Source organism: Oncorhynchus nerka, linkage group LG18, assembly GCF_034236695.1.
Source record: "Oncorhynchus nerka isolate Pitt River linkage group LG18, Oner_Uvic_2.0, whole genome shotgun sequence".
Classification (NCBI taxonomy): Eukaryota; Metazoa; Chordata; class Actinopteri; order Salmoniformes; family Salmonidae; genus Oncorhynchus; species Oncorhynchus nerka.
The window spans coordinates 76,287,173-76,348,681 of record NC_088413.1 but is presented as its reverse complement, the minus strand read 5'-3'; the positions used below and the strand labels follow the sequence as shown (position 1 = coordinate 76,348,681).

General features: G+C 42.1%; 2 protein-coding genes across 6 annotated transcripts; both read left to right on the top strand.

The window, feature by feature from the left end:
* Nucleotides 1-1,924: 1,924 nt before the first annotated feature.
* LOC115146477 (matrilin-3-like) lies at nucleotides 1,925-10,080 on the top strand. 3 transcript variants are annotated; one of them, XM_029688578.2, is made up of 6 exons: nucleotides 1,925-2,418; nucleotides 4,819-5,388; nucleotides 6,395-6,520; nucleotides 6,955-7,026; nucleotides 9,189-9,302; nucleotides 9,502-10,080. In XM_029688578.2, the coding sequence occupies exons 1-6, from the start codon at nucleotides 2,193-2,195 to the stop codon at nucleotides 9,546-9,548; spliced, it is 1,155 nt and encodes a 384-aa protein (XP_029544438.1). In that variant the 5' UTR covers nucleotides 1,925-2,192; the 3' UTR covers nucleotides 9,549-10,080. The 3 variants fall into 3 exon arrangements, with proteins under 3 accessions (XP_029544438.1, XP_029544437.1, XP_029544439.1); XM_029688577.2 differs by having other exon boundaries at nucleotides 1,926-2,418; nucleotides 6,952-7,026; XM_029688579.2 differs by lacking the exon at nucleotides 6,955-7,026 and having other exon boundaries at nucleotides 1,926-2,418.
* Nucleotides 10,081-10,473: 393 nt separating this feature from the next.
* Nucleotides 10,474-60,784, top strand: wdr35 (WD repeat domain 35). Of its 3 annotated transcripts, XM_029688575.2 has the most exons (28): nucleotides 10,474-10,815; nucleotides 11,202-11,319; nucleotides 12,516-12,587; nucleotides 12,667-12,759; nucleotides 13,901-14,029; nucleotides 14,321-14,454; nucleotides 14,637-14,802; nucleotides 18,381-18,520; nucleotides 18,876-19,001; nucleotides 26,416-26,601; nucleotides 27,509-27,544; nucleotides 30,429-30,489; nucleotides 31,386-31,530; nucleotides 37,265-37,334; nucleotides 37,523-37,576; nucleotides 37,696-37,805; nucleotides 38,065-38,284; nucleotides 38,687-38,767; nucleotides 39,056-39,192; nucleotides 43,330-43,533; nucleotides 43,773-43,919; nucleotides 44,461-44,593; nucleotides 45,250-45,360; nucleotides 46,462-46,626; nucleotides 48,072-48,212; nucleotides 49,025-49,181; nucleotides 55,203-55,443; nucleotides 58,704-60,784. In XM_029688575.2, exons 1-28 carry the CDS (start codon nucleotides 10,792-10,794, stop codon nucleotides 58,852-58,854), a joined length of 3,552 nt encoding a protein of 1,183 aa, XP_029544435.1. In that variant the 5' UTR covers nucleotides 10,474-10,791; the 3' UTR covers nucleotides 58,855-60,784. The 3 variants fall into 3 exon arrangements, with proteins under 3 accessions (XP_029544435.1, XP_029544436.1, XP_064860423.1); XM_029688576.2 differs by lacking the exon at nucleotides 27,509-27,544; XM_065004351.1 differs by lacking the exon at nucleotides 55,203-55,443 and having other exon boundaries at nucleotides 58,704-58,831.
* Nucleotides 60,785-61,509: the final 725 nt, after the last annotated feature.

Here is a 61,509-nt window from a genome sequence, read left to right as displayed (position 1 = left end):
GTTTCCCCATAGACTGTTCACTCCTCATGGATACACAGCTGGGTACAGGGGAGTCTGGTCTCTCCTGATGGATTTTTGCCAAAAACACATTCGATCACTGATTTGTTCCCGATTGAGAAAAATTGGCTAAGCACTTTAAGTGGATACATTTCAGCACAGGAAATTGCCTAATAATACAATCGAAATCTCTCACCCCACAGCTTCAACGTGTAGGTCGTTCTCATTTTAGAGGCAGTGGTCACCTCCTCTCTCTCCCCAAAGACACTCATTTTAGAGGCAGTGGTCCCCTCCTCTCTCTCCCCAAAGACACTAATTTTAGAGGCAGTGGTCCCCTCCTCTCTCTCCCCAAAGACACTCATTTTTTTGCCAAACTTTCTAAAAAATTAAGTTCTTAAAAAGGATAATCCGAGTTATTTTCAGGGAGTAGCCATTCCATAAGGGAAATATGCAAATACATGCTGAAACAGGCCAATAGAATCTGGCTTCCTTGTGCTTGGCTCTGCCCACCTTCTTCCTTGTTCGGCTCACTGTGTGAGAGTCGAGGTGCAGGAACCAGTTGGTCCACATTGTGTCACCACTGATACACTTCCTCCCTGTATGAACACAGATCAGACCTGCAGCGCTCAAATGCGACCACTTGGGCAGCCTGGTCTCATAGAGTTGACGTAACATAGTAAATGTAAATCTGGGACACTCAAATCAGTATGATATGTTATGTTTGGTATGGTTACATAAGACAGATGGTTACTTAAGGCAAAAATGAAAGAAGAGTGGTTGGCTGGGGTGGATTGGTAGGTGTATAATGCTAATGTCTAGCAACTCAAAGACTGAGTTTGAATCTCATCACAGACAACTTTAGCATTTTAGCTAATTAGCAACCCAAAAGTTGTGAGTTCGAATCTCATCACGGACAACTTTTGCATTTTAGCTAACTACTTAGCATGTTAGCTGAACTCGAACTCTTTTAGCTAACCCTAATCTTAACCCTAACCCTAACCTTTGCCAGCCAGCTAACATAAGCCACCTAGCTAGAATTCGTAACATATTGTACGTTTTTCAAATTCTTAACACGTAAGATGAATCATAATTATTAACATAATAAGAAATTGGCGATTGAAAACAACAAATGAATGCATACCATATGAAACATAACATACAAAATAAATGAGGTTGGCCAGATTACGTAAAGAATAAATCGAAATTCTCAGACACCAGGTTGCAGCCAGCTAGTCAGCCAGCTGATGACGCTATGGCAGTGCAAGAAAGCGCAACACAATTCAATAATAAATCAAGAGCAGCCTTGTAACTTTGCCCTCCCTAAGATCCTCATCCCTGCCCACCTCTACCTTCTTGCTTTCTGCTAAAATAATACTATGCATTATAGGAAAGATTATTTGAATTTGGTTCAGGATTTTCCATAAACAAAGTAAAATTCTACAGTTGTTTTAATATGAGTACAAGCATTTCAGAGGTACAGTTTTGGCCAGAATACATTTGTTATGTTCAACTAATGATTTTAGTCTTTATTTTATTTAACCAATTTAACCAAATTCCAATGGCTTCTGTTTTTGTGAACAAGTTTGTTCATGATTTACACTAATAATATTCATTAACAATCGAAAAATGTCAGCAAATACATTTATAGCGTTTAAAAATAAAACGTTTATTTATTTATTGTAACGGCAAAGTATTTCAGTTTTTAATTACAACTGTCGGTTTTAATAACCTGTAATAAAGCTTAAAGACCAATATACTAAAACGAATATTATTATACATCATTTGTAGCTATACTAGATGTGTTTTAGTTTTATTTGTTCTAATAAAAATAATTTATGCATATCAAATTGAGAATAAAACTTATCTCACGAATAAGCTTGTATGTGAGTGTATGTGACGCTCGGGGTCGCAGTTTGCATGAACAATGGAAAACAAAATTGCATCCTCTCCAAACCCATCGCATCGTTTGCCTAGCCTACTGTGCGTAAAGCAGGTCACACACCTGCCCCGAACCAACACCGAACTGCGATCCTTTCTTCCCACGTCTAATTTTCGATTGGACAACTTTCTCCCACGTGTGTTGGCCGGAGATGCTTAAATATGCCCCCAGAGAGCAAATTATTGTACTCGTGGTTTAGTATTATGAATTGCTTCTTGATACGGACCTATTAAAAGAACTAACTGCCTGCCACAGGATGACATCGTTAATCGGAGGACTCGTCTGTTGTATTTCCTTCCTTGCCCTGGAAGTCCAAGCAACATACCGACTTCATGGAGGATACCATCCTCGGCAGCATCAGGCAGACAGCCCTATCGTGCCAGGGCGAACGTTTCAGCAGGGCTTCCAACAGCAACAACCATTTCAGAGTGTTCAGCAACCAGCTCAGTTGTCTCAGAATCAAAGAACTATTGACTTGGGAGGTTGGTTCATTTTCATGCATTGTCTATTATTCTGTAGAGAGGCTTATGCTTTCTGTCTATAGTGAGCAGACAGCGGTAGCCGCTATTTGGAATAGTCAGCGCAGACTGCTGTTTATATTAAATTATATTTGAGATTATAGTATATTTAAATTAATAATTTGCCATTGACGTCCATGTATGATGTGCATTAAAGTTTCGAATGTAGTCTAATCTCCTGTATTGGCCAATCGTCTGGGATTACAGAATAAAGAATTCTCTAAATAATTTGATACTGTAAATATACATTCTTATCTTGACAGACAATAACATACATGTAGAAATTCATTAGTAGGAACATGTTACCAAATAGCACATCAAAGGAAGGACTATCAAAGGAAGGACTGTCAATGTGTAGGCTAATTTACTCAGTCCTTTGAGCTAAATTAAACCTTCCGGCTATTATATTTCAAAGTTAAATGTTCAGAACCCATCAACGTTACATTGTGAGAAATGGTTAACAAGATACTGTATGATGTTGATTACTTCTGTAAAGTTGTATTTTTAATGTTTATTTTTCATCAGCTTTTTTGCATCTGTACTCAATTGCTAGCAGACAGGATCGATTCTTAAGGTTAGCAGCCAGCCTCTTACTGATGCTTTATTCTATAAGCGTTTTTTTGTACTTCACGTCATCACCATGTAAGCCTTAGGCGCTGGACCAAAAACAATAACCATTGCTCTACTGCATCTTCCTCCCTCGTGGTGGCCCAAAGCACATGGCAATAATCACTAGTACTAGCAGCCACACAGGAAATGGCCACCAGTCATGTACCTCCAGCTCACTGCACCACCCCTTCGACCTGCACCCCCACCCCTCCCTTCTGTGGGTGCTTTTACCCCTTTCTTTTCCCAATCACTTATCTTGTTCAATGATTGAGCAGGTGCTGTGTTTTTTTTATGTCCTCTGCAGGTGAATCTTGAGAGAAATAGGATAAACATGTGCTTACTATACTACATTGGATGAAATGACTTCCAAGTTCAAATTTAACCTTTATTTAGCTAGGTAAGTCAGTTAAGAACAAATTGTTATTTACAATAACAACCTACCCGGGGAACAGTAGAACGACAGATTTTTTTATTTTATTTTTTTACCTTGTCAGCTCAGGGATTCAAACCTGCAACCTTTCGGTTACTGGCCCAATGCTCTAACCGCTAGGCTATCTGCCGTCCCAAGTTACCATGTTTACTTCCCTGAGAAAAGGTCAGAAACAAAGCTTTGTTTCATCTCGTATCCTAATCAACTTTACTTCAGATTCAGATTCCTTTATTACTTCAGATTCCTTTATTACTTCAGATTCCTTTATTACTTCAGATTCCTTTATTACTTCAGATTCCTTTATTACTTCAGATTCCTTTATTACATCAGATTCCTTTATTACTTCAGATTCCTTTATTACTTCAGATTCCTTTATTACTTCAGATTCCTTTATTACTTCAGATTCCTTTATTACTTCAGATTCCTTTATTACTTCAGATTCCTTTATTACATCAGATTCCTTTATTACTTCAGATTCCTTTATTACTTCATATTCCTTTATTACTTCAGATTCCTTTATTACTTCAGATTCCTTTAGACTTGTATTTCTACTGCTTTGTTTTGCAGCATATCGTTGCTGTGTGTAAAGAAGAGTGCACAATTGCCCGCTTAAAAACTAACGTTCCCGTCCAATATTTTTTAAAATAGTAGCACATGTTAAGGTGACTTGCTAAAACCTTAAGCAACTCCAGGCCTGAATGTGAAACCTGAATGTGTTTGATATATACTGAATGTACAAAACATAGGGAACACCTGCTCTTTCCATATCATAGACTGACCAGGTGAATCCAGGTGAAACCTATAAATCCTTTTTGATGTCACTTGTTAAACCCACTTCAACCAGTGTAGATGAAGACTTCAGACAATTGAGATATGGATTGTGTATGTGTGCCATTCAGAGGGTGAATGGGCAAGACAAAATATTTAAGTGCCTTTGAACAGGGTATGGTTGTAGGTGCCAGGCGCACCAGTTTGAGTGTGTCAAGAACTGCAACGCTGCTGGGTTTTTCCATGCTCAAAAGTTTCCAGTGTGTATCAAGAATGGTCCACCACCCAAAGGACATCCAGCTAACTTGACACAACTGTGTCAACATAGGCCAGCATCCCTGTGGAACACTTTCAACACCGTGTAGAGTCCATACCCCGATGAATTGAGCCTGTTCTGAGGGTGGAGCAACTCGATATTAGGAAGTTGTGCCTAATGTTTTGTACACTCAGTGTATATGACAGAGGAACTCTGGCTAGCAGTTCCCTGTTAAAGTGTGTAGAGCAAACCATTTCACCCTCTGTGGTAAAAACCTATGTCACGTTCTTTTCCCTCGCAGAAACCCACTGCAAAAGCCGCCCCCTAGATCTGGTGTTCATCATCGACAGCTCCCGTAGCGTACGCCCCCAAGAATTTGAGAAGGTCAAAATATTCTTGGCTGACATGGTCGACACCCTTGAGATTGGCGCAGACGCCACACGGGTGGCCGTTGTGAACTACGCTAGCACAGTGAAGATTGAGTTCCTGCTCAAGACGCACTTCGACAAGCCGGGCCTGAAAGCAGCGTTGGCGCGCATCGAATCCTTAGCGGCTGGCACCATGACTGGACTAGCCATCAAGACGGCCATGGAGGAGACCTTCACCGAGGGATCGGGCGCCCGGCTAACCAACAAGAACATCGCCAAGGTGGCCATCATCGTGACGGACGGGCGGCCCCAGGACACGGTGGAGGAGGTTGCTGCGGCGGCGAGGGCGGCAGGCATCGAGATCTACGCAGTCGGGGTGGACAGGGCGGACATGAAGTCCCTGCGTCTCATGGCCAGTCTGCCATTGGACGAACACGTGTTCTACGTGGAGACCTACGGCGTCATCGAGAAGCTCACGTCCAAGTTCAGGGAAACGCTGTGTGGTAAGAGAATGAGGCTAGTGCTAAGGCTTAGGTGAGAGATAAGTCATGTTTGCAAGTCCTCCTATAATAGCGGTGCACAATTGAATAAGAGCCTCAGTCCTTCTGGTTTCAGTTTCTTTCAGTCCTTGACACCTACTAATGTTACTGACCACCCAGGAAACATACCTGGTTTCCCAGTTCTAAACTAGTTGTTGGTTTCCCAGGTCTAAACTAGTTGTTGGTTTCCCAGTTCTAAACTAGTTGTAGGATTCCCAGGTTTAAACTAGTTGTAGGATTCCCAGGTTTAAACTAGTTGTAGGATTCCCAGGTCTAAACTAGTTGTTGGAATCCCAGGTCTAAACTAGTTGTTGGAATCCCAGTTCTAAACTATTTGTTGGATTCCCAGTTCTAAAGTAGTTGTTGGATTCCCAGGTCTAAACTAGTTGTTGGATTCCCGGGTCTAAACTAGTTGTTGGATTCCCAGGTCTAAACTAGTTGTTGGATTCCCAGTTGTTGGATTCCCAGGTCTAAACTAGTTGTTGGATTCCCAGGTCTAAACTAGTTGTTGGATTCCCAGGTCTAATCTAGTTGTTGGATTCCCAGGTCTAAACTAGTTGTTGGATTCCCAGGTCTAAACTAGTTGTTGGATTCCCAGGTCTAAACTAGTTGTTGGATTCCCAGGTCTAAACTAGTTGTTGGTTTCCCAGGTCTAAACTAGTTGTTGGATTCCCAGGTCTAAACTAGCTTTTGTTTAAAAATCAAGAATGGAAACCAGCAGATGCGGCTCTCGAGGACTGGTGTTGTGCACCTGTACCCAAAAAACATTGACTAATAGTAATAATTTTTTCAATATTTAATGTGAAACAGTGATTAAAAAAAGAAAAAAAGATTCCGTATGATAACCCTCAATTGACCAATTAGAAAGTAATTAATAATTGACCTGAATGAATTCTAACCTGATTAATCCTGTTCAAGGTGACGATGTTGTCAGACTAAACCAATCAGCTGTGAGGATGTTTGTTTACAGGTGTGGACGCCTGTGCCCTGGGACACGACTGCGACCACATATGTGTCAACAACAACAACAACAACTCGTACGCCTGCAAGTGTCGGGAAGGCTATACACTGAATGCAGACAAAAAAACATGCTCACGTAAGGACCACAAGCCTCTATCGGGAATGTGGATAGCACTTTGTTCGATAGGTACCTACATAAGGACTTCATAACACATTCATAACCCATGAATAACCAAATATAAGCAAGCATTTCACAACAACCGCAGGTTGATTTTTGTGATACTTATACTGCAGATTTCAACGATTATTGACATAAGTATTTATGAAATGCTAATGTACTGCTCGTGAAGGTGTTATGTTATGTATGAGTTATGAATGTATTGTGAAGTCCTTATGTAGGTAGCCTTCAAAATAAAGTGTTACCGGAAAGTTTTTGTTTGTAGGGGACATATTTTACTGTATTTATTGTGTCACACAGAAATGGGAGGGTAACAAAACAAGCCTTGTATTTAGGGGCAAAGGTCAATATTAATGTGAAAGATTTTGTCTTATGTTTACACTTGGCAGCAGGTTCTTTGCAAAACCAAAACCAAAATCAAAACCAGAACCAAAACCAAAACCAAAATGGATCAGGTTCCAACGGTTGGTGCACCTTTATTTCAGAATTCATAGGCTAGACATCCTAAGTGCTGCTGTTATGGTATGCATGCCCAGTGCTTGAAGTGGACTGAAATAGATGCCACAGTCATTCTGGCTGCTGGTACTGTTATATTTATTATTCTACAAGACGTGCAGAAACTCATGATGTGGAACATTTAAGGTGCCCCGGGAACTCAGTCCCTGTGTGTTCCTGCCAAAGTCAAGCACTGTGCATGCCACTATCCAATGCGTTTACGCCATCTTCGCTAGCTAACATTGCTTTGTCCCCTCTTCACCTTATACGGCCAATAGATGGTGAGTTTGTTGTGATGCGTCGGCTTGGCTTATTTAGCATTAAAACCCACAGAGCTGCAGAGTAGCCTGGGCTGCAGAGCTATAGCTCTCGACCTGCCTTGGTTATCGACGGTTCCAAGAGCGTCCGCTTGGACAACTTTGAGTTGGTGAAGAGTCGGCGCTGGCACTGTCCAGGTTGTCCTGATCCGGGTACACCAGCTGAGTCCGGACCTAGTTCACCTTAAACCACCACCAAGGCTTTGAAGAAGGCAGTGCGAGGTGTTCAGTACATGGGTTCCATGGCCCTGCTCCACCTGCTGGACAGGAGCTTCACACAGGGACAAGGCACCAGGCCAAAGTGCCCCGGGTGGCCATCGTGCTGACAGATGGACAGTTGCAAAAGGACATGCCAGTAACCTTAAAGAGCAAGGTGAGAGACCTTTTTCTTAAAAGTATAATGTAACACTATTTTATTGAGTTGAATATATCTGAAGTGGTAAGATGACAACTCTAAAAAATGACTCACTTTTTTTTGTTTGTTCATCCAGTAAACGTTTTGAGTTCATTATATGAATGCATGTTTCCTCCTACCGTAGCTGTGTAATACTTCAACATCCAATCCCATGTATATCATGCACCGTATCGCAGTTTTGAGTTTGTCAAAAGAGTGACCTTTGTCCTGTCCTGTCTTCCTTCTCTCTTTCCTCAGGTGTGGAGATGTACGCGGTGGGTAAAACGGAGGAGAGCGAGCTCCTGGAGATAGCCTCTGAGCCCCACAGACAGCATTACATTCACTCGACTGACTTTAGCACCGTGGAGCAAGTTCTGCCACTGTAAGGAAGAAGGAAATGAATGAGCATGGGAAGGTGCAGCATGAGCTAGCTGCTAGGGAAACAACATCTAGATCCAGGAGAAGGATCCAAAGGAGCCTGGTCGACTGACTTGTGTTTGGCCTCATACGTTTGTTGGACTGATGCCTGGGTATTTCAAATTGTATGCAGTCACCTGTGGTTTGTTTCACATCTACGGGAGACCTTGAAAATCAAAGTATACATGATGGGTTTGTGTTATGATGAACAAGTGCTTGATTGAAGGGCTTCTCTACTGCCTTGGTTAAAGCTTGAATGAATGGCTGGCCTACTGCTTTGGTTAAAGCTTGAATGAATGGCTGGCCTACTGCCTTGGTTAAAGCTTGAATGAATGGCTGGCCTACTGCCTTGGTTAAAAAGCTTTGAAGTGATTGTTAACCTTTTGCAAAACCCAATTGATTTACCATTGACTTCCCCTCAATGATCTAAAAAGACTTCACCTGATCTTTGACTAACTACTTGACATCACTTGACTGTATGCATTGTCTGTATTGGAAGTTTTGACTTTACATTACGTCAACTAGTTGTGACACTTTACATTACGTTGCTCACAGTAACAGGGAATTTTAATATTTGATTGCATTGTGCAATGTGTAAGTACACAATTTCTTTCCTTGTATCCACAATGGAAGATGATTTTAATAGATCCCTAAGTGTGGAAGAAGTGACACTTTATGGGGGGCTGCTGAGGGGAGGACGGCTCATAATAATGGCTGGAATGGAGTGAATGGAATGGCATCAAACACATGGAAACCATGGAAACTATGTGTTTGCTGTATTTGATACCATTCCACCTATCCCACTCCGGCCATTACCAGGAGCCCATCCTCCTCAAACAACCTGTGCGTAATACTGAGTAGCCTATCATATTTAGACGACCAAAATAATACAGGAAAAGCTAACAGATAAGTTGTTTATTGGTAACTGCAGTAACTTAACGTCAAGTTTTTTCATAAAAAAATATAGCATTTATTCATTATTGCCATTGATGTCTTTTTTCAGAGGACGCGAATGAGATGAGTGGGAATGAGCTGAGTGAAGACGCCTGTATGTGTGAGGCTCAGATTGCGTTCCAGATGAAGATGCAGTCCACCATAAAGCAGCTGACCAACAAACATATCCTTTTAACCTCACCTGTCCTTTTTATAATGGGTAAGGGTGGTATTTACATAGGGCTTTACACAAGATCTCAAAGCCTCTACCACCAGCTGCAATGTTGTATGGCCATGTGTATACTGATCTACTTTAAACTGTTACACTTCCCTATTACACTGCATTGAAGAAGACAAGTCATTTCCTTGACTGTTATTTCCACTTGATGACCTATCGAGGAAAGTGACCCAGTTTGGAGGCAGGCGTTGATTCTAAAGAAGAGGACGCTGCAAAGAGACCATTCAGAGCTCACCCAGTTAACCTCAATCTAAAGTGGCTGTTTAGTTTTCTTCTTTTATCGACAACAGTCCATTTTGGAGTCATCGTACTGTATAACCTCCCTCAATATGTGGTGTTTTTTTAGATCTAAAACAATGTATATAAAAATTGAACAATAATGTTCAATTTGCTCACAACAGATGTCCCCATTTCATTTTTAAAGCTAGGAACAAAGACCAAAGTTGACTTTTTTGTTTTGCACAATATTTGTCTCCCCGTGGTGGCACCTTTCCAGTTGAACAACATTCCATCTTCCACCACATCAGCTATAATAAAGAGGAAGCAATAGAGGCTCTGTCACTGACCAGTGATTTGTTTTCTTATTGTGGTGCAGGATAAATGAAAGACAAGACACACGGAATGTCATTTCTGTCAATATATGGTGTTCTATTTTCTAGTGTTCTATTTTGGATATTTGTACAAATGTACACATTAAATACATATTTTGAACAAATCTCATTAACATTGTTTCTGTCTGTATTTTTTTGTCATAAAGATTAAAGTGCTACATGCATGTGCTGTATATACGTCAAGCACAATATAAAAAAAAACATAAGAAATACATTTGCTGGCTGTCTCCAAGTCCACCATCTACTAAACAATTTGTATGGAGAATAATTAACCCCCCTAAAAAAAGGAGAGACTGAAAAGTGATTGTCAAGTTTATATATGCATTTATATATGTTAACATACACAAATGGGAACAGTGCATGGAGATAATAAACTTGGAATAAAGAGACAAACATGCCGAAGGGAGTGCAACGAACAAGGACTACAACACAACACAGATATAAATAATGATGGACTACAATTACCGCAATATTGAGAGCGGAAGCCCCGATAAAGAGCTGTCCGGTGTGTGGTTACCAGGGATACCGATGCAACGTCGATGTTCTGCAACGAAAGCTGGCTTGTGAATTTAGTTTATGAAAGAAACCCATAGTTATGAGATGCAATATATTCTCACCTATGAATGTATTTTGCGCGGAGTTTGCTAGCTATATTCTACAATAGTTTGTTTGTCAACGGTGACTGAATCTCCAGCTAGCTAACGTTACTTCCATAAGCTAGCTAGCAAGTTGCTATCGCTTGCTCTCTAACATTGCTAGCTGGCTAATGTTAGCTTTAGCAAGCAAATTCTAGTGAACGTGTGTTGGGTCACTTGGCAGCAACGATGTTTATTTATCTCAGTAAGAAGGTAGGCATCCATTTCGGTGACATTTAGCTGTCAGATAGTTTTGTTGATACGCGTGAAGCTTCCATACGTCTCTCACTTGTTGTTGCCTATCAAGACGAGAACCGCATCAACATGCCATTATGATTAATATTGTATTCATCACCATCATGCACATAGTCTCTTGCATGCTTGAGCCAGCCATTTACTGCTAGCTAGCTAGTTATGAGACCTGCAAACTAACGTTAGTCATACAAACTAACGTTAGTGCATGTTACTGCCTGTGATAGCAGACACATTTTTCAGAGCCTGTTGGCATAAGCAATACAATCAATGTCCCTTTTGCCTACAACAGTAACAACCAGTTATAATCAATTTGATCTAAATGCACAATCCTCTTCCCCTCTCAGATTGCCATCCCCAACAACATACGGCTGAAGTGTGTGTCATGGAACAAAGACCAAGGCTTTATAGCCTGTGGAGGGGATGAGGGTCTTCTCAAAGTTCTGAAGCTGGAGACACAGACAGGTGAATTGGCTTTCCAACACAAGTTACCTCTATAAGTTGAGATTGGCTGAGAGTACCATCTGAGTTATGTTATGCAATGTTTACAAACCCATTTGATTCAGATTCATTTTAGTTATTTAGCAGACACTTTTATCCAGAGTGACTTACAGGAGCAATTAGGTTTAGTGGCTCAATGCTCTCAACCGTGATGCTACCTACCTCCCAGATTCCAAATGTTTGTGAAACAGAGCTAGAGTAGCTAATTGTGTGTGAAAAACAATTTAAAACCGAAATGAGCTTGGCAACAGTAGACATACTCTGCCAGCAGTATTATGTCAATTAGAAAGTAGGATGGTGAGTTTCTATCTGAGCTTTACCCCCGTGTGTTACCTAAAGGGCTCAGACTTTTCTGTTTCCATTGGCACGAATGTCTCATGGGACCATGGCCCTGGCGGACTTGCTCTGACTTGGCTAACTGTGGACTTTTAATGCCTTGTCACAAAGCAACTGTCTTTGTGATGCAGAGGTTGTTGATTCTACTCACCCCAAGTCTTTAGTGTCACACTCCCGATGGAAACACAATTACACTAGAGGCTACATTAACATAAAACACTGGTGTGGGGTAAGTCTTCGGTGGAAGTGCAGCATAATGGTGTTAGGAACTCATTTGCTCAGGCTTCTCTGTATTAGGCTACTTTAGAGCTACGGTATGATTCAAGCAGCTTGTGATGTTGACAAGCTTATTGAACTCACTATAGGCTAGATAATCAAATCAAATGTTATTGGTCACATACACGTGTTTAGCAGATGTTATTGCGGGTGTATCGAAATGCTTGTGGTTCTAGTTCCGACAGTGCAGTAATATCTAACAATTTCACGACAGATACCTAATGCACACAAATCTAAGTAAAGGAATGGAATTAAGAATATATAAATATCTGAATTGGATATGTCAATATATGGATGAGATTGGCTTGGTTTCGGCTTGAGCATTTCAAATCATGCAAAAATGTGCACCTTTTGTATCCAGAGAAGAAGAAACACTTAAGGAATAATTACTTAGTGTTAGGAATTACTGTACTAGTATCCTATAAAGGAATTAGGAGTGTCCTATATATGTAAGTAGCCTAAACAATAGTGTTGTAATTGTAAAAACACACACAACAACAAAAAAAACATGACCTCTTGTTCTCATTGGCACTGTGAACTTTCAACAGACGATGCCAAACTCAAAGGACTTGCAGCACCCAGCAATTTGTCAATGAATCAGACACTTGAAGGCCACAGTGGTAAGTAAAGTGCTATTTATGCCTCTTTCTGGGAGCCAGTGGGACCTCTGAACTCTGTTTGTTGTTTGGTATGACACAGGTGCAGTCCAGGTTGTGACGTGGAATGAGCAGTACCAGAAGCTCACCACGAGTGACCAGAATGGTCTCATTATTGTGTGGATGCTCTACAAAGGTAGGCTACACTGTATAGTCACATTTACTAATAATAATGCATGGGGGGGGGGGGGGTCCATCAGGATGCCGGTGGTCAGAAAGACTGTAGGCGTGTTACACTTGAAGGATATGTCAAGTCAGAGAAACACTTCAGCCATCTTGAAGCCATCTCAGTGTTGTCCATTTCTGTTGACTATTATGACATAATGATATGGTGTGGGACTGTGATGATTATAATGATTGTGGGACTATGTGATGATTATAATGATTGTGGGACTATGTGATGATTATAATGATTGTGGGACTATGTGATGATTATAATGATTGTGGGACTATGTGATGATTATAATGATTGTGGGACTATGTGATGATTATAATGATTGTGGGACTATGTGATGATTATAATGATTGTGGGACTATGTGATGATTATAATGATTGTGGGACTATGTGATGATTATAATGATTGTGGGACTATGTGATGATTATAATGATTGTGGGACTATGTGATGATTATAATGATTGTGGGACTATGTGATGATTATATTGATTGTGGGACTATGTGATGATTATAATGATTGTGGGACTATGTGATGATTATAATGATTGTGGGACTATGTGATGATTATAATGATTGTGGGTCTATGTGATGATTATAATGATTGTGGGTCTATGTGGTGATTATAATGATTGTGGGACTATGTGATGATTATAATGATTGTGGGACTATGTGATGATTATAATGATTGTGGGTCTATGTGATGATTATAATGATTGTGGGACTATGTGATGATTATAGTGATTGTGGGACTATGTGATGATTATATTGATTGTGGGACTATGTGATGATTATAGTGATATGGTGTGGGACTATGTGATGATTATAATGATTGTGGGACTATGTGATGATTATAGTGATATGGTGTGGGACTATGTGATGATTATAATGATTGTGGGACTATGTGATGATTATAATGATTGTGGGTCTATGTGATGATTATAATGATTGTGGGTCTATGTGATGATTATAATGATTGTGGGTCTATGTGATGATTATAATGATTGTGGGACTATGTGATGATTATAATGATTGTGGGACTATGTGATGATTATAATGATTGTGGGACTATGTGATGATTATAATGATATGGTGTGTGAATAGGCTGCTGGTACGAGGAGATGATTAACAACAGGAACAAGTCCGTGGTGAGGAGCATGAGTTGGAATGCAGACGGCCAGAAGATTTGTATTGTTTACGAGGACGGGGCAGTCATTGTTGGATCTGTAGATGGTAAGTGCTCCTCTCTTTATCACGTCTGTCTGGACAGTTTGGTTTGTTTTCCCAAACAGAGATTAAGCCTAGTCTTGGGCTAAGAAACACTTCCATAAAGAGGATGACCTAAAAATTGTTTTTCTAATTCATGCACTGGGTCCATCGGGTTATTTCAGTTTTAACAGTCAGAACAAGTTGTCATTGGATTGCAGTTGCTTTCTCACACCCATTGTATAATGGTAATGAGAAAAGCATCATGACGAATATGGCACGTGGTTGTTTTATAATGGATGTGTTTTGTCTTTTTAGGTAACCGAATCTGGGGGAAAGAGCTCAAGGGAATTCAGCTCGCTCACGTGGCCTGGTCGCCAGATAGCAAGATCCTCCTTTTTGGGATGGCCAATGGGGAAATCCACATCTACGACAATCAGGGAAACTTCATTGTAAGTCTGGTAGCCTTTGAAAAAGATAGCGACACCCCAAAAGTAACGATGGATAGCGCTTTTTGTACACTTAGTAAATAAAGGTGCACGTTTCAATCGTTTTAGAGTGTTTAATGCAACCCCACTTCTGAAGAGTGGATAACATAGTTCTAGGAGACTTAGAGATACTCATTATGTTGCAGATGAAGATGACAGTCAGCTGTCTGCATAACGTGACTGGAGCCATCAGTATCGCAGGGATCCACTGGTACGCAGGGTCAGAGGGCTACGTGGAGCCAGACTGCCCCTGCCTGGCCATCTGCTTCGATAACGGACGGTGTCAGGTCATGCGATACGAGAGTGATGAAAGTGAGTGAATTGGGCAAGAACTTTTGTGAAACAGCACAGTTTAAAAAAAAAAAATATGGCAAATAGAAATCAAACTGGATGGACATCAGAAAAAGATGGGTGAGGTTGAGGGTAGAGGAAGGACAAAATAGAACTATTGTAAAATAGATTGTGTTCATAAAATGTATATAGGATGTATAAGCTGGAAGTAGAAGCCTGGGTGTTGTTGTTCATTAGTTTGTTCCAATGGGTAGAAGGGTGGTTAAGTTAGTGGAAAATAATAAAGGAAATAGAATAAATAAGTTGAAAAATATATATGTATGTGTGTATGTACAGTTGAAGTCGGAAGTTTACATACACTTAGGTTGGAATCATTAAAACTTGTTTTTCAACCGCGCCACAAATTTCTTGTTAACAAACTATAGTGTTGGCAAGTCGGTTAGGGCATCTACTTTGTGCATGACACAAGTCATTTTCCAACAATTGTTTCACTTCTAATTCACTGTATCACAATTCCAGTGGATCAGAAGTTAACATACACTAAGTTGATTGTGCCTTTAAACAGCTTAGAAAATGATGTCATGGCTTTAGAAGCTTCTGATAGGCTAATTGACATCATTTGAGTCAATTGGAGGTGTACCTGTGGATGTATTTCAAGGCCTACCTTCAAACTCCGTGCCTCTTTGCTTGACATCATGGGGAAGTCAGCCAAGACCTCAAAACATTTTTTTTGTAGACCTCCACAAGTCTGGTTCATCACTGGGAGCAATTTCCAAACGCCTGAAGGTACCATGTTCATCTGTACAAACAATAGTACACAAGTATAAACACCATGGGACCACACAGCTGTCATACCGCTCAGGAAGGAGACGCGTTCTGTCTCCTAAAGATGAACGTACTTTGCTGCGACAATTGCAAATCAATCCCAGAACAACAGCAAACGACCTTGTGAAGATGCTGGAGAAAACAGGTTCAAAAGGATCTTGGTACAAAAGTATCTATATCCAAAAATATAACTATTTGGCCATAATGACCATTGTTATGTTTGGAGGAAAAAGGGGGAGGCTTGCAAGCTGAAGAACACCATCCCAACCGTGAAGCACGGGAGTGGCAGCATCATGTTGTGGGGGTGCTTTGCTGCAGGAGGGACTGATGCACTTCACAAAATAGATGGCTTCATGAGAAAGGAAAAGTATGTGGCTATATTAAAGCAACATCTCAAGACTTCAGTCAGGAAGTTAAAACTTGGTCGCAAATGGGTCTTCCAAATGAACAATGACCCCAAGCATACTTCCAAAGTTGTGGCAAAATGGCGTAAGGACAAGTCAAGGTATTGGAGTGGCCATCACAAATACCTGACCTCAATCCTATAGGAAATGTGTGGGCAGAACTGAAAATGGGGAGGGGGTGGAATGGGGAGTTAGTTAGGGGTGGAATGGGGAGTTAGAAAGGGGAGGGGGTGGAATGGGGAGTTAGAAAGGGGAACGGGGAGGGGGTGGAATGGGGAGTTAGAAAGGGGAGGGGGTGGAATGGGGAGTTAGAAAGGGGAACGGGGAGGGGGTGGAATGGGGAGTTAGAAAGGGGAATGGGGAGGGGGTGGAATGGGGAGTTAGAAAGGGGAATGGGGAGTTAGAAAGGGGAATGGGGAGGGGGTGGAATGGGGAGTTAGAAAGGGGAATGGGGGTGGGGAGTTAGAAAGGGGAATGGGGAGGGGTGGAATGGGGAGTTAGAAAGGGGAATGGGGGTGAGGGGAATGGGGAGTTAGAAAGGGAATGGGGAGTTAGAAAGGGGAATGGGGAGTTAGAAAGGAATGGGGAGTTAGAAAGGGGAATGGGGAGGGGTGGAATGGGGAGTTAGAAAGGGGAATGGGAAGGGGGTGGAATGGGGAGTTAGAAAGGGGAATGGGGAGGGGCGGAATGGGGAGTTAGAAAGGGGAATGGGGAGGGGGTGGAATGGGGAGTTAGAAAGGGGAATGGGGTGGGGTGGAATGGGGAGTTAGAAAGGGGAATGGGGAGGGGGAATGGGGAGTTAGAAAGGGGAATGGGGAGTTAGAAAGGGAATGGGGAGTTAGAAAGGGGAATGGGGAGGGGTGGAACGGGGAGTTAGAAAGGGGAATGGGAAGGGGGTGGAATGGGGAGTTAGAAAGGGGAATGGGGAGGGGCGGAATGGGGAGTTAGAAAGGGGAATGGGGAGGGGTGGAATGGGGAGTTAGAAAGGGAATGGGGTGGGGTGGAATGGGGAGTTAGAAAGGGAATGGGGAGGGGTGGAATGGGGAGTTAGAAAGGGGAGGGGGTGGAATGGGGAGTTAGAAAGGGAATGGGGAGGGGTGGAATGGGGAGTTAGAAAGGGGAATGGGAAGGGGGTGGAATGGGGAGTTGGTGGAATGGGGAGTTAGAAAGGGGAGGGGCTGGAATGGGGAGTTAGAAAGGGGGTGGAATGGGGAGTTAGAAAGGGGAATGGGGAGGGGTGGAATGGGGAGTTAGTAAGGGGAATGGGGAGGGGTGGAATGGGGAGTTAGAAAGGGGAATGGGAAGGGGGTGGAATGGGGAGTTAGAAAGGGGAATGGGGAGTGGGTGGAATGGGGAGTTAGAAAGGGGAATGGGAAGGGGTGGAATGGGGAGTTAGAAAGGGGAATGGGGAGTGGGTGGAATGGGGAGTTAGAAATGGGAATGGGGAGGGTGGAATGGGGATTTAGAAAGGGAATGGGGAGTTTGAAAGGCGTGAGGGGAATATTGAGGGGGTGGAATGCGGCGTTAGAAAGGGGTGAAGGGAATATTGAGGGGGTGGAATGGGGAGTTAGAAAGGGGTGAGGGGAATATTGAGGGGTGGAATGGGGAGTTAGAAAGGGGTGAGGGGAATATTGAGGGGGTGGGATGCGGAGTTAGAAAGGGGTGAGGGAATATTGAGGGGGGTGGAATGGGGAGTTAGAAAGGGGTGAGGGGAATATTGAGGGGTGGAATGCGGAGTTAGAAAGGGGTGAGGGAATATTGAGGGGTGGAATGGGGAGTTAGAAAGGGGTGAGGGGAATATTGAGGGGTGGAATGCGGAGTTAGAAAGGGGAATGGGGGTGAGGGGAATGGGGAGTTAGAAAGGGGAATGCGGAGGGGGTGGAATGGGGAGTTAGAAAGGGGAATGGGGAGGGGTGGAATGGGGAGTTAGAAAGGGGAATGGGGAGTTTGAAAGGTGTGAGGGGAATATTGAGGGGGTGGAATGGGAATGAGGGGGTGGGATGGGGAGTTGGAATATTGAGGGGGTGGAATGCCGAGTTAGAAAGGGGTGAGGGGAATGGGGAGCGAGCTGAATGCGGCGGGAAAAAATGGAGCTTTGTAGACATTGCAGAATCCTTGACAGTTAAATGTCGGCTGTAATGACTTATTGACAAATTATGCCAGAACCTCAAGGTCTAAACTGTAAAAGAGATATTTACATGTTTTCATTTTAACATCATTCCAATCAGTTTTGCCTGCTGGGTGGAAACCCCTGGCTAAGGTTGGTTACATTTGAGTAAGTTTGGGGTAATATCGTGATAATGACAATGAAGGTCCTTGCTCCACCGCCAATTCCCCTTCCTTGTAACCCTTTCTCCTGACCATCTCCAGGCCCAGTGTTCATAGACACACTGATGAACGTGGCCAGTATCCAGTGGAACCAGTGTGGCAGCGTGCTGGCTGTGGCAGGCTCCCTGAGGGGCATGGAGAAAGAGGTCAACGTGGTGCAGTTCTACACCCCATTCGGAGAGGTGAGAGAGCCAGGACATCCCAGACGCCAACCTCTCATAGCATAGCTTTCAGATGTTCCCTGGCAATGTGGAAAGTTGCAGGCAAACATGACTTGTTTTTAGTTTAAGTCAACCGGCTTTCTGAGGTAGACTGAATGATACTAACCCCAAATAAATTAAGTTTGTGTAAATAAAAAGTTATTGAATAAGTTGTATGAATACAAAGTTGTGGCAGATCGGCATTGATGTCAAAGGGATTCTATGTGACTCCGGTTGCGTAGATCTCCAGTTAGGATTCGGCCTCTACAGAGTACACAATATTATCATTAGGCTATATGGCATTTGACCAAAGCAATTTTTACTCCCTTTTGCATAGCATTTGCGAACTTTGAAGGTACCTGGCAAGCAGATGACCGAGGTTGCTTGGGAAGGGGGAGGACTGAGGATTGGACTGGCTGTTGACTCCTACATTTATTTTGCCAACATAAGGCCCGATTACAAGGTAAATCAATCATCTGGGGAATAATCGGCTCTGCTTGAAGGTATTTTTTAAATATTTTTTTTAATTTAACCTTTATTTAACCAGGTAGGTTTAGTTGAGAACAGGTTCTCATTTGCAACTGCGACCTGGCCAAGATAAAGCATAGCAGTGTGAACAGACAACACAGAGTTACACATGGAGTAAACCATTAACAAGTCAATAACACAGTAGAGAAAAAAAGGGGGAGTCTATATACAATGTGTGCAAAAGGTAACAGGGTTTCTTGTACTTTGGTTAAATTCTCTGTGTTTAAAAACTGTTAACACAAGCCGTTTGTAAATGGAGATGAATTAAAATGATTTTAGTGTGAGAGGTAGGCCATTTAGGATCTTATAAAATACGTGATGCGGAGAATGCAGACGGAATCACGGAATACAGACATTAAAACAGAATTCAACAGTTAAAACAGTTTGATGCTTAGAACACATTGTGTGGCTGTTTAAAACATTTATTAAACTTATTGCAACATTTGATTTAAGTTTCTGATAATACATGAACAGAATGCATCAGTGATTTAGTATTTGATACCATTGAGGAAGCAACGTCATGCCATGAGAATGCTATCTAACGATAATGTCTTCTGGTAGATGGAAAAGCTTTCCTGAAAACCTTCTCAATTAAATGTTAACCACAAAAAAAAAGCCTTCATATCAGAATCATATCATGATTATATGCATCAATCCGGTAGGCATTTACAGGAACACCTCTAGCCAAACACAACAGTCTACACACAGAATGATAGAGAAACGCCCTTACACCACACAGACGGAAATGGGAAATATTGTATTAGGTTTAGCTTTTTAAGCCAATAGTTGCTAACCAGGGGTGGGATAATGTCAATGTTGTGTTGATTAGATAGTAGCTGAGAGCTTGCGGAGTCTTGATACTTTTGAGATGTATTTATGACAGTTTGCGGTAGAACGAGTGAAAATTGCATGCACTTTCAGAATTGTTTGGGGAGCTACTCATAGGTGGTCTGCGAGCTACTGGTAGCTATCGACCTTTTAGAGACCCCTGAGTTAAAGATACTGACAAAATGAACACTAGCAGATATGACACAGCTCTGTTGTAACCAGTGCTTACTGTACCTACTGTAGTATTCTTTTAAAAATGCTTTCTGTCCAGTAGCAGTGCATGGGTACAATCACTGGGGAAGCCAAGCCATATTGCAACCTCTGTGATGTGATAATTGTGTTGTTTGCTCTGTAACCCGTTCGTTAATACACCACCGTGATATACAATAAGGCAGAATAAATCCAACCACACAATACATTTGTTTCATCACAAAACCGGAGAGTCCGGTGAAGTCCACAAAGCAACTATAGCATTTAACAAATAGTTGCATGACCTGCAGCATGGGCAAGCAAGTTAATGTTCCCGTTAAACAGCTGATTTTACAACCCCAGAGAGTTATTGCAAGTCAGCACAAAGACAACAGGAGCACTACCTCCAGCACCGTTTCAACTTCAAACATTATTACGTTTTTTTTTTATCCTTTATTTAACTAGGCAAGTCAGTTAAGAACAAATTCTTATTTTCAATGACGGCCTACCGGGGAACAGTGGATTAACTGCCTTGTTCAGGTGCAGAACGACAGATTTTTACCTTGTCTGCTCGGTTACCTTTCGGTTACTGGCCCAATGCTATAACCACTAGGCTACCTGCTGCCCCAGGTTAAAGAGTGACTGCCTTTAGAAAGCAACGAATCCCTTTGAAAATGGGCTATGTGGCATCGATATGAGTCAGGAAAAAGTTATTCTAGTTGACAAAATTGACTACAAAGTGTAAATCGGATAATTTAGGTCATAAAGTTTACATACACTTAGGTTGGAATCATTAAAACTTGTTTTTCAACCGCGCCACAAATTTCTTGTTAACAAACTATAGTGTTGGCAAGTCGGTTAGGGCATCTACTTTGTGCATGACACAAGTCATTTTCCAACAATTGTTTCACTTCTAATTCACTGTATCACAATTCCAGTGGATCAGAAGTTAACATACACTAAGTTGATTGTGCCTTTAAACAGCTTAGAAAATGATGTCATGGCTTTAGAAGCTTCTGATAGGCTAATTGACATCATTTGAGTCAATTGGAGGTGTACCTGTGGATGTATTTCAAGGCCTACCTTCAAACTCCGTGCCTCTTTGCTTGACATCATGGGGAAGTCAGCCAAGACCTCAAAACATTTTTTTTTGTAGACCTCCACAAGTCTGGTTCATCACTGGGAGCAATTTCCAAACGCCTGAAGGTACCATGTTCATCTGTACAAACAATAGTACACAAGTATAAACACCATGGGACCACACAGCTGTCATACCGCTCAGGAAGGAGACGCGTTCTGTCTCCTAAAGATGAACGTACTTTGCTGCGACAATTGCAAATCAATCCCAGAACAACAGCAAACGACCTTGTGAAGATGCTGGAGAAAACAGGTTCAAAAGGATCTTGGTACAAAAGTATCTATATCCAAAAATATATATAAAAATATACTTTTGAGATGTATTTATGACAGTTTGCGGTAGAACGAGTGAAAATTGCATGCACTTTCAGAATTGTTTGGGGAGCTACTCATAGGTGGTCTGCGAGCTACTGGTAGCTATCGACCTTTTAGAGACCCCTGAGTTAAAGATACTGACAAAATGAACACTAGCAGATATGACACAGCTCTGTTGTAACCAGTGCTTACTGTACCTACTGTAGTATTCTTTTAAAAATGCTTTCTGTCCAGTAGCAGTGCATGGGTACAATCACTGGGGAAGCCAAGCCATATTGCAACCTCTGTGATGTGATAATTGTGTTGTTTGCTCTGTAACCCGTTCGTTAATACACCACCGTGATATACAATAAGGCAGAATAAATCCAACCACACAATACATTTGTTTCATCACAAAACCGGAGAGTCCGGTGAAGTCCACAAAGCAACTATAGCATTTAACAAATAGTTGCATGACCTGCAGCATGGGCAAGCAAGTTAATGTTCCGTTAAACAGCTGATTTTACAACCCCAGAGAGTTATTGCAAGTCAGCACAAAGACAACAGGAGCACTACCTCCAGCACCGTTTCAACTTCAAACATTATTACGTTTTTTTTATCCTTTATTTAACTAGGCAAGTCAGTTAAGAACAAATTCTTATTTTCAATGACGGCCTACCGGGGAACAGTGGATTAACTGCCTTGTTCAGGTGCAGAACGACAGATTTTTACCTTGTCTGCTCGGTTACCTTTCGGTTACTGGCCCAATGCTATAACCACTAGGCTACCTGCTGCCCCAGGTTAAAGAGTGACTGCCTTTAGAAAGCAACGAATCCCTTTGAAAATGGGCTATGTGGCATCGATATGAGTCAGGAAAAAGTTATTCTAGTTGACAAAATTGACTACAAAGTGTAAATCGGATAATTTAGGTCATAAAGTTTACATACACTTAGGTTGGAATCATTAAAACTTGTTTTTCAACCGCGCCACAAATTTCTTGTTAACAAACTATAGTGTTGGCAAGTCGGTTAGGGCATCTACTTTGTGCATGACACAAGTCATTTTCCAACAATTGTTTCACTTCTAATTCACTGTATCACAATTCCAGTGGATCAGAAGTTAACATACACTAAGTTGATTGTGCCTTTAAACAGCTTAGAAAATGATGTCATGGCTTTAGAAGCTTCTGATAGGCTAATTGACATCATTTGAGTCAATTGGAGGTGTACCTGTGGATGTATTTCAAGGCCTACCTTCAAACTCCGTGCCTCTTTGCTTGACATCATGGGGAAGTCAGCCAAGACCTCAAAACATTTTTTTTGTAGACCTCCACAAGTCTGGTTCATCACTGGGAGCAATTTCCAAACGCCTGAAGGTACCATGTTCATCTGTACAAACAATAGTACACAAGTATAAACACCATGGGACCACACAGCTGTCATACCGCTCAGGAAGGAGACGCGTTCTGTCTCCTAAAGATGAACGTACTTTGCTGCGACAATTGCAAATCAATCCCAGAACAACAGCAAACGACCTTGTGAAGATGCTGGAGAAAACAGGTTCAAAAGGATCTTGGTACAAAAGTATCTATATCCAAAAATATATATAAAAATATACTTTTGAGATGTATTTATGACAGTTTGCGGTAGAACGAGTGAAAATTGCATGCACTTTCAGAATTGTTTGGGGAGCTACTCATAGGTGGTCTGCGAGCTACTGGTAGCTATCGACCTTTTAGAGACCCCTGAGTTAAAGATACTGACAAAATGAACACTAGCAGATATGACACAGCTCTGTTGTAACCAGTGCTTACTGTACCTACTGTAGTATTCTTTTAAAAATGCTTTCTGTCCAGTAGCAGTGCATGGGTACAATCACTGGGAAGCCAAGCCATATTGCAACCTCTGTGATGTGATAATTGTGTTGTTTGCTCTGTAACCCGTTCGTTAATACACCACCGTGATATACAATAAGGCAGAATAAATCCAACCACACAATACATTTGTTTCATCACAAAACCGGAGAGTCCGGTGAAGTCCACAAAGCAACTATAGCATTTAACAAATAGTTGCATGACCTGCAGCATGGGCAAGCAAGTTAATGTTCCCGTTAAACAGCTGATTTTACAACCCCAGAGAGTTATTGCAAGTCAGCACAAAGACAACAGGAGCACTACCTCCAGCACCGTTTCAACTTCAAACATTATTACGTTTTTTTTTTATCCTTTATTTAACTAGGCAAGTCAGTTAAGAACAAATTCTTATTTTCAATGACGGCCTACCGGGGAACAGTGGATTAACTGCCTTGTTCAGGTGCAGAACGACAGATTTTTACCTTGTCTGCTCGGTTACCTTTCGGTTACTGGCCCAATGCTATAACCACTAGGCTACCTGCTGCCCCAGGTTAAAGAGTGACTGCCTTTAGAAAGCAACGAATCCCTTTGAAAATGGGCTATGTGGCATCGATATGAGTCAGGAAAAAGTTATTCTAGTTGACAAAATTGACTACAAAGTGTAAATCGGATAATTTAGGTCATAAAGTTTACATACACTTAGGTTGGAATCATTAAAACTTGTTTTTCAACCGCGCCACAAATTTCTTGTTAACAAACTATAGTGTTGGCAAGTCGGTTAGGGCATCTACTTTGTGCATGACACAAGTCATTTTCCAACAATTGTTTCACTTCTAATTCACTGTATCACAATTCCAGTGGATCAGAAGTTAACATACACTAAGTTGATTGTGCCTTTAAACAGCTTAGAAAATGATGTCAGTCTCGTCTAAACTCATCTGACTCTGTCGTACAGTAGTACACGCTTTTACTTCTTGTTGTGATAGGCTCCCGGGATAAAATGCCTACTAGCCTAGCTTCCTCTCATGGGAAACAATGAACCAGCTAAGTTAGCTAGCTAGTTAACGTGGGTCTACTAGGCTACATATTGAACTTCAATCGTCTCAGGCTGGTGGCACAATATATTCATTTATAGTTAGATCAGAATCACCTTTATAATCATTGGCCTGTATGGAGAATTAAGTCCAAATCGCCATCTCCGTACATGGTTTAGGAAAGGGACGATTTAGCTAGCTAGCTACTGCAGGACATCAACACAAGCACACCAGAAACAATTATGTTTTGCTTTTAATGTGATTTGGTTGGTGTAGTGGTTAAATTGTCCAATACAATTGTCCCAATACAATTTCTATTCTGATCCTTTAGCCACAATGGAGAGTGGTGAAATGTTTGTCTTGACGCAGACATATCCAATGTCCAGAGTTTGATTCAAGTTGAAAATAATAATACATCTATTTGTTGTTCTTCTGGATGAAAAACATTTATAGAATTCTACCAAAACATATTCTGAAACTAAAGAAACAAACAGCATGGTAAACATGGTGTTGTATGGTCCATAGACTGTGCTGCCATTCCAGTCACTCCCAGTAGGCCTTGGAGCAGGTAACTGTATTCTCCATTGGCCAGAAGAGGGGGAACACAGACTTGACAGGGGATCAATGGCAAACACACAAACAACAGGAATGCATCATGAATTTATGATCACAATATGATCTATTTGGCTCCTACAGTTGGTGTGACTCCAAATCCAAAATGGCCTCCCTCGGGGGTGTTTTGCAGCACCAGGACTAACCACAGTTGAGCTAATTGTTTATTTATTTCAATGTTAAGGGAGGTCAAATGCTTTCTGGCATCAATCAAATGTGACGATGGCAACATGTCATGTTCTTTTTGTCCAGACAGCATCAGATCCATGGTCTACACATACTGAGACAGAGAGGTGCTGTTTCACTGCCCAGACAGCATCAGATACATGGTCTACACATACTGAGACAGAGAGGTGCTGTTTCACTGTCCAGACAGCATCAGATTCATGGTCTACACATACTGAGACAGAGAGGTGCTGTTTCAATGTCCAGACAGCATCAGATTCATGGTCTACACATACTGAGACAGAGAGGTGCTGTTTCAATGTCCAGACAGCATCAGATACATGGTCTACACATACTGAGACAGAGAGGTGCTGTTTCACTGTCCAGACAGCATCAGATACATGGTCTACACATACTGAGACAGAGAGGTGCTGTTTCACTGTCCAGACAGCATCAGATACATGGTCTACACATACTGAGACAGAGAGGTGCTGTTTCACTGTCCAGACAGCATCAGAAACATGGTCTACACATACTGAGACAGAGAGGTGCTGTTTCACTGTCCAGACAGCATCAGAAACATGGTCTACACATACTGAGACAGAGAGGTGCTGTTTCACTGTCCAGACAGCATCAGATACATGGTCTACACATACTGAGACAGAGAGGTGCTGTTTCACTGTCCAGACAGCATCAGATACATGGTCTACACATACTGAGACAGAGAGGTGCTGTTTCACTGTCCAGACAGCATCAGATTCATGGTCTACACATACTGAGACAGAGAGGTGCTGTTTCAATGTCCAGACAGCATCAGATTCATGGTCTACACATACTGAGACAGAGAGGTGCTGTTTCAATGTCCAGACAGCATCAGATACATGGTCTACACATACTGAGACAGAGAGGTGCTGTTTCACTGTCCAGACAGCATCAGATACATGGTCTACACATACTGAGACAGAGAGGTGCTGTTTCACTGTCCAGACAGCATCAGATACATGGTCTACACATACTGAGACAGAGAGGTGCTGTTTCCTTCTCTTGTATGATTCCTACTGTGAGATACTGTAGATTCAGCAAAGTAATGAAAACACAGAAAGACGAAAGATCATTTAAAAAAAAATATATAAATTTGTTTTATTGGTCAAGTATTTGGGGAAAGCCTAGCTTCCATTGGCATTCATGAATACACACCACTGATTTACTCTCCATCTCATCTGTCTCTGTCTCAACAGTGGGGCTACTGCTCCAACACAGTGGTGTATGCCTATACCAAGCCTGACCGGCTGGAGTACTGTGTGGTGTTCTGGGACACCAAGAACAACGAGAAGTTTGTCAAGTACGTCAAGAGCCTCTTGTCCATCACCACGTCCGGAGACTTCTGCATCCTGGCCACCAAGGCAGATGACACACACCCACAGGTACACACACTGGTACACACACCGTCTGGTACACACGCACTGGTACAGGTACACACACAGAAGTACATACACTGGTACACACACTAGTACTGGTACACACGCACACACCCAGGTACAAACACTTGTACACACACTGTCTGGTACACACACTAGTACTAGTACACACACACACCCAGGTACACCCACAGGTACACACACTGGAACACGCACTGGTACTGGTACACACACACACACACACATCCACCGGTACACACACTGTCTGACACACACACACAGGTACACACACACTGGTACATACACAGGTACATACTGGTACAGGGCTCCCGAGTGGCACAGTGGTCTAAGGCACTGCATCTCAGTGCCAGAGGCGTCACTACAGACACCCTGGTTCGAATCCAGGCTGTATCACAACCGGGCCGTGATTGGGAGTCCCATAAGGCGGCGCACAATTGGCCCAGCGTCGTCTGGGTTTGGCTGGAGTAGACCGTCATTGTAAATAATTGACTTGCCTTGTTAAAATAAAAGTTACACATGCACATCTACACACACCGACACAGACAGAAGGACTGGCAGCCTCGCCGGGTTGCTAGGCACTAACTTACAACTATGTTGAATGGAATCGAGACGACATTTACAAAGGGAGTAGTTGTTGATATAGGAGAGGCCTAATACTTGACTTGAATGACCCGTCATAATGAACTTGGCTTGACCAAACATCCACATTATTATGTTCAAAGCATCAAACCGTTTAACAGTTCCAAGTAAAGTGTTACTCAAATCTGACAAGCAGTAAGAGAAAGTAGAACTTGGAAGTACTGTAAGAAACAACTTGTATCTTGATCAGTCTCATGTCAGTATCTCTCTGCGTGTCATGCCTTCTCTTGTTTTCAAATTCATTGCCACAAAGGAGGATGCTGACGTAGAGTCGGGAAATAATGCCATGGTAACGTACACCCTCTAAATATGACCCTGTGTGGTAATGTACACCCTCTAAATATGACCCTGTGTGGTAATGTACACCCTCTGAATATGACCCTGTGTGGTAATGTACAACCTCTAAATATAACCCTGTGTGGTAATGTACACCCTCTAAATATAACCCTGTGTGGTAATGTACACCCTCTAAATATGACCCTGTGTGGTAATGTACACCCTCTAAATATGACCCTGTGTGGTAATGTAAATCCCTCTTAATATAACCCTGGTAATGTACACCCTCTAAATATGACCCTGTGTGGTAATGTACACCCTCTAAATATGACCCTGTGTGGTAATGTACACCCTCTTAATATAACCCTGGTAATGTACACCCTCTAAATATGACCCTGTGTGGTAATGTACACCCTCTAAATATACCCCTGTGTGGTAATGTAAATCCCTCTAAATATAACCCTGTGTGGTAATGTAAATCCCTCTAAATATAACCCTGTGTGGTAATGTAAATCCCTCTAAATATGACCCTGTGTGGTAATGTAAATCCCTCTAAATATAACCCGGTGTGGTAATGTAAATCCCTCTAAATATGACCCTGTGTGGTAATGTACACCCTCTAAATATGACCCTGTGTGGTAATGTAAATCCCTCTAAATATGACCCTGTGTGGTAATGTAAATCCCTCTAAATATAACCCGGTGTGGTAATGTAAATCCCTCTAAATATAACCATGTGTGGTAATGTAAATCCCTCTAAATATAACCCGTGTGGTAATGTAAATTCCTCTAAATATGACCCTGTGTGGTAATGTAAATCCCTCTAAATATAACCCTGTGTGGTAATGTAAATCCCTCTAAATATAACCCTGGTAATGTACACCCTCTAAATATAACCCTGGATATTAATGTAAATCCCTCTAAATATAACCCTGGTAATGTACACCCTCTAAATATAACCCTGGATATTAATGTAAATCCCTCTAAATATAACCCTGTATGGTAATGTAAATCCCTCTAAATATGACCCTGTGTGGTAATGTACACCCTCTAAATATAACCCTGTATGGTAAAATACACCCTCTAAATATAACCCTGGATATGAATGTAAATCCCTCTAAATATAACCCTGGATATGAATGTAAATCCCTCTAAATATAACCCTGGTAATGTACACCCTCTAAATATGACCCTGTGTGGTAATGTAAATCCATCTAAATATAACCCTGGATGGTAATGTAAATCCCTCTAAATATGACCCTGTGTGGTAATGTAAATCCATCTAAATATAACCCTGGATGGTAATGTAAATCCCTCTAAATATAACCCTGTGTGGTAATGTAAATCCCTCTAAATATAACCCTGTGTGGTAATGTAAATCCCTCTAAATATAACCCTGGTAATGTACACCCTCTAAATATGACCCTGTGTGGTAATGTACACCCTCTTAATATAACCCTGGTAATGTACACCCTCTAAATATGACCCTGTGTGGTAATGTACACCCTCTAAATATAACCCTGTGTGGTAATGTAAATCCCTCTAAATATAACCCTGTGTGGTAATGTAAATCCCTCTAAATATAACCCTGTGTGGTAATGTAAATCCCTCTAAATATGACCCTGTGTGGTAATGTAAATCCCTCTAAATATGACCCTGTGTGGTAATGTAAATCCCTCTAAATATGACCCTGTGTGGTAATGTAAATCCCTCTAAATATAACCCTGGTAATGTACCCCCTCTAAATATAACCCTGGATATTAATGTAAATCCCTCTAAATATGACCCTGTGTGGTAATGTAAATCCCTCTAAATATAACCCGGTGTGGTAATGTAAATCCCTCTAAATATGACCCTGGTAATGTACACCCTCTAAATATAACCCTGTGTGGTAATGTAAATCCCTCTAAATATAACCCTGGATGGTAATGTAAATCCCTCTAAATATAACCCTGGATGGTAATGTAAATCCCTCTAAATATAACCCTGGATATTAATGTAAATCCCTCTAAATATAACCCTGTGTGGTAATGTAAACCCCTCTAAATATAACCCTGGATGGTAATGTAAATCCCTCTAAATATGACCCTGTGTGGTAATGTAAACCCCTCTAAATATAACCCTGGATGGTAATGTAAATCCCTCTAAATATAACCCTGTGTGGTAATGTAAATCCCTCTAAATATGACCCTGTGTGGTAATGTAAATCCATCTAAATATAACCCTGGGTGGTAATGTAAATCCCTCTAAATATGACCCTGTGTGGTAATGTAAATCCATCTAAATATAACCCTGGGTGGTAATGTAAATCCCTCTAAATATAACCCTGGATGGTAATGTAAATCCCTCTAAATATAACCCTGGATCGTAATGTAAATCCCTCTAAATATGACCCTGGATATTAATATAAATCCCTCTAAATATAGCCCTGGATGGTAATGTAAATCCCTCTAAATATAACCCTGTGTGGTAATGTAATTCCCTCTAAATATAACCCTGGATGGTAATGTAAATCCCTCTAAATATGACCCTGTGTGGTAATGTAAATCCCCCTAAATATGACCCTGTATGGTAATGTAAATCCCTCTAAATATAACCCTGGATGGTAATGTAAATCCCTCTAAATATGACCCTGTGTGGTAATGTAAATCCCCCTAAATATAACCCTGTGTGGTAAAATACACCCTCTAAATATGACCCTGTATGGTAATGTAAATCCCTCTAAATATAACCCTGTGTGGTAATGTAAATCCCTCTAAATATAACCCTGGTAATGTACACCCTCTAAATATGACCATGTATGGTAAAATACACCCTCTGAATTTGACCATATATGATGGAGGTGATTGAGTTTTGTATGACTGTTGAAGAAATTAATGACTTTGTCTTGTTTTCCAGTATGTGCTGGTTCTCTGTAACTCCATTGGGACCCCACTGGATTCAAAATACATTGACATTGGTGAGTGATTTTTTAGAAAGATAAGATAATATTATGTTTAAAGCAGGTTTTAATAAACTGGAACAGTGTGTTGTTTCACAATGTATCAACGATAGTTTCATTCAATTTCCCTAATAACACTTCAAAAGTGTAGACGTCAGAAATGTCAAGAAGTGCACATCAGTGGCGAGACACCTTGCCGTTTTGGACAATGTGAATACTTTAAACACTTTGGCAGGTTTTGTACCAGATTCCTCTGGAATGAGAAAGCCCGGCACTTCCTACCGCTGATCTGTCACCCAGTTTCAAAGAGCTGCTGTCTCGTCTGGGGTTCTACCCGCCAACAATCCTTCCCTTTCATGGGCTTGTTCATGACATACACCCTGAAGATTCCCCCCATCTATAGGTCTCCTACACATTCTGTAATATTCCTTCTGCCTGCGTTGCAAGCCAAGTCTGTGCTACTGGCCAAACGTTTACCCAAGACCATAGCGGAGGCAGTTCAAAGTCTGCCACCTGAGAGGGCTGGGAGAGCCTCAAAGAGATCCAAGTGTCAGAGCATGCTGAATCAACAGTAAAGAATGTATACTTCCTCTTTGTGGTGATTCTTCCTCACTGTGACCTGAGGAGACCTCTTCGTGGGCCTGGAGCGTTGCATTGAAAGAATGTGCCTGTCACTATTTTTGTTTCTGGAAATTATAATGTTTATTTATATAAATTGTTTATTTAGTCAGAATATTATTTTAGCTGTGAAGTTTTTCACTGATTTTTATGAATGATATAATTACATTTTTGGTTTCTGTTGCTACGTTTAGCTCCGGTGTGTCCCACTGAACACGACCCTTGGTTACAGATTTTGATTGAATTTAGGATCCTTAGTTTACTGAAATAACCTTGGACCATGTCACCTCGGACAGATCCTCTGTTCGTGACCATGACTAAGACCCATGTGATCGCTGCGTCCAAGGAGGCTTTCTACACCTGGCAGTACCGCGTGGCCAAGAAACTAACTGCCATGGAGATCAACCAGGTGTCCAGGACCAGGAAGGAAGGCAGGGAGAGGTGAGTGCTGCCGGTACCGGACCTGTTCAGAAGATAGAATAGGGAATCATGTCAACTCTATTCATTCCGTTTCTATCCAGAAAGTTCAGGTGGCAAGGTTCAGACACCTTGCACACAAGAGCAACAAACCAGATTAAAGATCTTCTGTCATTTATGAGAAAATATCCAGAATGAAACCAAATAAACTGAACGGAACCACTTATCGACATGACGTTATTCTAAACGGTTGATTTGGCCTGTGGCACTAATATTATGAAACAAGTGAGTTTTGCAGATTTTTTAAGGGGGTCAGAAGATGTTTAAGATTAAAACCAATCAATACAATGTATTTATAAAGCCCTTCGTACATCAGCTGATGTCACAAAATGCTATTACAGAAACCCAGCCTAAAACCCCAAACAGCATGCAATGCAGGTATAGAAAATCACTTTATTTGTGAATTGTACACAAGGTCCAACCAAAATTGGACTTCTGCTTAATCCCAACTCCTCTAAGAAACATACAGTGACTTGCGAACATATTCACCCCACTTGGCATTTTTCCTATTTTGTTGCTTTTACAACCTGGAATTAAAATAGATTTTTTTAGGGGTTTGTATCATTTGATTTACACAACATGATTTACACAATAAGCTTGGCACATCTAGCCACTGGGATTTTTGTGCATTCTTCAAGGCAAAACTGCTCTAGCTCCTTCAAGTTGGATGGGTTCCGCTGGTGTACAACAATCTTTAAGTTATACCACAGATTCTCAATTGGATTGAGGTCTGGGCTTTGACTAGGCCTATCAAAACATTTAAATGTTTCCCCTTAAACAACTGGAATGATGCTTTAGCAGTGTGCTAGGGGCATTGTCTTGAGGTCTGGGCTTTGACTAGGCCTATCAAAACATTTAAATGTTTCCCCTTAAACAACTGGAATGATGCTTTAGCAGTGTGCTAGGGGCATTGTCTTGAGGTCTGGGCTTTGACTAGGCCTATCAAAACATTTAAATGTTTCCCCTTAAACAACTGGAATGATGCTTTATCAGTGTGCTAGGGGCATTGTCTTGAGGTCTGGGCTTTGACTAGGCCTATCAAAACATTTAAATGTTTCCCCTTAAACAACTGGAATGATGCTTTATCAGTGTGCTAGGGGCATTGTCTTGAGGTCTGGGCTTTGACTAGGCCTATCAAAACATTGAAATGTTTCCCCTTAAACAACTAGAATGATGCTTTAGCAGTGTGCTAGGGGCATTGTCTTGAGGTCTGGGCTTTGACTAGGCCTATCAAAACATTGAAATGTTTCCCCTTAAACAACTCGAATGATGCTTTAGCAGTGTGCTAGGGGCATTGTCTTGAGGTCTGGGCTTTGACTAGGCCGATCAAAACATTGAAATGTTTCCCCTTAAACAACTCGAATGATGCTTTAGCAGTGTGCTAGGGGCATTGTCTTGAGGTCTGGGCTTTGACTAGGCCTATCAAAACATTTAAATGTTTCCCCTTAAACAACTGGAATGATGCTTTAGCAGTGTGCTAGGGGCATTGTCTTGAGGTCTGGGCTTTGACTAAGGCCTATCAAAACATTTAAATGTTTCCCCTTAAACAACTGGAATGATGCTTTAGCAGTGTGCTAGGGGCATTGTCTTGAGGTCTGGGCTTTGACTAGGCCTATCAAAACATTTAAATGTTTCCCCTTAAACAACTGGAATGATGCTTTAGCAGTGTGCTAGGGGCATTGTCCTGCTGGAAGGTAAACCGCCTCTGTCTCAAATCTCTGGAAGACTGAAACAGGTTTCCCTCAAGATTTTCCATGTATTTAGTGACATTCATCATTCCTTCAATCCTGACCAGTTTCCCAGTCCCTGCCGATGGAAAAACATCCCCATAACATGTTGCTGCCACCACCATACTTCACTGTGGGATAGTGTTCTCGGGGTGATGAGGTGTTGAGTTTGCGCCAGACATAGCGTTTTCATTGATGGCCAAAAAGCTCAATTTTGGTCTCACTTGACCAGAGTACCTTGTTCCATATGTTTGGGGTGTCTCCCAAATGCCTTTTGGTGAACACCAAATGTGTTTGCTTATTTTTTTTCTTTAAGCAATGGCTTTTTTCTGGCCACTCTTCTGTAAAGCCCAGCTCTGTGGAGTGTAGTGTTTAAAGTGGTCCCATGGACAGATACTCCAATCTCCGCTGTGGAGCTTTGCAGTTCCTTCAGGGTTATCTTTGGTCTCTTTGTTGCCTCTCTGATTAATGCTCTCCTTGCCTGGTCTGTGAGTTTTGGTGGGCAGGTTTGTTGTGGTGCCATATTCTTTAAATGTTTTAATAATGGATTTAAATGGTGCTCCGTGGGATGTTCAACGTTTCTGATATTTTTTTATAACCCAACCCTGATCTGTACTTCTCCACAACTTTGTCCCTGACCTGTTTGGATAGCTCCTTGGTCTTCATGGTGCCGCTTGCTTGGTGGTGCCCCTTGCTTAGTGGTGTTGCAGACTCTGGGGCCTTTCAGAACAGGTGTATATATACTGAGATCATGTGACAGATCATGTGACACTTAGATTGCACACAGGTGGACTTTATTTAACTAATTATGTGACTTCTGAAGGTAATTGGTTGCACCAGATCTTATTTAGGGACTTTTTTTTAGAATTTATTTAAGCAAGTAATTTTTTCCATTTCACTTCATCACTGGACTATTTTGTGTATGTCCATTACATGAAATCCAAATAAAAATAAATTTAAATTACAGGTTGTAATGCAACAAAATAGGAAAAACACAAAGGGGGATGAAGTTGGAGTGGAGGACTGACGGATTGTGCACTCATGAAGAACTTGTTGTGGAGGTTAAGTGCCTTTGCATGGCAGGCAATGGCATCATGGATTGCCAGCTCACTTCCCGACAGAATTTTCTGGTCAGACCCCGGGATTCGAACTGGTAACCCTCCGGTTGCTGGCTCGCCTCTCTAACCGCTAGGCTACCTGCCACCCTAGTCTCTGGCTTGTTTGATCCTGTGCAAGGTGTTGACATTGAAATGAAACATGTCCATTCATCTGCCTGAACCAGTAGACAGACAGTAGACAGCGGGTTGACCAGTGAGTCAGTGATACTGACCTCAGACAGACAGGCAAGAGTAGGGCCTACTGTCCTGCCAGCGATGTTCCTGTCTGCATGCCAACACATCAGCTTGAAGGAAAGTCTAATATGCTCTCGCTCTGTCTCTCTCTCTTGCTGTCCGTCTCTGCCCACCCAACGCCCTCTCTCTCTACACCACTATATCTTCCTGAACCCGCCCCACCCATTTCTGTCTGTCTGTCCGCCCGCCCGCCCGCCCGTCTGTCCAAAAGACAGACAGACAGACAGACAGACAGACAGACAGACAGACAGACAGACAGATGGGTGGGGCGGGTTCAGGAAGATATAGTGGTGCAGAGAGAGAGAGGGCGTTGAGTGGGCAGAGACAGACAGCAAGAGAGAGACAGAGCATATTAGACTTTCCTTCAAGCTGATATCAGGAAGATATAGTGGTGCAGAGAGAGATGGGAGAGGGCGTTGGGTGGGCAGAGACAGACAGCAAGAGAGAGAGACAGCATATTAGACTTTCCTTCAAGCTGATATCAGGAAGATCTAGTGGTGCAGAGAGAGATGGGAGAGGGCGTTGGGTGGGCAGAGACAGACAGCAAGAGAGAGACAGAGCATATTAGACTTTCCTTCAAGCTGATATCAGGAAGATATAGTGGTGCAGAGAGAGATGGGAGAGGGCGTTGGGTGGGCAGAGACAGACAGCAAGAGAGAGAGACAGCATATTAGACTTTCCTTCAAGCTGATATCAGGAAGATATTTCTCTCTCTCCCTGTCTGTCTCTCTCTTTCTCGACATGTCTGTCTGTCAATTAAATTCAAGGGGCTTTATTGGCATGGGAAACATATGTTAACATTGCCAAAGCAAGTGAAGTAGATAATATGCAAAAGTGAAATAAACAATGAACGGTGAACATTACACTCACAGAAGTTACAAAATAATAAAGACATTACAAATGTCATATTATATATATATATATATATATATACAAAAGGGATATATAAGTACAAAAGGGACAATAAATAAACATATTTGTTGTATTTATAATGGTGCTTGTCCTTCACTGGTTGTACCTTTTCTTGTGGCAACAGGTCACAAATCTTGCTGCTGTGATGGCATACTGTGGTATTTCACCCAGTAGATATGGGAGTTTATCAAAATTGGGTTAGTTTTCAAGTTCTTTGTGGATCTGTGTAATTAGGAAGTGCAGTTCAGTTTCCACCTCAGGTCTGCCTACTGCGGCCTTTCTCAATAGCAAGGCTATGCTCTTTGAGTCTGTACATAGTCAGCTTTCCTTAAGTTTGGGTCAGTCACAGTGGTCGGGTATTCTGCCACTGTGTACTCTCTGTTTAGGGCCAAATAGGATTCTAGTTTGCTCAGTTTTTTTTGTTAATTCTTTCCAATGTGTCAAGTAATTATCTTTTTGTTTTCTCATTATTTGGTTGGGTCTAATTGTGTTGCTGTTCTGGGGCTCTGTGGGGTCTGTTTGTGTTTGTGAACAGAGCCCCAGGACCAGCTTGCTTAGGTGACTCTTCTCCAGGTTCATCTCTCTGTAGGTGATGGCTTTGTTATGGAACGTTTGGGAATCGCTTCTTTTTAGGTGGTTGTGGAATTTGGCTGACTTTTTTCTGGATTTTGATAATTAGCGGGTATCGGCCTAATTCTGCTCTACATGCATTATTTGGGGTTTTACGTTGTACGCAGAGGATATTTTTGCATGCAGAGTCTCAATTTGGTGTTTGTCCCATTTTGTGAATTCTTGGTTGGTGAGCGCACCCCAGACCTTACAACCATAAAGGGCAATGGGTTCTATAACGGATTCAAGTATTTTTTGCCAGATCCTAATTGGCATGTTCAATTTTATGTTACTTTTGATGGCATAGAATGCCCTTCTTGCCTCTCAGATTGTTCACAGCTATGTGGAAGTTACCTGTAGCGCTGATGTTTAAGCCAAGGTATTGTATAGTTTTTTGTGTGCTCCAGGGAAACGGTGTCTAGATGGAATTTGTACTTGTGGTCCTGGCGACTGGACTTGTTTTGGAACACCATTATTTTGGTCTTACTGAGATTTACTGGCAGGGCCCAGGTCTGTCAGGGCCCATGTCTGGCAGAATCTGTGCAGAAGATCTAGCTGCTGCTGTAGGCCCTCCTTGGTTGGTGACAGAAGCACCAGATCATCAGCAAACAATAGACATTTCACTTCAGATTCTAGTAGGTTGAGGCCGGGTGGTGCAGACTGTTCTAGTGCCCTCGCCAATTCGTTGATATATATGTTGACGAGGGTGGGGCTTAAGGGGCTTAAGCTGCATCCCTGTCTCACCCCATGGCCCTGGTGGAACATTTTTTGTTTTTTTGCCCATTTTAACCGCACACGGCTTTTATAATGTCGTATGTTTTACCCCCAACAACCACTTTCCATCAATTTGTATAGCAGACCCTCATGCCTAATTGAGTCGAAGGCTTTTTTGAAATCAACCAAGCATGAGAAGACTTTGCCTTTGTTTTGGTTTGTTTGTTTGTTAATTAGGGTGTGCAGGGTGAATACGTGGTCTGTCGTACTATAATTTGTTAAAAAGCCAATTTGACATTTGTTCAGTACATTGTTTTCACTGAGGAAATGTATTTGTCTGCTGTTAATGTTAATACAGGGGATATTCTCTGTCTCTCTCTGTAGGGTTTATCATATTGATGATAGTCCATCTGGGACCACTGAGGGCCCCCTGGACTTTGCCAAGGCCTTCACTGTGAGTTGCATTTTTAGAAGCACACAAACACCCACTTTGTTAACACAAGCTGAATATATCACCCTCAGTTACAATGCCTGTTAATTAAAACTCCCAAGATAGAGCTATCAAAAATACATTCAATAAAGTTGCATGGAAATCGTTAATTCTTAACCCATTGCCTCATATATTTTCCTTTTCTGTTTTAGGCAACACGAGACCCCATTTGTTGCATCACAGCAACAGACAAGACACTGATTGTGGTAGGTATTTATCTCAGGATTTTAATTGAGTATTAAGTTCATCAGTCTTATCAATGATCAGAAAAGTTCCGTTTGGAAATGTTTGTTTTTTTACCGTGTTTGTCTGTTTGTGATCAAAGGGCCGTGAGTCTGGTACCATCCACAAATACAGCCTCCCTAACGTTGCTCTGGTGCAGAAATACTCCTTGAACTACCGGGCCTACCAGCTCTCACTCAACTGTACCTCCAGGTCAGGACTGTTGGCTGGTTACTGTAATATTACACCATACGTGGTGTTTCAGGAGCAGATCTTGATAAGAGTTTATAACAATGAAGCTTATTGCTTGCAGTACAGAAGTACAACCGACATAGCATTGCTATGAACCATCTGAACAGTTATTGTCTGGTTCAAAAGCTGTTTGGTGAACTTCATGTAAGAAACAAAGTGACGTTATTTTTTAAAATTATTGTAAAATCTTCTATTGATAAAAACCCATGTTTTTCTTTAGCCGCCTGGCGATTATTGATATTTCGGGAGTGCTGACGTTTTTGGACCTGGAGGTGCGTTCGTCTTCGGATGATGGCTCTGGAAGCCAGGCGGGGACAGGCGACCCCTCCAAGTTTGAGCGTAAGGACGTCTGGGACATGCTGTGGGCCAATGACAACCCTGATCTGTTTGCCATGATGGAAAAGACCAGGATGTACGTGTTCAGGAACCTGGACCCAGAGGTGTGTCCCTCTGACATACAGTACCAGTCAAAAGTTTGGACACACCTACTCATTCCAGGGTTTTTCTTTATTGTTGCTATTTTCTACATTGTAGAATAATAGTGAAGACATCAAAACTATGAAATAACACATATGGAATCATGTAGTAACCAAAAAAGTGTTAAACAAATCAAAATATATTTTACATTTGATATTTGTCAAAATAGCCACCCTTTGTCTTGATGAAAGCTTTGCACACTCTTGGCATTCTCTCAACCTGCTTCACCTGGAATGCTTTTCCAACAGTCTTGAAGGAGTTCCCACATAGGCTGAGCACTTGTTGGCTGCTTTTCCTTCACTCTGCTGTGTTTTGTTTTTTTGACATACAATTTCTCATGATTTTAATATTCCATATTAAATCAGGAACCCATTCAAACGTCTGGATACATTTGCAACTTTGAAGACCTGGAAATCAAATCGGTCCTGCTAGATGAAATCATGAAGGTAACCTTCTTTTCTTCATATGCAAAAGTCACACTTTCCGTAATACCCGGTAATATGACAGCAAATAAAGTTAGGCAGTTAGCTGTACGGGAACAGATGTTTACTGTTGCTATTGGAATACATAAAGGCTCCCAGCAGAACACAAATGAATGTGCACAACAACAGCAAAGATGTGTCTATTTCTGTTAGTTATGTAAAGTATACTTTGCTAAATGGAGTCGGATGCCAAAAGGTCCGGAATATCCATGATGCAATGGGAATGTGGAGTGATCTTAGATTTCCTCTTAGGATCCGGAGAGGCCGAACAAGGATTACCTCATCAACTTTGAGATCCGCTCCCTCCGCGACAGCCGCGCGCTGATCGAGAAAGTGGGCATCGAGGACGCCTCCCAGTTCATCGAAGACAACCCTCACCCCAGACTCTGGTAAATACATGGACAGTCATCTTGTTCCCGGCCCCCTTTGGGGAAAAAGCCTGCGGATGAGGTTACATAGACAGTAACCCTGCATGTCATGGAGTCACTTAAAGGGACAGTTCATTCCAAAATGATAGTTTCAGAACACCTCATAAGTTGAGATAAGTCCAGGTCCCTGGCCATCTGATGTGTAGATCCAGCTATATGCTGACCTTGCCATCTGATGTGTAGATCCAGCTATATGCCTCAATCCAAAATGGATGGAAAAGATAAACACAATATCCAGTTTTTTGTGTGTTTAATTTGGTTTTTAGGCATGCAGCTGGATCTACACGATTGATGGCTTGTGATTCTTCTTGACATTAGACTACTTTTAAAGTCTGAAAATGACTTATCATTTGATATTGGAGTGAACTGTCTCTTTAAGGCCTTTCAATAATCTATTCTGTCAGTCAGTCCTCCATTCTTACCCAGTTTGAATGGACTCTTGTATTGACATCAATGTCTACCCTGAGCCTTTGCAGCCTTTCCAGTAGGCGCTCACACCCAGCAAGCATCAGTTTGCTCAGAAAACGTGCCACACAGACGTTTGGGTCGGGGGTCAAAATATATTTGTAGGACCTATGTGACGTCAGAAAGTGGGAACTCAATGCTTTTTACGAGTGTATGGTCTGTTTAATGATGTTCTCCTCAAAGAACAAACAGAGGAGAAACTATGGCATGTGTAACATGTGGAATGTCTTGCAACACAGAGATTTACAGAAGGAGATTTGGCCTATTCTTAAAATATCAGTCCTAGTCACATTTTCAGTTTAGTTGTATGCTCGTATTTGAAGAACATAATTTAAGGTGAGCCTGGGCTTTCCATCCCTGATACAGGTTGAAAGCATCACTGTCCTTCTTTTTTAAATCAAAGGCTAATATTCTTCTGGTTATGTGGGAGAATCCCCACACTGGCGCGACGGAGTATGGTTGATTTATCTCGCTGTTTTGGTAGCACTCGGCTAAAGGATTCTGGTTGAAAGAGGACTTCGGCTCCCCATGTCATTTTTCACACCGACTCGAGGAATTTTGGAACTTTGGGGAAGAAATGTCCCTTTCCTCCCCTTGGTGCTGAAACCAACCTGTCAGGGGTGAGAAGTCTCTTCGATTGACTGAACAAGGTGTAGTGGTAGAGACCTTGATGTGCCACAGATATTTTGACATGCCTGTATTGCCCGCAGATGTTCCATTTCTAAGGTGCTCCGTGTACAAGATGCATACCAAAGGTAACGAGTCATTTTCAGGATCAGGAGTTCAGGTGGAGCAAAAGTTGTAAGAACAACCTTCGTCACTCACTCACGCGCCCACACACACCATCCCATCACCACCAGTCTGATTCAGAACACTCCACACTAACACCCCAGTCTGATTCAGGATACTCCACCCCAACACCCCCAGTCGGATTCAGACCACTCCACCCCAACACCCCCAGTCTGATTCAAAACACTCCACCCCAACACCCCCAGTCTGATTCAGACCACTCCACCCCGACACTCCAGTCTGATTCAGAACACTCCACCCCGAAACCCACAGTCGGATTCAGAACACCTCATCCACCCTGACACTCTAGTCTGATTCAAAACACTCCACCCCAACACCCCCAGTCTGATTCAGAACACTCCACCCCAGTCTGATTCAGAACACTCCACCCCGAAACCCACAGTCTGATTCAGAACACTCCACCCCAGTCGGATTCAGAACACTTCATCCTGACACTCCAGTCTGATTTAGAACACTCCTCTCCAACACCCCCAGTCTGATTTAGAACACTCAACCCCAACACCCCCAGTCTGATTCAGACCACTTCACCCCAATACCCCAGTGAGATGTAAAGACATTCTCTGCAGCATGTCATTCTTCTGATTTTTTACATTTATTTAACTAGGCAAGTCAGTTAAGTACAAATTCTTATTTACAATGACGGCCTACACCGGCCAAACCCGGACGATGCTGGGCCAATTGTGCGCCGCCCTATGAGACTCCCAATCACGGACGGTTATTATACAGCCTGGAATCGAACCAGGGTGTCTGTAGTGATGCCTCTAGTACTGAGATGTAGTGCCTTACATGCTGACCAGACCGGACACGTCGCATGCGCGAGCGTTGCAAAATAAATTTAGAAATCCATGTTATTCAATTATTGCACCCACACTGCTCGCGTGCGCCAACGAGCGTCTGCATTGCCAAGGGCTAAAATAGAACTCCTTTCTATTTCTGACGCAGATGAAAGTCCTGCCTCTGCCATCTCCTCATTGGTTATACCCACGTGGGTGATTGAAAGACTAAATGTTTTGCGTTGGTACAAGTGTAGATGCCAATCACCATATAAGTTCAAAGATGAAAAAGCCTGGAAGGAGGAGAGATGACTATAAACGATTCGGATGGCCGTTTTATGTGTGGATTAATTGTCGGAGTAGAGGACCTTGTGCATTTCAGGTAAAATAACAACTCAATGTTTATATCCCAGGACAAATTAGCTAGCAACAGCAAGCTAGCTAAATAGGACAAATTAGCTAGCAAGTGCAAGCTAACTAGCTAAATTGCCATACATTTGCCATGCCTGTGGATGTATTTCAACCTTCAAACTCTGTGCCTCTTTGCTTGACATCATGAGAAAATCAAAAGAAATCAGCCAAGACCTCTGAAAAATTTTAGTTCTCCACAAGTCTGGTTCATCCTTGGGAGCAATTTCCAAACGCCTGAAGGTACCACTTTCATCTGTACAAACAATAGTACGCAAGTACCATGGGACCATGCAGCCGTCATACCGCTCAGGAAGGAGACGCGTTCAGGCTCCTATAGATGAACGTACTTTGGTGCGAAAAGTGCAAATCAATCCCAGAACAACAGCAAAGGACCTTGTGAAGATGCAGGTACCTAAGTATCTATATCCACAGTAAAACAAGTCCTATATCAACATAACCTGAAAGGCCGCTCGGCAAGGAAGAAGCCACTGCTCCAAAATGCCATAAAGAAGCCAGACTACGGGTTTGCAAGTGCACATGGGGACAAATATCGTACTTTTTGGAGAAATGTCCTCTGGTCTGTTGAAACAAAAATAGAACTGTTTGGCATAATTACCATTGTTATGTTTGGGGGAGAAAAGTGGGAGGCCATCCCAACCGTGAAGCACGGGGGTAGCAGCATCATGTTGTGGGGGTGATTTGCTGCAGGAGGGACTGGTGCACTTCACAAAATAGAGGGCATCATGAGAAAAAGTATGTGGATATATTGAAGCAACATCTCAAGACATCAGTCAGGAAGTTAATGCTTGGTCGCAAATGGGTTTTCCAAATGGACAATGACCCCAAGCACACTTCCAAAGTTCTGGCAAAATGGCTTGAGGACAACAAAGTCAAGGTATTGGAGTGGCCATCGCAAAGCCCTGACCTCCATCCTATAGAATATTTGTGGGCAGAACTGAAAAAGCGTGTGCGAGCAAGGAGGCCTTACAAACCTGACTCCGTTACACCAGCTCTGTCAGGAGGAATTGGCCAAAATTTACCTAACTTATTGTGGGAAGCTTGTGGAAGGCAACCCGAAACATTTGACCCAAGTTAAACAATTTAAAGGCAATGCTATCAAATACCAATTGAGTTTATGTACACTTCTGACCCACTGGGAATGTGATGAAAGAAATAAAAGCTTGAATAAATCATTCTCTCTACTATTATTCTGACATTTTACATTCTAAAAATAAAGTAGTGATCCTAACTGACTTAAAACAGGGAATATTTACTAGGATTAAATGTCAGGAAATGTGAAAAACAGAGTTTAAATGTATTTGGCAACACTAAAGTGTGGACTTTTTTCAAAATGTGTGTTTTTTCAGGAGGGGTTTTGTTGGTGTACCACAGGTTATGATTATATTGCATTTGCATGTAGGGTGGCAAAATTACAGTAATCGTGGTTGGAAGATTCCCAGAATCAGGAGCGAATTCGGATTCCTCCAACCACGATTTCTGGTAAACCTGGGGATTTTGTGTAAGATACTGAATTTTACAACCCTAATCACATCTAGTGAGCCTGTGTAAATGTTCTGAACCTTCTCAAGAGACATTTCACAAGATTATAGTCTTCACCGTGCTATTGATCTGCTCCCAGGCGCCTATTGGCCGAGGCGGCCCTCCAGAAGCTGGACCTGAAGACGGCTGAGCAGGCTTTTGTCCGCTGTAAGGACTACCAGGGCATCGAGTTCGTCAAGAGCCTGGGCAACCTGCAGAGCGAAGCCATGAAACAGGCCGAGGTGGCGGCCTACTTCGGCAGGTTCGAGGAGGCCGAGAGAATGTACCTGGACATGGATCGCAGGTAAGGTGTTGGATGTCATGTAGGATGTTGTGCTTTACCTGTATGGCTTATGCTAAATATTGAAGACACTAAACAATAAAGGATACCCTTGTTTTTTGTTATGTTTTAGAATGTTAATGCAATGTTCACTTGTTGATTAAAGTTGGTCAAATGGTGTTGAAGTTGTTCACTATTGACTTAACTTCCATGATATGATGCTGTACCTTACAGCTAACGACAGATAACATCTCTCTCTTTAGGGACCTGGCTATCAGCCTGAGGATTAAGCTGGGGGACTGGTTCCGCGTCCTTCAGCTCCTGAAGACGGGATCAGGTGACTGTGACGATGCCCTGCTGGAGCAGGCGTACAATGCCATCGGGGACTACTTTGCAGACCGACAGAAGTGGTACGGGCATTTCACTATTTATATTTCAAGATGGTGAATGGTATTTTACCCCTTTTTCTCCCCCAATTTCATGATATCCAATTGCGATCTTGTCTCATCGCTGCAATCCCCCAACGGGCTTGGGAGACAAGAAGGTTGGGTCATGCATCCTCCGAAACATGACCCGCCAAATTGCGTTTCTTAACACCCTCTCGCTTAACCTGGAAGCCATCTGTTGGGTGAAATACTGTTCAACTGATGACCTAAGTCAGCCTGCATGTGCCCGACCCCGCCACAAGGATTCACTAGAACACGATGAGCCAAGTAAAGCCCCCCCCGGTCAAACCCTCCCACTGCGCTGCAGTGCCTCAGAACGCTGCGCCACTCGGGAGGCCATCCTTGCACGTGTGATTCTAGACAACAGAACAGAGTCCAGTGGTCTTGCCAGGATCCTTTCCCTCAGCATTTTGTCTCTTACGTTGACACTTGTGGTTTCATAATATCGTGTGAGTGTACTAGTATTGTAGTCTGCAAATGCTTTGTTGCCAATGTTCCTCTCCAGGGTTAATGCGGTCCAATACTACCTTCAGGGGCGCAACCAGGAGAGGCTGGCAGAGTGTTACTACATGCTGGAGGATTACGACGGACTGGAACGACTGGCTAGTTCTCTACCGGAGAACCACAAACTGCTACCGGTGAGGGCTGTAGAAAAGAGAGGACATGAGATAAGTGTCCAGTAGTGCTTTTATACCTACGTTACAGTTAAAAAGCGAGTGCAGGGGCTACTTCTTGTCCTCAGTATTCAATGAGGTCTGGAGGGCCGCACTGAAAATTGGTGCTATTTCGTCGCCATCAAAATGTGCAAAAACATAGTCCTCTGTCCATTGTTTAATTGTTTTGGGAATGTTTGAAGTTTCTCTGATTGTTAACGAGCTGGATAGAGGGAAGAGACTGTAAATGTCTGTCTGCCACCCCTGAGCTAGTGTTTTGTGTTAGTTCTCCACTTTCTCTGACTCACCTGTCCTACCCGTCCGGCTGGCTTCCATCAGCATGTCAATAAATACAGTGTTTTTAGTAGGTTTCTACCACGGTTGGGGTCAATTTGGTTTTCATTTTCAACCCAATCAATTCAGGAAGTGATACCTGAAATTCACTTCATGAAATTAAAAGGAGAACAATGGGCAATTTTCAATTGATGAATTGAATTTCACTTCCTGACTAAATGGACTCAAATCCATAAATATCTCCTTAACTTTAAAGGCTTCAATTGTAATTTCCCCCATTCTGCCATTTCCACGTGGACAAAGAAAACCTTTTCCCCTCATCTATCTTTTATGTTTGCACGTCGTAGGACATCGGCCAGATGTTTGTCACCGTAGGCATGTGTGAGCAGACGGTGAACGCCTACCTGAAGTGCAACCAGCCCAAGGCTGCTGTCGACGCCTGCGTTCATCTAAACCAGGTGAGAGACGGACAAACGGTCAGAGACCTCCAGAGGGGTTGTGGTTCTGAGCTTAGGACAGTTTATCTATTCAGTGCTCATTCCAAATTGGAAAGTGTAAACTGGCAGTCCCCGCTGTCCTCCACCAACTAGGTTTTGACATCACCACACCAGATGATATCACTGCACCAGTGGCAGACCACAGTAGGACTTTCTGTTCTGAGGATTGCACTGTCAATTCTTTTGTCATTGCACTGTGAATGGTTTTTACTACTGAAGTGTGTTTTTTCAGATGTCTTCGGCATCAGCACGACAGACATGAGCAACACTATTTTCTTTAATGTGCCACGTTTCTTTTGAGGCATCATACTACTTTGCTGATTTTGAGTGTAACTGAAGCTTGGCATCATAACAATTGCTTGATGTAAATGTGACCAGGAGAGAAGGGTTAGGATATGTGATAGATCATTTAGCTCAAGGCAGTTTATTAAAAGCATGTTATTTTGGACACAGTTTTCCTGATACACATGCTTTAATCATGATACTTTTCTCCCCATTTCCTGTTGTGTTGAAAACCACGTATGGCCAGGACCTCCAGCATTAGGCTCACACCAATAGCTTTTAAATTATCTTTCAACTGGTTATTTTTTCCAAAGCCCAAACATTTTTCAATCTCATTTCTACATATTAGAAAATATACAGTACCAGTCAAAGGTTTGGACACAGCTACTCATTCCAGGGTTTTTCTTTATTTTTAGTATCTTCTACATTGTAGAATAATAGTGAAGACATCAAAACTATGAAATAACACATATGGAATCATGTAGTAACCAAAAAAGTGTTAAACAAATCAAAATATATTTTATATTTGAGGTTCTTCAAAGTAGCCTCCCTTTGCCTTGATGACAGCTTTGTACACTTTTGGCAGGCGTGTCCAACCTTTTGACTAGTATTGTATATTAAACAATTATTTATTCACAAAACATACCAACATATCACAATGAACCAACAACAAAACACTACTTTCCACACCACATGTAGACACAACATTGTTCTGACTCACACTTATACATTCATATCAGGTGCATTTATTAGTTCATAACTGTTTTTGCTTTTTCACAGTGGAACAAAGCTGTGGAGCTGGCCAAAAACCACAACATGAAAGAGATCAACTCTCTTCTGGCCAAGTATGCCTCTCACCTGCTGGAGAAGAACAAGCCTTTGGAGGCCGTGGAGTTGTACCGTAAAGCCCATCATTTCCTAGAAGCAGCTAAACTCATGTTCAAGGTACTGCCAACGATTATGCCTTAACACCATGCAAAGTCACATTCTTGTTTTGAAGTGGCTTCTGGCGTTAAGAAGGCAAATGTTGGAATGTAATTGGTAGGGCACACATAAAGGGACATGATCAACCAATAGAAAATCTGCAACACTTCCAATGATGAATACCACACTTCACCACTACAGTGAATACCACACTTCACCACTACAGTAAATACCACACTTCACCACTACAGTAAATACCACACTTCCCTACTTCAGTAAATACCACACTTCACCACTACAGTAAATACCCACACTTCACCACTACAGTAAATACCACACTTCACCACTACAGTAAATACCACACTTCACCACTACAGTAAATACCCACACTTCACCACTACAGTAAATACCACACTTCACCACTACAGTGAATACCACACTTCACCACTACAGTAAATACCACACTTCACCACTACAGTAAATACCCACACTTCACCACTACAGTAAATACCACACTTCACCACTACAGTAAATACCACACTTCACCACTACAGTAAATACCACACTTCACCACTACAGTAAATACCACACTTCCCCACTACAGTAAATACCCACACTTCACCACTACAGTAAATACCACACTTCCCCACTACAGTAAATACCCACACTTCACCACTACAGTAAATACCACACTTCACCACTACAGTAAATACCCACACTTCACCACTACAGTAAATACCACACTTCACCACTACAGTAAATACCACACTTCACCACTACAGTAAATACCCACACTTCACCACTACAGTGAATACCACACTTCACCACTACAGTAAATACCACACTTCACCACTACAGTAAATACCACACTTCCCTACTTCAGTAAATACCACACTTCCCCACTACAGTAAATACCACACTTCACCACTACAGTAAATACCCACACTTCACCACTACAGTAAATACCCACACTTCACCACTACAGTAAATACCCACACTTCCCCACTACAGTAAATACGCACACTTCACCACTACAGTAAATACCCACACTTCACCACTACAGTAAATACCCACACTTCACCACTACAGTAAATACCCACACTTCACCACTACAGTAAATACCCACACTTCACCGCTTCAGTAAATACCACACTTCACCACTACAGCAAATACCCACACTTCACCGCTTCAGTAAATACCACACTTCACCACTACAGTAAATATCCACACTTCCCCACTACAGTAAATACCCACACTTCACCGCTTCAGTAAATACCACACTTCACCACTACAGTCAAATCTAATATTTATCTTCCAATTCAGTCCTTAGCTAATAACCTTCAGAGGTATTTAACTATATTGTGCCTCGGACCGGATTAGACAAAGACCCCTGGCTGAGCTCTTATTATTCTCCTGTACACTGGTGTCAAGAGACCCATCTGTCATCTGCTGTGTTAACTTGTCAGATAGCGGATGAGGAGGCTAAGAGGAGGACCCGGCCATTGAGGGTGAAGAAGCTGTATGTGCTGGCAGCCCTGCTAGTGGAGAACTACCACAGCCAAGTGAAGACCTCCCAGCAGAACAAGGCCAAAGGGAAGACGTCAGAGGTACACAAACCACAGAGTCATTAAGAAATACAATCCTTTAGTTCCTATGTGTCATTGTGGTTTGTTGGCTGCTATCAAATCAAATGTTATTTGTCACACGCTTTGTAAATAACAGGTGAAAGGCTCACTTACGGTTGCTTTTCCAATAATGCAAAGTAGCTATTTAATGCTAACAGTAATGTCATTTACAATTTGTTGGGAGTTGTTGGCTACAAGGGTCTGATTTATATAGTGTTTACACCAGTGCAAAGGGAGCTCTTGTTATTTTCCAAAAGTGAATACAGATTAAGCATATCAATAGTTTGGTGTTTAATTCCCCTCTGATAACAGTAAATTCTCCTCTTATAACAGATGTACTGATACTATAGCTTGGTCTTTAATTCCCCTTTGATAACAGATGTACTGATACTATAGCTTGGTCTTTAAGTCCCCTTTGATAACAGATGTACTGATACTATAGCTTGGTCTATAATTCCCCTTTGATAACAGATGTACTGATACTATAGCTTGGTCTTTAATTCCCCTTTGATAACAGATGTACTGATACTATAGCTTGGTCTTTAATTCCCCTTTGATAACAGATGTACTGATACTATAGCTTGGTCTTTAATTCCCCTCTGATAACAGATGTACTGATACTATAGCTTGGTCTTTAATTCCCCTCTGATTACAGATGTACTGATACTATAGCTTGGTCTTTAATTCCCCTCTGATAACAGATGTACTGATACTATAGCTTGGTCTTTAATTCCCCTCTGATAACAGATGTACAACAGTGTTCATTCATCAGCCACTCCCTTATCTTCCTTCAGGCTACATCTGCTCTAGCTGGCCTGCTGGAGGAGGACGCCACCTCCTCAGACAACCGCATGGTGGACAGCGCCTGGCGTGGGGCCGAGGCCTACCACTTCTTCCTGCTGGCTCAGAGGCAGCTGTACGAAGGCTACATGGTGAAAGCCATGAAGACAGGTACCCCTCTCTCTATATGTTACATTTTCTATCCTTCTTTCTTCTCTCTGCTTTTCCTGACAACCTTCTCGCTTCACCAGGTATGAAAAGACACGGCAAATAACAAAGACAGCCCTCTCTTTTAACAAGCGTCTATTAAAGGGTATGTAGGCCTATGCCTTCTCCGAGGTATGACTGTGCCCGTAACCCTTTCTCATTCATCCTTGAGGGGGTGTTTTTTTTTTTACTAGCCCTCTGTTCATACATTCAAACGGTTAAATCACTCTGTAGCTCAGTTGGTAGAGCGTGGTGCTTGCAACGCCAGGATAAGTGGGTTCGATTCCCGCGATCACCCGTACGTAAAATGCTTTGGATAAAAGCGTCTGTTAAATGGCACATCATATTTCTTATTAGATTGTTTATCTCCACTCTTTCTGAAGGCACACAAAATAAGCAAACTAAATCTCAATGGAGACCATGACAAAAGCCTATACCGGAGTAAACGTCTATTTATTAAGACCACCTTGATATGTTTATTTGTTTATTTTTTTTAGGAGCTTGGTTTAACTGAACAGGTTCCTGTATTCCCTTCCAATAGGTGCACTTCTTTGCAAGGCTTTGGAAAACCTCCCTGGTCTTTATTTAATTGAATTAGGCAAGTGCGTAACAGTTCTTAACTGACATCTCTTGGAGGTGGGAACGCAACACCCTGTTATATCTCAACTCCCCGTGGAGTGAAAAAGTATGTGATCGTAGGTACGGGGAAGGATGACAGAGGCAGAGAAAAACAGAGACAACATCTTGGCCATGTTCTGTTATAATCTCCACCCGGCACAGCCAGAAGAGGACTGGCCACCCCTCATAGCCTGGTTCCTCTCTAGGTTTCTTCCTATGTTTTGGCCTTTCTAGGGAGTTTTTCCTAGCCACCGAGCTTCTACACCTGCATTGCTTGCCGTTTGGGGTTTTAGGCTGGGTTTCTGTACAGCACTGAGATATCAGCGGATGTACGAAGGGCTATATAAATAAATTTGATATGATTTGAAATACAGTTTACAGGGAATTTATTATTCTTTCACACGGTAAAGTGGGGAAAAGGGTCTAGACGGAACCAAAGCAAAGAAAGTAAAAGTTAAGAGTCCCCTCTCCTACCTTACCTGCCTTCCTACTTCTAACCTAACCTTTAGCACCACCTGGTGCACTAACCAAAATACAGGGGGTGGTCCGCCCAGGTCTAACTTAGTGTGCATAGACAGATTAAATACTACTGGTTATGTATGCCCTCAGGCTTCTCGCCTAAACACTCCCAAGGTGCATTCCCCTTCCCCCCCTGGGAACAAATTACCAATAATTTACGTGAACAATTTAAATGGACCAAAAACACTAAGTCCTATTGGCATACACATACCTCGGAAGGAGCGGCTACAAAAAAATAGCCACAAACCTTTTACTGACCGCCACAACAATCAACACAGGGCATACAAAAAAGCTCTTTACCCCCTGAGGCAGGAACACTGGCTTTTATCCAGCTGGAGAAGGAGTTGGTTATTGCAGAGACCGCTGTATCCCCTGACGAGAGGGAGGGTTCAGAGCTCCAATCAGCAATGGGGCTGACCAATCAGGTACTTCAGGAATCCAGGAAACCATTTCCTGAAATACACACACATAGAACGTAACAAGAACAAATTCTTATTTACAATGACGGCCTAACAAAAGGCCTCCTGCGGGGACGCGGGCTGTGATTAAAAATAAAAAAATATATAAGTATAGGACAAAACACACATCACGACAAGAGAGACAACGCTACATAAAGAGAGACCTAAGACAACAACATAGCAAGGCAGCAACACATGACAACACAACATGGTAGCAACACAACATAGCAGCAGCACAAAACATGGTACAAACATTATTGGGCACAGACAACAGCACAAAGGGCAAGAAGGTAGAGACAACAATACATCACGCAAAGCAGCCACAACTGTCAGGAAGAGTGTCCATGATTTGAGTCTTTGAATTAAGAGATTGAGATAAAATGAAGCGATTGCGATTAAATCTGTGTTTGAAATTCACCGCTCGACTGAAATTATCTGTATGTGAGGTTACAGAGATGAGGTAGTCATTCAAAAATCATATGCAACTCATTATGTGACTTAAGCACATTTTTACTCCTGAATATATTTAGGCTTGCCATAACAAAGGGGTTGAATACTTATTGACTCAAGACAGTTCAGATTTTTATTTGTAATTAATTTGTAAAACTTCAAAAAACGTTGTTCCACTTTGATGTGACACAAAATCTCAATTGAATTAATTTTAAATGCAGGCTGTAACACATGAAAATTTGGAAAAAGTCAAAGGGTGTGAATACTTTCTGAAGGAAATGTATTCAGGGTGGGATTAGCTTGGTTTAGCTGAACAGGTATATGTATTCAGGTTGTGATTAGCTTGGTTTAGCTGAACAGGTATATGTATTCAGGGTGTGATTAGCTTGGTTTAGCTGAACAGGTATATGTATTCAGGGTGTGATTAGCTTGGTTTAGCTGAACAGGTATATGTATTCAGGTTGTGATTAGCTTGGTGTAGCTGAACAGGTATATGTTTTCAGGTTGTGATTAGCTTGGTGTAGCTGAACAGGTATATGTTTTCAGGTTGTGATTAGCTTGGTTTAGCTGAACAGGTATATGTTTTCAGGTTGTGATTAGCTTGGTTTAGCTGAACAGGTATATGTTTTCAGGTTGTGATTAGCTTGGTTTAGCTGAACAGGTATATGTATTCAGGGTGTGATTAGCTTGGTGTAGCTGAACAGGTATATGTATTCAGGGTGTGATTAGCTTGGTTTAGCTGAACCGCTATATGTACAGTGGGGCAAAAAAGTATTTAGTCAGCCACCAATTGTGCAAGTTCTCCCACTTAAAAAGATGAGAGAGGCCTGTAATTTTCATGATAGGTACACTTCAACTATGACATACAAAATGAGAGAAAAAAATCCAGAAAATCACATTGTAGGATTTTTAATGAATTTATTTGCAAATTATGGTGGAAAATAAGTATTTGGTCACCTACAAACAAGCAAGATTTCTGGCTCTCACAGACCTGTAACTTCTTCTTTAAGAGGCTCCTCTGTCCTCCACTCGTTACCTGTATTAATGGCACCTGTTTGAACTTGTTATCAGTATAAAAGACACATGTCCACAACCTCAAACAGTCACACTCCAAACTCCACTATGGCCAAGACCAAAGAGCTGTCAAAAGACACCAGGAACAAAATTGTAGACCTGCACCAGGCTGGGAAGACTGAATCTGCAATAGGTAAGCAGCTTGGTTTGAAGAAATCAACTGTGGGAGCAATTATTAGGAAATGGAAGACATACAAGACCACTGATAATCTCCCTCGATCTGGGGCTCCACGCAAGATCTCACCCAGTGGGGTCAAAATGATCACAAGAACGGTGAGCAAAAGTCCCAGAACCACACGGGGGGACCTAGTGAATATCCTGCAGAGAGCTGGGACCAAAGTAACAAAGCCTACCATCATTAACACACTACGCCGCCAGGAACTCAAATACTGCAATGCCAGACGTGTCCCCCTGCTTAAGCCAGTACATGTCCAGGCCCGTCTGAAGTTTGCTAGAGAACATTTGGATGATCCAAAAGAAGATTGTTAGAATGTCATATGATCAGATGAAACCAAAATAGAACATTTTGGTAAAAACTCAACTCGTCGTGTTTGGAGGACAAAGAATGCTGAGTTGCATCCAAAGAACACCATACCTACTGTGAAGCATGGGGGTGGAAACATCATGCTTTGGGGCTGTTTTTCTGGAAAGGGACCAGGACGACTGATCCGTGTAAAGGAAAGAATGAATGGGGCCATGTATCATGAGATTTTGAGTGAAAACCTCCTTCAATCAGTAAGGGCATTGAGGATGAAACGTGGCTGGGTCTTTCAGCATGACAATGATCCCAAACACACTGCCCGGGCAACGAAGGAGTGGCTTCGTAAGAAGCATTTCAAGGTCCTGGAGTGGCCTAGCCAGTCTCCAGATCTCAACCCCATAGAAAATCTTTGGAGGGAGTTGAAAGTCTGTGTTGCCCAGCAACAGCCCCAAAACATCACTGCTCTAGAGGAGATCTGCATGGAGGAATGGTCCAAAATACCAGCAACAGTGTGTGAAAACCTTGTGAAGACTTACAGAAAACGTTTGGCCTCTGTCATTGCCGACAAAGGGTATATAGCAAAGTATTGAGAAACTTTTGTTATTGACTAAATACTTACTTTCCACCATAATTTGCAAATAAATTCATTAAAAATCCTACAATGTGATTTTCTGGATTTGTTTCTTCATTTTGTCTGTCATAGTTGAAGTGTACCTATGATGAAAATTACAGGCCTCCCTCATCTTTTTAAGTGGGAGAACTTGCACAATTGGTGGCTGACTAAATACTTTTTTTGCCCCACTACATATAGCGGTTCAGCTAAACCAAGCTAATCACACCCTGAATACATATACTAAAAATTTGATGTCTTTTTCTAGAGTGACCCCAACATTAGAAAAAGTGAAACATCGCCTTGTTCATATTTCCATGAAAGCTGTACACCACCAGGGTACAAAGATAATTGTTTGACCCAGTAGTTATAAAGAAATGTCACGTGTTCACCTCTTATGAATTCGGCCAGCAGCTCCTGAAGAGGAAGATCACCATGGTTGGCACAGTTAGAAAGAACAAGCCTGAGCTTCCCCCTGCACTCCTCGCAACAAGGGGGAGTGAGGCCTTCTCATCAAAGTTTGCCTTCACCCCCACCACTACTCTAGTTTCTTACCTCCCAAAGAGGAACAAGAATGTGGTCCTCCTGAGCACACTGCACAAAACGGCTGAGATCGTTGATCGTGAGGACAGGAAGCCAGCCATCATCCTGGACTACAACCACAAGAAAGAAGGCGTGGAAAACCTGGACAAGGTGATTGGAACTTACAGCTGCAGGAGGATGACAGCCCACTGGCCCCTGGTCAGCTTCCATAACATCATTGATGTGTCCTCATACAATGCCTTCATGATATGGAACAAGATCAACCCTACCTGGATGCCTGATAAGCAGAACAAGAGGAGGGTGTTCCTGGAACAGCTGGGAAAGGCACTTGTAACACATTCAATGAAGGGAGCGCCTCCCCTGTACAGCAGCCTCTGCAGCACTTGTGAAAGCTGTTCAGGGGGCTGAATCTTGTCCTGATCCACCTGAGGCTGCAGCTGGGGCAGGCAAGTGGAGGAGATGCCAATTATTCCCCCCAAAGGACTGTAAAACAAATACTATGTGCTGCACATGTGAGAAATGTATCTGCAAAGTCCATGCACACACACTTGCATATTGTTCTACATATGCTAATTAGAGTGGATTGATTTATGTTCTTCACGTTTTTGTTTTGTATCTATTATCTTATTTTATTCTTATTTATTGTTGTTGTTTATACACCTTGTGGGTGAGGGCAATGGTTTTAAAAAAAATGGGAGAAGACTAGTATTTTGTAGTTGAATTCCTCATTGTACAGTATATAAGAATATATCACTATGTTGCCAAAAAAGTAAGACTGTTATTATTTCCCTTCAATAAAATTAATTAAAAACTACTTTCTGCACATTTCTGCTAATTTCTTAGGCTATACAAGTGCTATCTCTTTCTAAAAAATAAATGTTTACACCTATGCAGTACCTTTAGCAAAAAAATAAATAATAATAAACCTCTACTTTAGTAAAGAAAACAATGATGCCAGGTGTGTTGTAATAAAACAACTAGTGTCCACTGATTAAATGCAGTCTTTCTGCATTGTGAAGAGGGGAAACCCTCAGATATTCACAGTTTTGTGATGAATGACAGGTTGTTTCTTCATGCAAAATAGATTTGGGGTTTAAAATTCAATTAAGCTGCTTTATTTTAGGGGTTTAGTGAAGGCGGGTAAAAAAAAAATGTTTACCCTAAGGACAAGGCGAGTCCTATACACAAGATGTTAAAATGAACTGTAAATACTCAACTAATCTCCCCTCCAGCTCTCCACCTACGGGACTATGAGGACATCATCCCAGTGGTTGAGATCTACTCCCTGCTGGCCATCTGCTCGTCAGCCAACCGGGCTTTCAGTACGTGTTCCAGAGCTTTCATCAAGCTGGAGTCCCTGGAGAGCCTGAGCCCTGAGCAGAGACAGCTCTATGAAGACCTGGCTCTGGAGATCTTCACCAAACACAGCCCCAAGAACAACCACATGTCTGGACTGGACAACGCTCCTGAGGGGTGAGGGCCATGACCACTGCATTACAGGCCTGGGTTTAAATAGGATATATATTTAACTTCTTATGGATCAAATCCCTTTAGCGTGATCGATTTGACAACATGAAATCACATGAAATCACACATACAATACACCAAATTAAAGCTACACTTGTTGTTATTCCAGCCGCAGTGTCAGATTTCTAAAAGGCTTTACGGCGAAAGCAAACCCTGCTATTATCTGAGAACAGCACCCCATCAAACAAACACAGACAATCATAATTCAACCCGCCAGCCGCGACACAAAACTCAGAAATAAAGATATAATTCACGCCTTACCTTTGACGAGCTTCTTCTGTTGGCACTCCAATATGTCCCATAAACATAACAACTGGTCCTTTTGTTCGATTAATTCCGTCGTTATATATCCAAAATGTCCATTAATTTTGGCGCGTTTGATCCAGAAAAACACTGGTTCCAACTCACGCTACATGACTACAAAATATCTCATAAGTTACCTGTAATCTTTGTCCAAACATTTCAAACAACTTTCGTAATACAACTTTAGGTATTTTTTAACGTAAATAATCTATAAAATTTAAGATGGGATAAACAGCGTTCAATACCGGACGAAAACAAAGAAAGCATGTTCCAGGTCGTGCGCACCAAATCATTAGAGTGCACCTGGAGTGACACAGGAAAATAACAGGGCTACGTCTTCATTTCTCTAAAGAAAAACATCAACCAATTTCTAAAGACTGTTGATATCTAGTGGAAGCTATAGGAACTGCAAGGATATTTCTATTAAAACGGCCTTGCCATAGAAAACCAATGGGAAACAGATTGACCTCAAACAAAAAATGTCCCTGGATGGATTGTGCTCGGGGTTTCGCCTGCCAAATCAGTTCTATTATACACAGACTGTATTCAAACAGTTTTAGAAACATTAGAGTGTTTTCTATACAAATCTCCCAATTATATGCATATCCAAGCTTCTGGGCCTGAGTAGCAGGCAGTTTACTTTGGGCACACTTTTCATCCGGATATGAAAATAGCGCCCCCAAGCCATAATTAATGAATATTTTAGCTGTGCTTGATCGAGCTTGCCTGCCGGCTGGCTTAATGGGTGAGAGCTAAACCCTGTCCATCTTGAACCCTGGTCTGGACTGCTAAACCCTGTCCATCTTGAACCCTGGTCTGGACTGCTAAACCCTGTCCATCTTGAACCCTGGTCTGGACTGCTAAACTCTGTCCATCTTGTACCCTGGCCTGGACTTCTAAACCTTGTCCTTCTTGTACCCTGGTCTGGACTGCTAAACCTTGTCCATCTTGTACCCTGGTCTGGACTGCTAAACCTTGTCCATCTTGTACCCTGGCCTGGACTGCTAAACCCTGTCCATCTTGTACCCTGGTCTGGACTGCTGTAGCCTGGTCTGGACTGCTAAACCCCGTCCTTCTTGTACCCTGGTCTGGACTGCTAAACTCTGTCCATCTTGTACCCTGGTCTGGACTTCGAAACCCTGTTCATCTTGTACCCTGTTCTGGACTGCTGTAGCCTGGTCTGGACTGCTAAACCCCGTCCTTCTTGTACCCTGGTCTGGACTGCTAAACTATGTCCATCTTGTACCCTGGTCTGGACTTCGAAACACTGTCCATCTTGTACCCTGGTCTGGACTGCTAAACCCTGTCCATCTTGTACCCTGGCCTGGACTGCTAAACCCTGTCCATCTTGTACCCTGGTCTGGACTGCTAAACCCTGTCCATCTTGTACCCTGGTCTGGACTGCTGTAGCCTGGTCTGGACTGCTAAACCTTGTCCTTCTTGTACCCTGGTCTGGACTGCTAAACCTTGTCCATCTTGTACCCTGGTCTGGACTGCTAAACCTTGTCCATCTTGTACCCTGGCCTGGACTGCTAAACCCTGTCCATCTTGTACCCTGGTCTGGACTGCTGTAGCCTGGTCTGGACTGCTAAACCCCGTCCTTCTTGTACCCTGGTCTGGACTGCTAAACTCTGTCCATCTTGTACCCTGGTCTGGACTTCGAAACCCTGTTCATCTTGTACCCTGTTCTGGACTGCTGTAGCCTGGTCTGGACTGCTAAACCCCGTCCTTCTTGTACCCTGGTCTGGACTGCTAAACTATGTCCATCTTGTACCCTGGTCTGGACTTCGAAACACTGTCCATCTTGTACCCTGGTCTGGACTGCTAAACCCTGTCCATCTTGTACCCTGGCCTGGACTGCTAAACCCTGTCCATCTTGTACCCTGGTCTGGACTGCTAAACCCTGTCCATCTTGTACCCTGGTCTGGACTGCTGTAGCCTGGTCTGGACTGCTAAACCCTGTCCATCTTGTACCCTGGTCTGGACTGCTGTAGCCTGGTCTGGACTGCTAAACCCCGTCCTTCTTGTACCCTGGTCTGGACTGCTAAACTCTGTCCATCTTGTACCCTGGTCTGGACTTCGAAACCCTGTTCATCTTGTACCCTGGTCGGGAATGCTAAACCCTGTCCATCTTGTACCCTGGTCTGGACTGCTGAACCCTAGTCTGGACTGCTAAACCCTGTCCTTCTTGTACCCTGGTCTGGACTGCTAAACCCTGTCCATTTTGTACCCTGGTCTGGACTGCTAAACTCTGTCCATCTTGTACCCTGGTCTGGACTGCTAAACCCTGTCCTTCTTGTACCCTGGTCTGGACTGCTAAAACCTCCCCCTTGAACATAGACCTGGACTGTTGTACCACTGATAGCTACATTTACACTCTCTTTTTTCTCTCTCTCTCTCTTTCCTTTTCTCTCTTGCTCTCTCTCTCGCTCTCGCTCTCTCTCTCTCTCTCTCTCTGCTGATCATCAGGGATTACTAATATACATTGTGGTCATTTCCCCTTGTTGGAGAAAGCCCTGCGCGGGTTCCAACCGTGTCTTGTGTAATTGCTCTGTCCAAGTAATATAACAGGACTATGGCTTTCTCATTGTAGTACTTACTTAGTTAAATGGTAATTACCTGATCATTCTACACTTGGGTTTATTTTGAGCTTCAGTGACACAAGCATCCCTGGGTAACAATTGGTACTATGTAGATACTGATTGAGTTGAATCCTTTCAGGTAAGTACCAGATAGTATTTATTGTTGCCACATAGTTTCTTAGTTAGTACTATATACATACCAGGAAGGTACCAGCTTTAACCAGTAAAACAAACTATTAGCAAAACGTACACTGTTCCACATGACAGGCCTGTAGTTAGTAAAGCTTCATCTTCTCCAACCATCATTCTGTTCTCTTCCAGGGCTGAGGGGAAGCTGCCCACCTGCATCGTGACCGGCTGGACCATCTCAGAGTACCAGTTCTGGATGTGCAGCGTGTGTAAGCACTGTGCACTGGAAAACGAGATTGGCAGCCACAACTTCTGCCCTCTGTGCCACAGCTCGCTGGCATAAAGTCCAAGATCTTTAAGTCAATCAGTACTGCAAACTTTTGAGTTTCCAAGGATAAGCCCCAAGAACAGGGCAGCTACGGCACATACATTGGCTCACACTACACTCAGGCTAACTAAATACGGTGCCTTCTGAATTAATTTATAGCCCTTGATTTATTCCACATTTTGTTGTTACAGCCTGAATTCAAAATGGATTTAAAACAATTCTCACCCATCTACACACAATACCCCATAATGACGAAGTGAAAACTGGTTTTTAGAAATGTTTGCTAATTTATTGAAAATGAAAAACGGATATCTAATTTTACGTAAGTATTTACACCCCTGAGTCAATACTTTGTAGAAGCACCTTTGGCGGTGATTACAGCTGTGAGTCTTTCTGGGTACGTCTCTAAGAGCTTTCCACATCGGTACTGTGCAACATCTGGCCATTTTTTTATTTATTCTTCAAGCTCTGTCAAATTGGTTGTTGATCATTGCTAGACAACCATTTTCAGGTCTTGCCATAGATTTTCAAGTAGATTGAAGTCAAAACTGTACCCCGGCCACTCAGGAACATTCAGTGTCTTCTTGGTGAGCAACTCTCGTGTAAATTTGGCCTTGTGTTTTAGGTTATCGTCCTGCTGAAAGATTCATTAATCTCCCAGTGTCTGGTGGAAAGCAGACTGAACCAGGTTTTCATCTAGGATTTTGCCTGTGCTTAGCTCCATTTCTTTTTTTTATCCTGAAAAACTCCCCAGTCCTTATCGATGACAAGAATACCCATAACATGATGCAGCCAGCACTATGCTTGAAAATATGGAGAGTGGAACTCAGTAATGTGTTGTATTGGATTTGTCCCGAACATAACACTTTGTATTCAGTACAAAAAGTTAATTGCTTTGCCACATGTTTTGCAGTATTACTGTAGTGCCTTGTTGCAAACAGGATGCATGTTTTGGAATATTTGAATTTCTTCTTTTCACTCGGTCAATTAGGTTAGTATTGTGGAGTAACTACAATGTTTTTGATCCATCCTTTTCTCCTATCACAGTCAATAAACTAACTGTTTTAAAGTCTCCATTAAACTTATGGTGAAATCCTTGAGCAGTTTCCTAGCAGTCCGTCAACTGGGATATTCGATGTCTGCTTTTTGATTTTAAACCATCTACCAATAGGTGCCCTTCTTTGCGAGGCATTGGAAAACCTCCCTTGGTCTCTGATTTGTAAAAATTTCGAAAACATAATTCCACTTTGACATGATGGGGTATTTTGTGTAGGCCAGTGACCAAAAAAATCTCAGTTTAATCCATTTAAAATTCAATCTGTTACACAACTAAACGTGGAAAAGTCAAGGGGTGTGAACACTTCCTGAAGCACTGTAATTCCGTCCTTATTGCAGCGTATCGGAGATCTGTGAATCTGACACACACCATCCATGTCAGCCAGTCCAGTAGTCAGTACTTCATTTGTTTTGTATAACAAATGTATTGATTATGGATTGGCATGGGGTGTCAACATGATGGAGCTCTGTCTATTAGATGAAATACTTCAAATAGTAGCCTGATACAGAACTCAAAGTGTTATTATATTCATCAATTTATTTCAACTTGTTTTCCATTTTTCTAGCACTAAGGTTTCCAGGGTGTTTTTTATGTTCATGTGGTTTGCTACATTTGTTTGTTGACAGTACATATCACACATCTATTTTTTTAAACTCTTATTAAGCAGTAATGTTCTCTTAATTTTAAAGATTTTAAAGACTAAAATGTTTTTGTGACATGTCGACGCATACACATTTTGTGCAACTGGTTTCATAAAACTGTTACTCTTAGTTTTTACTGAACAAAATATTGAAAAGGGACCCATTTTAGTATATTGTCTTTACATAATTAGATGGAATGTCATTTTTATATTGATAAAAATGTATATTAAATGAAATAACATATGAATCTTTTTGTTGCATGTTTTATTTGTTCCACTTGTATTTGTTAATTGGAAAGAGGTTTATACTGGACTTATCAGGAGACTTTGAAATCCACCTTTACCTGCTGGTAGAGCACTTATGCTAATCAGAGAGATTGTCTTAATGTCAATGATATTAACCACCAATGTTGAAGGAATTTCATCTCCCGGAATGAGCTTGGTCTGAGTTTGCCAAACTTTCTTATAAACTCTGTTTAGGGCGGCAGGTAGCCTAGTGGTTATAGCATTGGACCAGTAACCAAAAGGTTGCTGGATCGAATCCCCGAGCTGACAAGGTAAAAATATGTTGTTCTTCCCATGAACAAATCAGTTGTAGGCTGTCATTGTAAATAAGCAGTTGTTCTTAACTGACTGTAATTAATGTCAACAAGCACGCAATGGAAAATCATTGTTTCATTCAGGTACTCCCTGTTTTATTTTGTTTGTTGCCTTGGAAACCCAGCCAACTTCAAATCAGGTTGATCAAGGTCAGGCTGGCAACAGGAGTGGGATGTTTTGCTTGTGTACAGTCTATTTCTGCCATCTATGGTCCACAATTGGTATCACACAGAGAGCAATAGATAACATCATTTTTTTAAGCAGGAGAAAGGGGGATATCTAGTCAGTTGTCCAACTGAATGTAATTCAACTGAAATGTGTCTTCCGCATTTAACCCAACCCCTCTGAATCAGAGAGGTGCGGGGGGCTGCCT

Bases quoted from the DNA above. Each gene is read 5' to 3' on its own strand.
- LOC115146477 (XM_029688577.2), top strand. From the start codon at position 2,193: ATGACATCGTTAATCGGAGGACTCGTCTGTTGTATTTCCTTCCTTGCC. The intron at 2,419-4,818 runs GTTGGTTCATTT...TTTCCCTCGCAG, and splicing joins AAGAACTATTGACTTGGGAG to AAACCCACTGCAAAAGCCGC. The intron at 5,389-6,394 runs GTAAGAGAATGA...GTTTGTTTACAG, and splicing joins GTTCAGGGAAACGCTGTGTG to GTGTGGACGCCTGTGCCCTG.
- wdr35 (XM_029688575.2), top strand. From the start codon at position 10,792: ATGTTTATTTATCTCAGTAAGAAG. The intron at 14,455-14,636 runs GTAAGTCTGGTA...ATTATGTTGCAG, and splicing joins ACAATCAGGGAAACTTCATT to ATGAAGATGACAGTCAGCTG. The intron at 18,521-18,875 runs GTGAGAGAGCCA...CCTTTTGCATAG, and splicing joins TCTACACCCCATTCGGAGAG to CATTTGCGAACTTTGAAGGT.